We start from the raw sequence: 72,089 nt of genomic DNA, 5'->3' as shown, positions 1-72,089 counted from the left end.
GGAACAAAATTATTAATTGTAACACCCCTATTTGTATAGCCTGATATATTTCACTGTTCCGGTGACCGGTGTCGGTCCGGACAATTAAAGGGATTAGAACCACACTTAAGACAACTAGATAATCCATAAACATAAATAATTAGTAATTGTCAATTAGTTAAGTATAAATAAGAAAAACAGAACATAAGAAGTTAAACGAGCTGAGAGTCACAACGATGGGTGACCTTCTCGGGAACGACTGCGAAGTCGATTTAAACTCAAATTTTGAACTGTAAAATGTGACGCTGCGGTCCTTAGGACCATTACAAACACAGTGGAAAAGAGAAAATCACGGAAAAAGGTTGTTAAGGCAGTCAAATAATTAGGTCAGGGAGCCAGAATAAATGTTAAATTATTTACAAACCGGGTTGAACCGGCGAGGGGCAATTTGGTCAATTGACCCCGAGAGCTGACTCCTGACCTAACTGTCAAATAAAATCGAAGAAAAGAAAATTTCAGAGTCGAGAATTAAATTAAAAAAACTAATAGAAAAAAAAATAAATGAAAAAAAAAGAAAATAAAAAAGTGAAGGAAGATGACATCATGCATGATGCCATAAATCCTATAATTAATAAAATTGATTAAATTGATTTTTTGGTCTTCCATAAGACAAAATACATAAAAGAAAAGAAAAAAAAAACTAAAAGTCCTTCTTCCTCATCCTTGTGCCACCCTCACTCTCTCTCTCCCTTTCCATTGTTAAACCTCCATTGAAGCTTGTACTCAAGCTCAAATTCCCTTACTTAACCTTAAGATTTTCCATAAACACTTCATCAAAGCTTGTTATCTCAACCTAAGAAGAAGATTGAAAGAGCAAAGAAAAAGAAAGAGAATTGAAGAATTGGACATCAAAGATTGAGGTTAGTGATTTAAGTTGCAAAATTAGTTTATTAGTTGTGTTTATAGCTTGATTAACTTAGAAATAAACTTAAAATGAAATGAAACAAATTGTTGAGGGACCATGAGTGAATTTTGGTCAGCATGTGTATAGGGATATATTTGCATGGTTTGATAGATTTAAAAGTATATGTGATCTTGTTTGAGATGAAGAAACATGTATATAGGCATTGAATCAATCAAATGCAAAGAATTGGTAAACTAGGGTTTGGACACTTATGGTTTAGAGACAAAAATGTGAGAAATGGGTAAATGATATGTTTGACCTAGTTTGAAGTGGGAAATGGTCAATGGTGACCAAATGAAGTGTGTTGGAAGTGTTGGAGTTGAGATCAAATTCGGATTGAGTGTGGTCATGTTGCTGGCAGCATGACCAAGGTCCCTTTGAGGGACCAAAAATGAAAATTTACAAGTCCAATTGGTATGAGACCAATTGGGAATGAAAATAGACACTAAATGACACAATTTTCATTTAGGAAGCATGCTCAAAAAGTGACCAAAACCTAGTGAACAAATTGACCAAACTTGGAAAATCTTAGTCTGCCCTGTACAAACTGACCAAATAAACAATATTTGTTCATTTGGCCATAACTTGAGCTAGGCAGGTCTAAATGACCTGAAATTTTACCAGTGGATATTTGAGATATAGACCTAAAACTTTCATGAAGAACACAAACCAAAATTATGCCATTAACCAAGTCATTTGGCCACCCAAAGTTGGTGACCTAAAATTGCCAGAACCAGAAATTGCACAGAAAATTTGGGTTAAGTCCAATCTAGCAGCCATGGTTCAAATGGCTATAACTTGTGCTATAAAACTCCAATTGGAGTGATTCAAAAAGGAGAATAAACTTAAGACAATAGGGAACATTTTCTATGAAGGAAGTTTTGCCAAATTCTAACAGAAAAATGACCAATGGAATAGTGCAACTTAAGACACCAAAACTGAAAATTTGCAAATTTACCTAAAAGACTTAAGTTTTGAGAAAACAACCAAAACCAACAAATTAGGGAACCAAAATGTGGTATGTGGGTGAAGTTGAAGTTCTCATACCTATTAAGCCTTAGAAAGTCAACAAATTAACTTGACTAGTACCATGAATAGTAACTCCAAAATGAAAATTTCCAAGAATGTTAGTTTGGGCATATTTGGGCTAGAATGAAGTATTTATGAATTAATTATTGGATTTATTGTGAAATAAGATACTAAAACACTATAAATTTTGTGTTTCAGCTGAAAAAGACCCAAAAGGTATAAGGAACTGAGTCCAGGCCTAAAGGCGACTCACGTCAGGTTTATGCACAATAAACTTAAAATTCATTGTTTCTACTTGACAATTCTTGAAATAAATGTTGTGAATAATTTTGATTGTTATGGCTTTGAAAATATTAATTGAAAAAAATAGTGTGTTGCCTACTTTATAAATGAAAAGTTTAGAATGAAATATGATTTGTGAATTGTATAAAATATTTGAATAACTTGATTTAAATTGTTTTAATTCACACTTGGCATGACAATATTAATATGTTCCTCCTCCACTTGTGGGGTGAGTTTGATATTTGATCACTTTCCTCCCTCTCTGGCTTTCCAGTCTTAGGGGTGAGTTTGGATGAGTACTCATTATCTAGCTAGCTTCCTCCCTCATTGATTTCTATTATTGGGGTGAGTGTGCCTTGTCGTGATGCATACACGACATGTTAGGAAAATTTTATGTCCTGACCTAAGTTGTGTTATTGTTTGGCAACACTATGTTTATTAAATTGTTTGATCAAGTTGTGCTATATTAAGCTTTGAAAATTATGATTTGTTATAAATGTGGTTTGAGAAAAAAATTGTGAAATGCGATTATGAGATTTTTGAATGATGATTTGTTCATAAATGTTTTACATTATGCATTTTATGCTTTATTGTGCACCGTGGAGTATTTATATACTTAGCGATAGCTTTAACTTGCTGTCGCAGATAGAGAAAAGGACATAGCAGAGCAGAGCTACTCTGATTAGAGAGGAGAACAATTGAAGAATTTTTGTACGGGTATTTGTCTATACCCTGGTAGTTTAGTTTGATGTAAATATGATAGTATGCATATGTATCTCTGTAATTTGAGCAGTTGTATAGATAAAATTGTAATAATATTATTTTTGAGGTTTTGCATCTGTAAATTAACTTATGATTGTAAATTAATGATTTAAAATGTAATGTGCATGAGTTATGAAATGTTTTGAGATATTAATTCTTGATTTGAAATTTGAATTTTGAATTGAAGTGTTGCTATTGCTGTTGATTTGAAGTTTGGTGGTTGCAAATGGAGTTGTGATTGAGAAATATATTGGGAGTATTTCTATTTTCAGGTTTTGAAGAACTGTTTCTCAAAATATAGATGGCACTCTGCCGAAAATTTTGTAAAAATTATGGAGATTTTAAATATCTAAGAATTTAATCTATGTTTGGACTTTAAATAAAGATTTTTAAAATTTGAAAAAAAATTTTACCCACCAATTCCAAAATAAACGAAAATTGTTTTAAAATCCCTTGTAGTATATTTAATGGGTTACTGGTAGGTGAAGTACAGTAATTAATTAGGTGTACTACGGGAACATGTTACATCTTACGAGGAGTAGGGTGTGACATTAATTCCGTGGTATGATCTTGAAAAAAAAATTAATATGGTTTTTTGAGAAATTAATTTAATTTAAATAAAATTTTATTTTGTTTAAATTTAATATGGGTAGTTCTTAAATGGACCTAATTGAGTTTAATTGAGCCCCATGGGCCTAAGAAAGCCTAGTTAGGAATTTTAAATAGGACCTATTTAATTTATTTTTTGAAAATTAAAATAAGAAAATATTTTTTTCTCTATCACTCTCCTATACAAACTCTCTCTCCCCTTTTGGCCCCACTCTCTTTCTCACACCCTATTGGTGCCACCCTCTTTCCCTCGCTTCCTATTGGTTGGAACACCTTACCTATATCCCAGTCTCACTTAAATTTCTCAATCCCAGTTGTTTAAGTTATCTGAACCTTATCACACTAGGACTTCAAACCCTACCACACCTCTTTCTCACTTCCTATTGGTGCCTTCCCCTTCCCCTCTCTTCCTATTAGTTTAAACACCTCATCCATATCTCAGTCTCACCCAAATTCTGCAATTCTAGTTATTTAAGTTATCTAAACTTTATCACCCTAGGACTCCAAACCCTATCACACCTCTCTCCCAAAATCCTATAAATACCCCATTGACCCAAAAAAAAAAAAGAAAAGAAAAGAAAAAGGGAGGAGTAGGAGAAGACAAAAAAAAAAATAAAAAAAAAAAGGAAAAAAAATTAAAGAGAGGAATAGCCAAAATTCTTTTAATTCTTCTTTCTTTCTAGCGATATTTCTTAAAGGTTAGTTCTTTTATTTTCTTTTCAAGATCTATGCCATGTACTATTTAATTCTATGTTCCTTGTTTTTAATTTATTTTATAAGTTCATATAGATCATGTAATCATGTTTAATTTGAGGGGATGCACAACTCTGCACATGTTTAGTTTTCTATCTCTCGAATTTTTATTATTTTTCATTATTTTTTAAATCTGTAAAAAATTTGTAAAAATTATATTCATATTCTACACGAAATTCTATTAATTATAGGATCAAGAATCACTAAAAAAGCTTTCATATTTTATAAGTTATAGCTGTTTGAGTTTAGGGTTCCTGTAAAATCCGATTTGCAGGATACCCGATTTGTAGAGCCCATATCTCCCTTGTTTCTTAATATTTTTGTGTAAATCTGGTGTCTAAAATTAAGTTTGGAATCTTGTGAATATTTTTCAATTAGTTTTGCATTCATATCTGCTATGGTTGGTGAGTTATGAATTTTATAAAAAAGTAGTGCGATTCTGTTATTGGAAAAAGTTATGATTTGTGTAGACCATTCGGCTAGGGTTTTGTTTGGTTTATAAATTTTATGATGTTGTATAATTTTTGGCTATCTTCTGTAATTTTTTCATAATTTTTAGGCTTGTCTAACTATTTTTCAAAAATCAAATTTCTTGTTATTATCAATCTGCCAGAATTTAGAAATTGTATGTTTATGCATGTTCTTGTATTTTCTTGAGTTTCAATTGATATTTAATCTATTTTTCTGTGCTTCTTTTAATTCAAGAAGTATTATAAAGTGTTTGAAATATGTTAGAAGATGTGGACCCTTAGGTAGTTGTAACTAATTAGAAATCTTAACTCTTTAGGATACTAGAGTTAGAATCCAATGTAAATTGTTATTAATATTTTCTTATTTTCTTTAGTTTCTTTATTTTTTATTACAAAAAAAATTGGTAAGTAGCCCTAAGGTAAGTACCAAAGAGGGCATTTGCGTGGAGCTTATATTGAGCTAAATGGGAGTAAGCCAGGGATATCATTGCCATACTAAAAGAGAAGACTCTTTTTTAAGGGTAGCTTGCCCCAATGGCAACTGCAATTACTAACAAGTAATCCTAAATTCCTAGAATAACCATTGGCATGAAATTATAGTAATAATAGGATTTTTATTTGGTAAATTAAAATTAACTTTATTTTTAATTTAACTGATGTTTGCATGTAATTAATTTAAATAAATACTTTGTAAATTAAAATTAATCTTCTTTGTAAATTAAACTAACATTGGCATGTAAAATAAATTTAATTTAATGCTTGGTAATTGTAAAATAAATTTACATGTTAGAAATCTTTATTAGGTTGTGATTGTTTAGGCCTTATGTGATATTAGAATAAATTACACATGTACATAATTAACTTAGTTCAATTATCCTTAGGGTAACTTGGTGAAAATTAATTAATTATGTTAAATAGAAATATAGGGTTATTTGAAATTGAATTTGTTTGTAAATTAAATTCCCAATAATAAATTAATTTTAGTCATCTAGTAAATATCATTTAAATAATTAGCAACCCCATAGATAGTAATTACTTGTGCATGAAAATTGTTTATAAACAACAACCCTTTTGTGAATTATTTGCATGTGTAGGATTAGAATTGCATTTTTTAGGATGAAGTTCAATAAAGGAATAATAAATAAGATTTTTAGAAACATTAGTAGAGGACTGGCACTCGAATTAACGAGGTTAGACCAGGCGTAAGGGGTGCCTAACACCTTCCCCTTACGTACCCACTATCCCGAACCTAAACATTGGGCTATGGTAATGACGGTTGTGAAAACTCTGCAAGGAGTAAGTTGCCATCCATGACCCTCGGAAGTAACACTGAATATGTCCCGGTTATTAGCTGAGTGGCGACTCCTGTCTATCTATGCCTTCGTGGCATAAATTCTTAGTACCGTGGTAGTATTATCGGAAGATGGTATTTACCAGTGGTTTGATTCTATTAGGATTGTATGAAGTGCATGTCTAGGAAATGTTGTCTAAGGAGGTAGTACTTAAGTGAGACTATTGTGACTCCACCATCTTTCCATGGCATTACCTGGTGCATTTTATATAATTCTAATGGATGATATTTCACCTCACACCCCCCTCCTACAGTTTGGCGACCGCACTGGGGATCAAATGGATAGTTACTCCAACATGTTTCTATTAGTCTAATATTATTCTCTGTTAAACTTTTTGCATTGCACTACACTATCACACGGATCACTCTTACCCTTTTTAGCCCCGCTAGTACTTGCCAAGGAAAGCATAGTTTCACTTGAGCTATGACGAATTGGTGAATGCTAGCAATGCATGCCCGTACCTTCGAGTATATAAAAGAGCCATAGCTCCAGCCGTTGTGCTTAATGGACAAGCTCTCGCATGGGTGACCCTTTTTCTACCTAACGAAGCCCATGAGCCATAGATTTCAACCCTAGGTACCCCGTAGATTTTTGTTATACTGGATTTATAACCTTACTATTTAAACCATAAGTTCTAGTGGTAGTTGAGATGAACCTAGGCCTATGCATAAACCTAATGTGTGTATAGGCCCAAGTCCATTTTAAAACCCATGTTAAGCAAGAGGATGCTTACTTATGGTTAAACTTTAAAGATATAAATCCTTTGTTTGTGAGGGAAGGATCGTCCTGGACCACCCCCTGTTGGTGTGTCCACTGTACCATAGCCTAGGATAGAATTTTGTTCTTACCCTGCACGTGAGAGTTGAAGGAATAAGGGGGCGAAGATTCAGTTCTGGAGATTTTTTTTTCGATTTTGATTCAGTCTTTGGTCTGATTTTAGTTCAGTTTATATGGTCTGGTTTTGGTTCAGTTTTGATTCTATTGGTATGGTTCGGTTTTGGTTTTGTAAAAGTAAAGGCAAAAAAAGAAAAAAAAAAGAAAAAAATGGTACATTCATGCATTGCATTCATGTACATAGCATACTGAGGTTAACCTTTAAATCTTATTTTTTTTAGCAAGCATAGCCTCAAAACACGACCAAAGAGACTTCCAATCAAGTCACTTGGGTTAGGAAAGGGAAGAGACTAGTAAGGATTTCACCTGCACTACTTAAGATGGAAGAAACTAAGGCCATGCTTGATGAAATATTAAATGCCAAGATGTTTGAGCTAGAAGAGAAAATTGTGGTCAACTTTAGAAAGAGGCCCCGAGGTAGGCCAATTAAGTGGCATTAAAGTTATTGAAGTTCAAATTGTGTCTTGCACCCTAAGGAGATTTTCCCAATTCAACCAACCTTTATCCATAGTTTTCGAGCGTCATAAAGCTCAAGCCTTCTACAGCTCTTAGCACCCAGACCACCACCAAATCCACTCCCACCTAGCTATGATATCAACCAATATTGCCAGTTCCAATAAACCCATGGTCATGGAACTGACTGATGCTTTCAACTTAAGCATAATATCTAAGACCTAATTGATGCCAAAAGGATAATTGACCCAGAAAATCAACCAAAAAAAAACCCACACTAGCCCCATGCCTAATCAAAATTTCCATCTACACTAGGTCTCTACATGATCTCCATCACCCCAAATAACCCTAACAGAATTATTAACTTTATCCAACTCATCCAAAAGCCCAATGAACCTATCCAACCCATCCAAAAGCCCAATGAACCTCAGTCTAAAATGGTTGTTGACATTTGTCATAATTCTAGCTATGATGAGGGTCCTTTGGATGTCTAGATCGATTCTGATGAGGTGGTAGTTCATTGCAAGTAGATAGTTCAGATCTACCAATGTCTAGTTTTCAAGTTGCTAGGATCTATAAAAACTAGATGGATCTAAAAGTGGCTACTATGAAGAAAGGGATGAAGTTTTTTCTTAGCATAGGCCTAGGAGAAAGTATAGATGGTCTGGTGACTTTTCTTGAGATGAAGGGGCAGATTACGAGTCATGGTTTGGGCTATGAGCCAATAGAAGAGAAAGAAGAGCCAAAGCCTCCTAAGTTCTTAAAAGGGGAGGCAATTACCTTGACATATAATTAAGGATTACCACATATGAAAGAATTAGAGCAGAAAATCAGCACCATTGATCTAAAGACTACATGAAAGCTAAGCACCTAAAGCTACACCCCTAAGTTTGAGTCTGTCTTTTGTAATGCTCACAGTAGTGATACTGATGTTTTCATTTCTGATGTACTTGATGAAGATTTTGAGGCAAAAATTACTAATATAACTAGTCCTTTTGCTTACTTATTTGATGTTTATTCTAATAGGCATATGCATGGCATTCATAATCATTTAGAATCAGTTTCTATTAATGCATCAAAATCGATCTCTCTTAATTTGGGTACACCAAATAATCCTAAAGACATTAAGTTAGCTGAAGATTTAACCCAAAAAGAAAGAGATAAATTTATAGCCTTGTTAACAAGGTACCAAGAAGCACATGCCTCAAGCTTAAAATTAGATGGCTGATTCCCAAGCCAAGCTAGTGTCTCTATAGGAAAAGAATGATCAAAAGTTAACTTAGCTAGTTATCCTAATGAGGAGTAAAATTTCATGCTATGAAGGATTAATAGTAACACATGTGGACCTAGTGGGAGAAGGAAAATGATATGAAGACATAAGGAGGTCTCTGGAAGTGAGAGAATACTCACAATAAGCCTACAAAAGAGATAGAGCAATAATTCATATATTAGCCACTCAACTTACTTTAGCTGGAGGCAATTCTACAAACTCTTATGTGTGATAGAAAAATAGGTTGAGCAAATAATGAAAGAAGTATATGCAAGAATGTGTGGTCCCCATATGAATGGAAAGGTTCTAGTTAGAAAAAAAAAATGTTCAAAACATATAAGGATTGGCCTAAAAAACTCCTTTATGTTCTTTAAGGTTATTGTAGTACTACAAGGACATCCATGAGGGCAACCCCATTCTCTTTAGTGTATGGGACTAGAGTAGTGCTATCCATTAAGCAAGAGGTCAAATCCTTAAGAGTAATGCTAGAAGTTAAGATCCTAGAAAATGAGTGGGCCTAGAAGATATGTGAAGAACTAGCTTTGATTAATGAAAAGAGGATGTGAGCCTTGTATCATATGCAGGCTTATCAGAGGAAGATAGCTAGAGCCTTTAATAAGAAGGTGAAGCCAAGAAAGATCAAAGAGGGAGACATGGTTTTGAAACAAGCTCGGCCCATCTCTTTTGATTTAAGAGAAAAGTTTAACCCAAGCTAGGATGGTCCATACATAGTCAAAAAGATGTTGCAACAGTAAGAATATCAGACCTGGATGGGAATGAATTTCAAGAACCAGTCAATTTAGACAGGCTCAAATGGTACTTTGTGTGAGATAGGCCCGCTAGGCTAAAAACCTGCAAAAGGTCTTCTAGGCAAAAGTAAGGGTCAAAGAAAAAAAAAAGAAAAGAAAAAAAATACTAGATTGAAAACCTACAAAAGGTGGTCTAGGTAAAAGGAGAGATGAGAGAATATCTAGATGGAAAATCTGAAAAGGTCATTTAGCAGGTTATAAAGCTTATTTCTAACTTTGGAAGGTTGAAAATTTAGCAAAACTAAATGTAAGAGGGAGTAATGGTGTACCTGAATAAATAAAGAAGTTTTTATTGCATTAACTAGGAATAGGCTTTATTTAATTATGATTGTGAATGTTTGTATCTTAAGGAATACATTAAATGATTAGGTAATTGAACGGCAATATTTTGATTTAATCTATGTCTTGTAAGCATGACAGAATAGGTGCTTGATATGAATGCCCTGGCAATTGTCCAATTTTTTTTAAAAAAAAGAGAAAAAAAAAAAGAGCTTGCTAGGTGGAAAACCCAAAAGGGCCGCTTAGGCAAAAGTTAGAGCAAGCCCGCTGAGATGAAAACCCAAAAGGGCATTTCAAGCAAAAGTTAGGGCACAGAGAATGGAGTTCATGAAAGAGAAATGAGTCAAGGCAAAAACCATGAGGGGGAGAGAAGAAAAAAAAAATCAGAGGGAAATTGTATTATGACCTTAAGGAAGTCTTTTTAGTGAACGGTTTTCCTCGAAAATTGTGAGCTAAAAGAAAGTTTTTGCAAAAAGAGGTCCCTCAGAGGACTAAGTTTTAGAATCTTTAGTAAAATCAGCATGCCCATGATAAGAAGTAGCATACAGAAAACACAAAAATCATAAAAAGAGTTTTGAGATCTAGTCATCTCAATTTTTTAAATCATAAAATAGATATTTTTTTTTGATAAGTCCATAGACGTTGTTTAAAGCGCACGTCATAGTTGTGTAAGGCATAGAAGAACATGCATCAACATGTCACCTGTAGGTGTGTAAGGCATAGAAGAACATGCATCACCAAAGTTTCAAGTGTCGAACTATGAGGGGGTCTGATTCTTCCTCAAGATAGCGAGGGGGATACGTAGGTAGTTTAGGACTGCGGTCCTAAATATGAATCCACAACATTTCATGACAGATGTTTTTGGTAAGTCCTTAGACATTGTTTAGGGTATATGGCATAGTTGTGTAAGGCATAGAAGAACACGCATCAACATGTCACCTGTAGGTGTGTAAGGCGTATAAGAACATGTATCACTGCAGTTTCAAGTGTCAAACTATGAGTGGGTCTAATTCTTCCTCAGGATAGCGAGGGGGATACGTAGGTAGTTTAGGACCGCGGTCCTAAATACGAATCCACAACATTTCAAATCACACAGTTGCCATTATCATGAGACCATAGCTAGTTTCATGACGCAGAGTGTATCGACAGAGCAAGATGCACTAAATTTTCACATAACACAATTATCACTGTTATGAGACCGTATCTAATCTCATGATGCAGAGTGTATCAATAGAACAAGATACACTCATTTTTCACATGACACAGTTATTACTGTTATGAGACCGTAGCTAGTCTCATAACATAGAGTATGTCAACCGAGCAAGATATACTTGATCCTTATAGCCAATGTTTCACAGTTATTAAAAGATTGAGTTTCACTTTGACAAAACTTGAGCAATGCTTTCGCATTCATTTCAACTTTCGCCAAAGTGGGGGGCAAACTATAAACCCTTATTTTGTGATTTATTATGAGTATGTGCATTGAGACCGTGAGAAACCCGATGATGAAAAAAGTATATGACTGTAAGATATAATTGGAGGCATGGAACAAAATTATTAATTCCGTGGCATGATTTTGAAAAAAAAAAATTAATATGTTTTTTTTTTTGGAAAATTAATTTAATTTAAATAAAATTTTGTTTTGTTTAAATTTAATATGGGTAGTTCTTAAATGGACCTAATTGAGTTTAATTGAGCCCCATGGGCCTAAGAAAGCCTAGTTAGGAATTTTAAATAGGACCTATTTAATTTATTTTTTGAAAATTAAAATAAGAAAATATTTTTTTCTCTATCACTCCTCTATATAAATTCTCTCTCCCCCTTTGGCCCCACTCTCTTTCTCACTCCCTATTGGTGCCACCCTCCTTCGCTCTCTTCCTATTGGTTGGATGATACACTTGAATTGTATAAATGTTTTTAAGCACATTTGTATACTAATTCATAACATTTAGGCAAGTATTTTCATGCATAGTAGTTAAATTCATTAGTTTTTGTAATTTCTGTTGTCAAGCCCTTAATTCCATGTTTTCTGCATTATTTCAGGTGTTTGGGTGAAGCCCCAGAGCATAGGAGTACAAAGGAAAGCTTAGAGAAGCCAAAAGACAGAGAATTGTTGCTGATACAAAGTACACGGGTCGTGTAAGCCAAGCCCTAGACCCATGTAACTCTCTGCCAGAAGAAAGCTAAGAGAATCAATGGAGAAACACAAGTACACGGGTCGTGTAAGTAGACCTGTGTAATCTGCAGGGACCTGTGTAAGTCTCTGCCAGGGACAAGCTTGAAGCACCTTATGGGAACAATAGTACACGGCTAGTGTAACCAGGCCTGTGCCGTGTACTTGGCACAGACCTATGTAACTTTCTATGCCAGTGCAAGATTTCGCAATTCTCTTCCAACAAGTTACACGACCCTACATTACAGGACCCGTGTAGTGACACACGGGTCGTGTACTATGCTACAGCCAGTTTTATAACTCGAATTCTCCTCCTGCTTTGGATAAAAACGAGACTCCTAAAGCCTTTTGGACTCAAAATGACCTAACCCTCAAGCAACCAATATAAATAGAAAAGAAAACATCAGACGATAGAGGACGATCAGGGACTGCTGCTGAAGGCTACTGTTGTCGGGCTCTACATCAGTACCAAAAAGAAGTTTCCCAGCTGAAGCTCCATAAGATCAAAGCTGCAAACTCTCTTTGGTTCCTTCGTTTCATCTCCCTAGACAGATTTTTATTATTTTATTTCTTCTGCATAATTTACCTTTTTTTTATTGTTTTTACCTTTTATCATGATGTTTGCTGAACTCACCATGAGTGAGTAGTTGATGCATACATTTTGCATAATCATTGAGGTTTAATTTCATAGCCATTTTATTTGATTATTAGTCATTTTTAGCTAATTTCATTAGTTAATTAGTTAGTTTTTCATAATTGTCGATTTTGGATTAATTTGTAATTTTTACTTTGTTTTGTAGGAAAAATGGTGTTTTTGAAGGACTGAAGAGAATTTTGCCATTGAGGAGTGTCTTCTACGACCAAAGATGTCAAAACAAGTTTTCAAGCTGAAATATGCATTGACCAAATTGTGCATAACTTACGCATAAGCTATGCAGTTTGCATAAGGAGAAAGATCACTGTTCAGAACCACGAAGTGTGCATAAGGAGACAAGATAGCTTATGCACATTCCGCCTCCCTTATGCACCTTCACAGAATTGTGCATAACCTATGCACCAAGTCATGCGATTTTGCATAAGTGGCCCAGAACATCAGCGCATAAGGGTGCATAACTTATGCGATCCACTTATGCGATCCCATGAAGAGTTCATTAATGAGTGGCGGGAGATTCCCTCAAATAATTCCTCCTAGAACATACCATTTTAGGGCTCCATGTCGGAAAAATGCTATAAATAGTCCCATTTTCTCATTTTAGAGGAGATAAGGAGCAAAGAAGAAAAGGAGAGGGGTGAAAGAATTTGAAGAGCCATCTTCACCTTCCACACCATTTTTTAACTAAGATTTGCAGATTTCTTCCTTCCTTTACATTTTTCTACATTTCTAGTGTTTAATTTCTTACTTCTTAGCTTAGATTAAAGCTTTATTTCCATTTAAACTCATCATATCTTGTAAGCATTATGGATAGTGAGTAGTTTACTTTTGATTCTGGAGTAAGGGATGTAATATTTTAGTTATTTTTGTGGATTTGAAGGTTAGTCCCAATTTAATGAATTTATGAGGTTTAATCCATTTCTTGTGTGCTTATTCACATGCTTAATGAAGGGCCCCATTAAGTTATGTTCTTAATCCTTGGTTGAAGCAGAAAGGAAAACCAAGTGATAGTTAATCAAGAAATTGGACTTAATTAACTTAGATCTAGAAATAGACTAAGGGTTAAGAGGGTTTTAATAGATTGATTAAAGAACCTAATGGGTCTTGGTTAATTTTAACTCCACGAAAGTAGGATTAAGTTAATTAAGGCACTCTTTGTCTCACTCGAAAGAGTTTTCAAAGGATTTTAGAATTAATCTCCTTTAAACCCATAAATTTCATGGATTGGGCTAGCTAGGGAAAATCCCAAAATAGCTTGAATATGAAATCCCGAACTCCGGAATCGCCTTTTTACCATTGTTAATCGAATTTAATCATTTGCCATTTTAAATATTGCCATATTTGAACTTGCTTATTTCAATTTGATGCAAATCTTAGTTTAATTAATACATTGTTGAATAGAATATTAAATTTGCACATTTAGATTTCATACTCCATTACCCATTAATTCATTATTTTAATTTCATAAATACTTCAATTTAGTCAACTTTTATATCAAAAATTCAATCATTAACACAACTCCTCGTGGGATCGATATTTTTCTATACTACTTATGCGACCGTGCGCTTGCGGTTGGGACGCATCAAGTTTTAGCGCCGTTTGGGAGTTGTTTGCTTAAGATTGAATTCTTGATTATTTTAGTTGTTTTTTAGTTTTATCTCTGTTATCTTTTCATTTTGTGTTTGTTTGTTCTTTTTCAGGTACTCTTAATCTTTTATGAGAAGAGCTAGAAGCACAAGTGATACATCCTTATTATTCAACCCTGAAATTGAGAAATTTTGTAAGGCCAACAAGAAAGAAACCAGAAAAAGAAAAGAAGCCTTGATAGAAACTGAATTAGAAGCAGACATGGCTGATGAAAGAATTAGAATTGGTGTTGGTAATGCTGGAAATGATCAAAATAATGAAAATGCAGCCCATGGTGAAGAAGTTGTTAATGCTAACGTGCCTAGGGGAAGTATGATGGATCATGCTTTTCCACATTTTGATGACTTGAGAGAGAGCATAGCAAGACCAAGGATTGATGCAAATAGTTACAAGATGGATTTTGGAGTCCTTCAAATGATTCAGAATTCTCAATTTGGGGGTCATCCTTCTGAAAATCCACACACACATCAAGAAGTTTGCTATGATTTGTGACATGCAAAAACAACTGGAGTATCGATGATGCAGCAAGGCTAAAATTGTTTCCATTCTCTTTGAAAGATAGAGCATTGGATTGGCTTGATTCTTTACCTCACAACTCAATTACAAATTGGGAGCGACTCAACGATGCATTTCTTGCCCAATACTTTCCACTGGAAAAACTCAAGAGTTGAGGAATCAAATGATTGCTTTTAGACCAAGAGAAGATGAGACTCTTTATGAGTCATGGATGAGATGGAAGGAGTTGGAGAGACAATGTCCACATCATGCCATTCCTAAATGGATGATAAACCAGAATTTTTACACAAATGTCACTCCTGCTATCGGAGGAATCATTGATGCTCAAAGCGGAGAATTCATCATTAAGCATGAAGATGAAGCTTATGAGTTATTAGAGAAAATAGCAAGAAACGTCATCTATGGAGTAGTCCAAGAGGGTCAACTCCAACTCAAAAAGGCAAGTTCTTTGGAATGTATGAGCTTGATCCATTCAACATGATCAATGCCAAATTTGATGCACTCACTAATGTCCTTGCTAAGAAAATGGAGGATTTAAGTATGCTAATCGGTTCATCATCATGCTCTGGAAGTTCTCAACAAGTTACTTATGCGAAGGAACAATGAGTGTGGAGTAGATTATCCTTCATATGCTTGGAGGAATCATCACAATTTTTCATGGGAGAATCAGCAAAATCAAGCTTCAACTCAGAAATTTACATCACAAAAAACAGAGCGTCAATACCCACAACCTAGGCAAACACCACCTAGGTGTCAAAGAAAAGAATGCAAATCGCACCTTTACCAAGACAGCAAGAACAAAGTTCCACCACAGAGGCTTTATTACAACAAATTCTTGCTAATCAAATTAAGCGTGATGAAGAGTTGAGAGAGATGAAAGCAAGGCTGGAACAAATGCAAACACACAATAGGATGCTGGAAAATCAGATTGCACAACAAGCATGCTCATCAAGTACCAATTCTATGGGGAAACTTCCTAGTCAAACAGAAAATCCAAGGGAGCAATGTCATGCCATCACACTGAGGAGTGGTAAAATAGTGCATAATGAGAAGAGTGAAAAAGTTGAAAAGAGAGAAAATGAGGAAGATTTTGAGGGAGATGAAAAACAAAAGAGTGAAAAAGGGAGTGCAAGAAAAGGTAAAGAGGAGGTTGGAGAGAAAGAAGAGAAATATATACCTCCAAAGCCTTACAAGCCACAGCTTCCCTTTCCACAGAGATTTCAAAAAGCCAAGCTTGATAAGCAATTTGGGAAGTTCTTAGAGGTTTTGAAGAAGCTATATATAAATGTGCCTTTTATCGATGCTCTTTCCCAAATGCCTTCTTATGCTAAGTTTTTGAAAGAAATTCTCTCAAACAAAAGAAGACTTGAAGATTATGAGACTGTAGCCTTAACTGAGGAATGCAGTGCTATCCTCCAAAGGAAACTTCCTCCAAAGCTCAAGGATCCAGGGAGTTTTTCAATTCCATGCCATATTGGGGAATCATGTTCTATAAAAGCTTTATGTGATTTAGGGGCTAGTGTAAGCCTTATGCCCCTCTCCATCTATGAGAAGCTTAACATGGGAGATCTTAAGCCAACCCACATTTCTCTTCAGTTGGCAGACAGATCAATTAAATATCCAGAAGGGATCTTGGAAAATATACCACTGAAGGTTGGAAAATTTTACATCCCAGTTGACTTTGTCATTTTGGACATGGAAGAGGATTCTCATATGCCAATCATTTTGGGGAGGCCTTTCCTGGCTACAGCTGGTGCTTTGATTGACGTGAAAGGTGAAAAGCTTACTCTTAGAATCGGAGAGGATCAGTTAGTCTTCAATATTGGCAATGATAAGAAGAAGCAACATGAAGATGTAGACTCTTGTTTGAGAATTGATATAGTTGATGAGTTAGTAAAAGAGCACTTTAGAAAGAGCTATCCGAAGGCTTCTCTTGAAAGTTGTCTTATCCATGAAGGGAGTATCAATGATGAAAATCCAAAAGAGGCTGCATTTGCACAAGATTTGAATAGTAATCCACCTTGTCCTATGGCACCAATCTTTCAAGTTGAGCAAATGGAGAAAAGTGAAGTAAAGCAACCATCTCTCAAAGAAAAAGATGCACCAAAGGTTGTCAAGAAAGAAATGGTCGGATTTTTAGACAAAGCAACAAGGATCTTCTCATGTGATGGGAAGAAAATGAAGTATAGATTCATTGAAGCACCTATTGGAAACAGAGGCAACAAATTCCAATTTCAGCCACCATGAAACATGAAAAGAGTCTAGCTAAGGACTATAAATTAGCGCTCTTGGGAGGCATCCCAAGTCCTTTTATTTTGCTTTTGTTGATTTACTTTCATTTTCATTAATTTTGTTTTTATCTTAAATTTCCTCAAATTCAATTTTTGACATTATTAAATCTTGTCCCTTGTAGATGTATATCAATGAAGAAAGGCTGGTGAACTATTGGGAGCTGCAATCTGGTTATTGCAGAGGAAAAATGCAATGCGAGAAAAGGAAAAGTCTGCGCAGCAGATAGATTCTGGTCCTTGAGCCGCAATCTGGTTTATGCGAGAGAGGAAGAAGAAATTCTGACAAAGAGGGTGTTTGCAGCAGATGGCTTGTGTTTTTGGTGAGGTTGGGTGTGAGACTTTTAAGTATGTGTGATTTTAATCTTAATATGGTGGTAAGTGAGTCATTTTTGCAGTTTTGAGCTTCTTTGGGTTGTAGGATTCAAGGTAAAAATGCTGAATTTTCTTGGCAAAACTTGGAGACTTCATTTCATCATTTGTGGTTAGATGCAACTTCATGCAAATTTTATGGAGTTTTATGTGCTAAATGTTGATTTGCAGAATTTGTCTTAAAATGGCATAGTTCTCAAAGGTCTTTTATGTAGGATCCATTTTTACATGCTTGTGTGATGCATTTTTGATGAACTTTGTATATATTGATGTGTTTTTGGTGAAAAATTCTCATGGTTTATGCTTCATGGAATTATATTTCCTCATTCTAGGGTATTTTTCACACTTGCAATCCATGTTCTATTGCATTCTTGATCTTGTTAAATTGTGCATAAGCAACTGCATAGCTTATGCAATCCTGCATAACCATAATTCTTGCCATTTTTTCACCTTTATTGCAAGTGCATAAGGAGGGTGCATAGCTTATGCAACTCTGCATAACCTCATTTTGTCAAATTTCATATCTGTCAAAACTTGCATAAGGTGAGTGCATAACTTATGCATACGCATAACCAAAAATTCTGCATTTTCTCTCTGCGAAATGCGCATAAGCAGAGTGCATAGCCTATGCATACGCATGACCGAAAACTCAAAAATTCAAACTGCGAGGGGTGCATAAGGAAGGTGCATAAGTTATGCACTTCTGCATAACCAAAAACTCTGAATTTCCAGTGCGAGGGTGCATAAGCGAGTGCATAGCCTATGCATACGCATGACGAAAACTCCAAAAATTCAAACTGCCGAGGGTGCATAAGCGAGTGCATAGCCTATGCATACTTCGCATGACCGAAACTCAAAAATTCAAACTGCGAGGGTGCATAAGCAGAGTGCATAACCTATGCACTTGTGCATGACCAGAAATCAGAAAATTCCAAAAGTTGCCGAGACCTGCATAAGCAATGTGCATAGCTTATGCATACGCATAACCAAAGACTCTGAATTTCAAAACCCACCGAAGAGTGCATAAGGAGAGTGCATAACTTATGCACTTCCGCATGACCAAAAAAAAAAAAAAAAAAAAAAATTTGCAAATATTTTACATAGCCTATGCAACCCTTATTGCCACTCATGCAGAACCGCACGGCTTATGCACCCTACTTATGCACATGTTTTGGGTAGCACTTTACTCTGCATAACCTGTACAGCCTCTTATGCATCACTATTATTCCTTGAATTCTCATCTGCTCTATACCAGGTAACTCTTTCCTTTTGCTCTTAAATTTCACAATTCCTGGTAATTTCTCTTTACTTTGAATTTTGATAATGCACTACTTGAGACATTGAGGACAATGTCTAATTTTGAGTTTGGGGGTGCACATTCATTTTGATTTTTGCTTCATTTTTTTTACATTTTGAGTATAGGAACATCTCATCCCATTTCATTTACATATATTGTAAATATTTTACATATACATCCATACATACATATACATAACACATTTACACACACATTATACATCACTTAGAAATTATACACTTTGCACACAAATAGACTTCTTCCATTTAGTTAATGCATTGCTCATTTTTAGGAATCATGCATCATGCATTAAATTCTTTTGCCAAATCCCTTGAGTATTGAAAAGTTGCCTATGAGAGTGATTTGACTTACCTTTAGTTGGGTTTGTGGATTGAAAGTTTCCTAAGAGGTGCAAAGTTTTGAAGTGTTATCCCTTGCCTATATCTTCTTAGCCAAAAAGCCACCCAACTAGTCATTTGGAGATGGAAGTGTTTAGAGGGAGTTATTGGATATAAGGTAGTCAAATGATGTCTCACCAATCCTAGAACAAATTTTCTAAACCTTTCAAGGCGAAATACCAGCTTGTACTTGAAAAGAGAGATGATTAGGCATTCTTTGATTTAAACCTTCTCATTTTAAACCTTTGGCCCTTTTTCCTAATTAAAATTGACCTTTGAAAACCCCTTTGAGCCTTTTTATCCCTAATTTTTCTTGAAATCCTTATTGCTACCTAGCCAATGAACCAAACACTCCAACCCTTTTCATGAGAATAATATTGAATGTTAGGTACACTTTCTAAAAAAAATAAAAATAAAAATTAAAAAAAAAAAGAGAAAAAAAATATACAATAAAAGGGAGAAGAAGTGATTGTCATCTTGTACAAGTGCTACTATATGTGCTTTTCACTATTGCCATTCAAAATGAAAGAAATCCACCCAAAGTATTAAAAGAAATGAGTTTGGGGGTGGCATTTTTAGGGACAATCATCAAAAGAAAATGCAAAATACAAGTCTAAAGTATCAAAATGTCCCTCCATTTTTATGTGTTTTGTAAACTATGCTGGCACTTGACAATTCTCATTGTGTACTTCTCTCCTCCATATATACAAAAAAAAAAAAAGAAAAAAAGAAGAAAAAGAAAAAATTATAATAAAATAAGAAGTGTACCTTATGTTTAAAAATTGAAAATATTCTCATGCTTTGAATACTTTTTACCCATCTTTCTTCTTAGCCTCATTTTAAACCCCATGGCCTCATTACATCCCTAAAAAGACCTTTGATCTCTTGATAGTACTTGCTACATTAGTGGAGAAAGGAGTAGAGAATTTGCCTATGGGATTGGAAAACTATTCATCTATTCATTCAATTCTATCATTCCATGTTGAGATACTTTGGTTATCAATTGTCCTAGAATTCTTTTTGAGCATGACTATCTCTTTTGATTTGTTGGTTTGGGGATTTTGAATGATAATTGACTTGATGGCTAAGCGGTGAAAGCTTGGATAAGCATTAGATTCTTTGCATTTTGAAGGATGGGTATATGGATTCTTGGTATGGTGAAGGTGTGTTTAGTTACTTTAATAGGTAATTTTCATAGCTCTTTGGATAAGGCACCCCTAAAAATTTTGCATTACATTTTAAAGTTTGCTTGAGGACAAGCAAAAGCTTGAGTTTGGGGGTATTTGATGCATACATTTTGCATAATCATTGAGGTTTAATTTCATAGCCATTTTATTTGATTATTAGTCATTTTTAGCTAATTTCATTAGTTAATTAGTTAGTTTTTCATAAATGTCTATTTTGGATTAATTTTTAATTTTACTTTGTTTTGTAGGAAAAATGGTGTTTTGAAGGACTGAAGAGAATTTTGCCATTGAGGAGTGTCTTCTACAGCCAAAGATGTCAAAAACAAGTTTTCAAGCTGAAATATGCATTGACCAAATTGTGCATAACTTGCCGCATAAGCTATGCAGATTTGCATAAGGAGAAAGATCACTGTTCCAGAACCAGCTGAAGTGTGCATAAGGAGCGGCATAGCTTATGCACATTCCGCCTCCCTTATGCACCTTCACGAGAATTGTGCATAACCTATGCACCAAGTCATGCGCTTTTGCATAAGTGGCCTGAATCAGTAGCGCATAAGGGATCGCATAACTTATGCGATCCACTTATGCGATCCATGAAGAGTTCATTAATGAGTGGCGGAGATTCCCTCAAATAATTCCTCCTAGAACATACCATTTTAGGGCTCCATGTCAGAAATATTCTATAAATAGTCACATTTTGTAATTTTAGAGGTAGATAAGGAGAAAAGAAGTAAAGGTGAGGGGCTGAGCAGAATTTGAAGAGCCATCTTCACCTTCCACACCATTTTTTAACTAAGATTTGCAGATTTCTTCCTTCCTTTACATTTTTCTACATTTCTAGTGTTTAATTTCTTACTTCTTAGCTTAGATTAAAGCTTTATTTCCATTTAAACTCATCATATCTTGTAAGCATTATGGATAGTGAGTAGTTTACTTTTGATTCTGGAGTAAGGGATGTAATATTTTAGTTATTTTTGTGGATTTGAACGGTTAGTCCCAATTTAATGAATTTATGAGGTTTAATCCATTTCTTGTGTGCTTATTCACATGCTTAATGAAGGGCCCCATTAAGTTATGTTCTTAATCCTTGGTTGAAGCAGAAAGGAGAAAACCAAGTGATAGTTAATCAAGAAATTGGACTTAATTAACTTAGATCTAGAAATAGACTAAGGGTTAAGAGGGTTTTAATAGATTGATTAAAGAACCTAATGGGTCTTGGTTAATTTTAACTCCACGAAAGTAGGATTAAGTTAATTAAGGCACTCTTTGTCTCACTCGAAAGAGTTTTCAAAGGATTTTAGAATTAATCTCCTTTAAACCCATAAATTTCATGGATTGGGCTAGCTAGGGAAAATCCCAAAATAGCTTGAATATGAAATCCCGAACTCCGGAATCGCCTTTTTACCATTGTTAATCGAATTTAATCATTTGCCATTTTAAATATTGCCATATTTGAACTTGCTTATTTCAATTTGATGCAAATCTTAGTTTAATTAATACATTGTTGAATAGAATATTAAATTTGCATATTTAGATTTCATACTCCATTACCCATTAATTCATTATTTTAATTTCATAAATACTTCAATTTAGTCAACTTTTATATCAAAAATTCAATCATTAACACAACTCCTCGTGGGATCGATATTTTTCTATACTAGTAGTTTCTTATTCTGGATTTGGGAGAGTAGCTCTTGTAATTATTATTATGGATGAACACTAAATTTTATTTATTGGATTTGAGATTCATTTCTTGATTTAATTTTTTGTGATCTTAATGCATACTATGTGCTGGTACCCACTTAGCCATGATTGAAGATGTTAATTGAAGGACTGAAAGGTGAAGATTAACATTAGAAAATCAAGATCTTAAACCTAAGAATTCTAACCTAGACATAGGCTGATACCTTTGTGGAACTTCAAAATTGGTCAAAGATCTTAAAGGATTTTAATTAATTTAATCGCCACGAAAGTAGGGTTTGAGTTAATTAGAATACACCCTAGGTGCCTTGAGAGAGGATTTAGGATAACTTAGGATTGATTTCCATCAAGGACAACGACCTTCAATCCAGTAAATAAGTTAGGTAACATCCCTAGTAAGATTCAAGTGTGAAATCTTAATTCCAGAATTGTTTCAAATAAATCATTTCGTTTTAAGTTTACCATTCTAGTGTTTAAAGTTAACAAACTTCACTCCCTAAGTATTTGATAGCCTAGACAGTCAAAATTTCTGTGTAGATTGGTACTTAGTAAACAAAATTCCTTATGGGAACGATACTCTACTTATCACTTTATTGCTTGTTAGAGATCCGTGCACTTGTGGTGGTTGCAAAATAGCGAAACAAGTTTTTGGTGCCGTTGCTGGGCAACTTTTGGTTTTAGTAATATCAAGCAATAGGCAATCTAGCTGATTTAGGCAATTATATTTATTATTTAATCTTGTTTTACTAGTTATATTTCTTTTTTTTTCTCTCATGTGCCCGATCTGGTATATGACTAGAACAAAGTCAGAAGAAATTTTGGACTGTGATCCGGAGATAGACAGAACTCTGAAAGCTATCAGGAGAGAAAGGAAACTTCAAAAGCACGGTCAAGGAGATCCTGAATTCCTAACCATGGCCGATAATAATGACAGACCAAGACTCTTGAGAGATTACGGAGCCCCATCTGTCTAACGATTTCAGCCCAGTGTTACTAGACCCACAGTGGAAGCCAACAACTTTGAATTAAAACCAGCATGGCTCCAAATGATTCAATAAACCCAGTTTACAGGATCACCAACAGAAGACCCACACTATCACCTCTAGTGCTTTCTTGCCCTACGTGATACATTCAAAATGAATGGAGTGTCTGATAAAGCAATAAGACTCATAGCATTCCCATTCTCCCTTCAGGACAGAGCAAGGAAGTGGTTACTTTCTCAATCGGTTGGAACATTCACTACTTGGGAAAACCTCTCTCAAGCTTTTCTAGCAAGGTATTTTCCACCTACAAAGACTGCAAAACTGAGGCTAGAGCTCAACACCTTCAGACAAAAGGAAGGAGAATCACTCTATGACACATGGGAAAGATATAAAGACCTATAGAGGGAATGTCCACACCATGGCATAGAAGATTGGCTATTGGTGCAAAATTTCTATAATGGATTACTACCCTCTACAAGGAGCATAGTTGACTCAGCTGCAAAGGGTGATCTAGTGGAGAAAATAATACCACAAGCACTTGAACTTCTAGAAAAGGTTGCATACCATAATTATGAGTGGTCAAATGAAAGAGGAAATGTAAGAAGAACTGTAGGGGTCCTGGAAGTAGATGCCCTAAGCATGATAAATGCTCAGTTTGATCAGCTCACAAAGAAACTCAAAAGAATGCAAGCCAACGTAGTTGGTGCAAACAGTCAACATGAGAACAGCTATGAAGGAGGATACATGAATTCAGAATATAGCAATTTCAGTGAACCCTCTACAGAACAGATGAACTATGTAAATAATGGAGGAAACTTTAACCAAAGGTAGCCCAACAATCCATATTCAAATACTTACAACCCTGGATGGAGAAACCACCTAAATTTCTCATGGCCCAATCAGCAGAACCAGCCAATAAATAAGCAACAAGGGTACAAACCACCAGCACCGCCTGGATTTCAGGACAGAGGTTAAAACTTCGCACAGCAATCGCTACCTCTCCAATCTCAACAACTTGAACCGAAAATGACCATGGAAACCATGATGGAAGGATTCCTAGCAGCTCAACAACAATAAACTGAATTGATTAAATAGCTGACTTCCAGAATGGATCAACTTGCTACTCATCACAAGATGCTAGAGAATCAAATCGCTCATCAAGCAAGTTCTTCAAGTAAGGCTGCTGGCAAACTGCCTAGCCAACCAGAAATGAACCCAAGGGAGCATTGTAAGGCAGTTGCACTGAGGAGTGGGAGAACTCTAGTACAACTAGAGGTAGAACCGACAGAGGAAACCATAGAAAAATCTAAAGACCAAGCAGAGGAAAAGGAGGAAGAAGCTAAGAAAGATCAGGAAGAGGAAGCAAGGAAGACAAAGAAATTACCAGAGCCATACCAGCCTCCCCTACCTTTTCCTCAGAGATTTCAGAAAGCCAAATTAGACAAGCAGTTTGGGAAGTTTTTGGAAGTTTTACAGAAACTTTACATCAACATCCCCTTCACTGAAGCACTTTCTCGGATGCCATCTTATGCCAAATTCCTTAAGGAAATTCTGTCAAAGAAAAGAAAGCTAGAATACTATGGAACAATAGCTCTAACAGAGGAATGCAGTGCCATTCTACAAAACAAACTGCCTCCAAAGTTTAAGGATCCAGGAAGCTTCTCCATACCCTGTCTCACTGGTAACAAGAAAATAGATAAGGCCCTCTATGATCTTGGGGCAGGTGTCAGTTTAATGCCTCTATTAATATGCAAAAAGCTGGAGATCAGAGAACTGAAGCCCACAACAATCTCATTGCAATTGGCGTATCGATCTATTAAATATCCTGTAGGAATACTTGAGAACATTCCTATCAAAGTGGGCAAATTCTTCATTCCAGTGGACTTTGTTGTCCTTGAGATGGAAGAAGAAGATATTCAAATTTCTATCATCTTGGAAAGACCATTTTTGGCAATTGCCGGAGGCATCATAGACATTAAAAATGGGCGATTAACCCTTAAGGTAGGAGAAGAAGAAGTGGAATTCAACTTGTTTGACACAATGAAACACAAATTTGAACCTGATGAATGCTTCAAGGTTGACATAATTGACAAATGAGTTGAAGAGGAATTTCATAATACACATCCTAAAGATCCTCTTGAAGCATGTATTGTGCACAGTCACATAGTGGATGATGAAAATACAGAAATAACAGCCTGTGCATAGCAATTAGTAGCTCCTCCACCCCTACCCTTAGCTAAGGCTTCCGAGATGGAGAAGTTGAAGAAGGAATAAACCGAAGGTAAGCTCCAAGAAAATGCCAAACAAGTAGAACTTAAACCTCTCCCCTCCTCACTAAGGTACGCATTTCTGGATTCAAATTCTAATTACCCTGTTATAATCAATGCTAGCCTGTCTAAGTTGGAAGAGGAAAAATTGTTAAGAGAACTTAGGATCCATAGCAAAGCCATAAGGTATAAGATAGAAGACCTGAAGGGAATCAACCCTTCGATTTGCATGCATAGGATACCCATGGAAGAAAACAGTAAACCCACAATAGAAAACCAAAGAAGACTTAACCCAAACATGAAAGAAGTAGTCAAGAAAGAAATTTTAAAACTATTAGATGCAGGTATCATATATCCAATTTCTGATAGTAAATAGGTTACTCCAGTACATGTAGTTCCTCAGAAAAGTGGGACGACTGTTATCCAAAATGAAAATAATGAACTAATCCCTACTAGAGTAGTCACTGGTTGGCAAATGTGCATAGTGAAGGAACGGAAGCGTGAAAAACACATGATTATACCATTGAATTCAAAAAATTTCACCTAGGGTCACATGCACCATGCAAGATTTTTTTATCTATTTGATTTCAATGATAAACAACATATTAAAACTCTTTTAATATGTTTTTGGATCTGTATTTGCCATTTAAGATTTTAAAATTAATCAGATTAATTTTAGAACCCTAGATTAAATCAAGAACGATTACACTAACCTCTTGATGTGCTGCAGCGTGTCTGCGCCTTTGAGATTCGTCTTCAGGACACCAGATGTTGTCCCTCTAGCTTGTCCACACCAAAAACACCTATGGCAGCCCTTGAACAGCTTCTAAAGCCTTTTCTATTAATTAGAAATTCAAGTTCTGCCTTTTAAGAGATTAGAGATGTAAACAGGACACTAGAAACAATTTCTAGTGTTCTTAATTCAAGAGATTGATGGCTAATCTCTTTGAATTGATGAGAGATGAAGAGAAATAGCTGGAGAGGCTCAAAGTGGCGTGACAATTGAGAGGAGAGGCTGCTGGTTATGTTTTCTTTTCATAACCACACTTAAATAGCTAGGTTAACACATTAAACCCTAGCCACATGTCACCTTTTGATTAGCTCTAGGTTTAAGTGACCCAATCACATTGTGCCAAGTGTCAAACCTATATTTAATCTTGATTTTAATCATCTTACATGATTAAAAAAACATTTGGCAAGCTTATGTGTTATGCCATGTGTCACCATCTCATGGTGCCACGTGTCACAATGAAATGACCAAAATGCCCTGTGTCTTAATTTTGAGTTCTTAACCCAAAATAATTATTTTCTTCTTCTAATTAATTTATATCAAATATAAATTAATTAATTAATCTCTATTAATTAATTTCTCATCAATTAAATTCATATTTAAACACTTTAAATATAAATTTAATTTATACTACACATCCAATAATCTAGATTTGGTTTCAAGTCATGCTAGGGACTTTGCAATTTAATTGCAAACCAAATCTATTTAATTAATCAATTAAACTCTTTAATTAATTAATTAAATCATATTTAAATAGGTGATAACTTGTGTATGTGTGTGACTTACTAGGCTCATCACTAATTGGCAATGAGACATGATATCAACTCTTAATATCATCAGAACTCTTTCTTACCATAAATGATTTCTCTAAATCATTTTATGAACCTCATAGACTATGGTTAACACCTAGCATAGCATGCCATGGCCACCCAATTAGTAATAAGATTTACCTTAAATGAACCTATAATTATATGTTATCATGCACTAGAATCTCTGTTACAAAATCCCAACTCAATTTGAGTCATGGTTTATGTCAAACCCTATTTGCTATGAATATTATGTTCTCTTTTAATTTCAGTTCTCGATTAAAAAGATTTTTCTCATCAGAAACTCTTTTTTAGATAAATCTATCTGTCCTGGTCAGGAACTTAAAACATCAAGAACAATTAAATGAACATAGGATTTTATCCCTATTTACTTAGAGGAACAGATTCCATCTTGATCAACACCTACCTCCATATATAACTAGTAGGAGCCAACACATGCCCATATACCCATACACAGTACAAGTATGAAAGCAATATCAAACTCAAACTACCTATATACAAGATAACTGTGCTATCTCGTGTCTAAAGATTATATGCACTGATATGATTTATGACAAAACATTGACAAGAGTAAACTCCATGTGCTTGTTATAAGTGTCACTGGTTCGGCCTACTTATCATTTATAAGTGCCTATCATGTTTGTTATATGGCATGAGACTCACCATTCCATCTTATTTATATCTCATATAAATAACTTGGGAACAAACATGAATACAATCTTTTTGGATAAGTCATGTCCTTATTATGAAGTATCCTCGATTGTGAACCTATTTATGATACTTTGTGCTAGAAATATTGTCACTCATATTCTTAACAACTTAAGAATAATATTTCTAACAAAATATCAATGGACCTTTTCTATTACACATAAATATATTATGTAAACGGAAAAGTGGAAATGCCTTTTATTATTAAAAATATGTACAAGATACATACTAAATGATATGCTCTAGGGCATACTACTAACAATCTCCCACTAGCACTAGAGCCATTCATTACAATATCTTAGACCTATCTTCTCAAAATGTCAATCTGTGACATAGCCTTAGTGAATGGATCAGTGGATTTTTAGGCGATGCTATTTTCTGCATGGCTACATCGCCTCGCCCAACTATTTCTCCGATAATGTGGTAGCGCCTTTCTATGTGTTTGGATTTACGGTGAGACCTTGGTTCCTTAGCTCGTATGATCGCTCCATTATTGTCACGGTGTAATGGAACTGGCGACTCAATGGAAGGAACTACTGTAAGTTACATCACGAACTTCTTTATCCAAAAGCGACTTTTTGCGGCATCGATGCGCAATATACTCGACCTCGATGAGTGGAATCTGCGATCGTGCTCTGTTTGGAACTCTTCCAACCGATCGCACCTCCATTACAAATGAACACATATCCAGAGGTAGACTTTCTATCATCGATATCTGATTGAAAATCAGAATCAGTATAACCATCCAATTGCAAGTCTCCACCTCCATAAATCAAGAATAAATCCTTAGTTCTTCTCAAGTACTTAAGGATATTCTTGTGACTATCGATGTTCCAAACACGGATTGGATTGATACCTAGTCAAACTAACGACATATGCGATATCAGGCCTAGTACACAACATTGCATACATTAAACTTCCAATAGCGAAGCATATGGAATCTGGCCATCTTATCTCTTTCTTGGTGTCTTTGGAGACATCTCTTTAGAAAGGTGGATACCATGTCTCACTTGGTAACAATCATCTCTTGGAATCAAGCATGTTAAACCTCTTTAACACCTTTTCCAAGTATAGACTTTGGGATAAATCAATTATTCTTTTCGCTCTATCTCTATAGATGCAAATCCCAAGAATATATGTTACCTCTCCTAAGTCTTTCATGGAGAATGTATTTGACAACCATACCTTTATAGTCGACAACATACCGTATCATTACCCATTAACGATTATGTCATCCACATATAAGACAAGGAAAGTGATAGCCTTTGTCACTAACCTTCTTATATACACATGGCTCATCCTCATTTTTGATAAAGCCAAATGACTTAATGGCTTCATCAAAATGGATGTTCCAACTCCGCAAAGCTTGTTTCAACCAATAAATGGATCGCTTTAGCTTGCACACTTTGGAACCATCTTGGGATTCAAAACCCCTAGGTTGTTCCATGAAAATTTTTTCTTCAATGTATCCATTGAGAAAAGCTATTTTGACATCCATCTGCCAAATCTCATAATCATAGTAAGCAGCTATTGCTAAAAGAAACCTAATTCATTAAATCATGGCAATAGTCGAGAAAGTCTCCTCATAGTCTATTCCTTGCCCTTGGCGAAACCCTTTCGCTACTAGCCTTGCCTTATAGGTCTCTACCTTTCCATCGAACCAATTTTCTTCTTGAAAACCCATTTGTTCCCTATAGGTACAATACCTTGGTGGGTCAACAAGATCCCAAACTTAATTCTTATACATGGAATCAATCTCGAATTTCATAGCATCAATCCATTTTGAAGAGTTTATATATGATATAGTTTATTAATAGGTAAATTGATCATCTCCATGATCTACTTCTTAATGAGTAAACTTCTCTTTTTCATCTTCATGAAGAAAACCATTTCTCACTGGTGGGTGAGATACCACAGTTGTTCTACGAGGAACAGTGTAGATGTTTCATCAATGGTTATAGGTTGACTAGATGGATCTATATCCATCGATGCATTGGTTGGTCAGAATTCTTCAATTCTAACTCTATTTGCCTTCGTTTGCCTCCTTCTTGAACAAACTGTTGTTCAAGAAATGTGGCATCTCTACTTATCACAACCTTTTGTGAAGTAGGCAAATAAAAATAATATCCAAAACTATCTTTTGGATATCCAAAAAATCGACCTCCTACGATCCGGTCTCCAATTTATCGGTGTTCACTTTTGATATAAGTGGACAACCCCAAATCTTAACATGCTTAAGACTTGGTTTTCTTCCATGCCATATCTCATAAGGTGTGGAAGAAAGCGATTTTGATGGAATCCTATTCGAGAATATATAAAGTGATTCTAATGCAAATCCCCAAAGGAGATTGGCATATCGATCTGACTCATCATACTACGTACCATATCCAATAGGGTACGATTTCTCCTTCAGATACACCATTCATTTGTGGCGTTCTGGAGGAGTCGGCTAAGAAACAATGCCATGCTCTCTCAAGTATTCATCAAATTCGATTTAAATATTCACCTCCACGATCTGATCGAAGAGCTTTAATACTTTTTCCTGTTTGATTTTCTACTTCAGATTTAAATTCCTTAAACTTTTCAAAGGATTCATGTTTGTATTTCATCAAATACAAATACCCAAACCTTGATTTATCATCAGTAAAGGTAATAAAATAATGAAAGCCCCCTCTAGCCATTTCTTTAAACGGACCACATACATCACTATGTATTAGTTCCAAAATATTTTCAGCTCTTAGCCCTTGTCCAACAAAGGGTGATCTAGTCATTTTGCCTTGAAGGCAAGATTCACAAGTTGGAGTAGGCTCAGAGCCCAATGAGGATAGAATCCCCATTTTCTCCAATTTTGCAATCCTATCTTCTGCAACATGACATAATCTTAAGTGCCAAATATATTTTGAACTTGAGTTGGTTTTCACCATGGCATTGTATTCTTTTAGATCACTTGCATTCAATTTGTGTTTGTCATTATTATCCAAATAATAAAGACCATCATTCATATAACCCGAACCAACATATTTATTTCCAAAATAAATATTGCAAACATCATCTGTGAAATTCATAGCCATTTCTAGTCAAACTAGATATAGAAATGATGTTCTTAAAAGCATCAGTACATATAAAATATTATCCAAACACAAAACATGTCCAAACATGTAAAAGATTTAGATCCTATGGCTAAAGCTTCACAGTTGAGCCATTGCCAATCAGGACTCTAATATCTTGAGAACGCAAGTACTCTTTGTTTGCTATTTCCTGCATATCATTAGAAATGTGAAGCGCACCTGATATCTAAAACCCAAGCTGTAGATGAACTATAAGTATCATCAGATCTAAATAACAAGATATGGACATACCTTCCGAAGGTGTATCCTTCTTGTCCTTCAGAGAAGCAAGATACTCTGGGCAGTTCCTTTTCCAGTGCCCATCCTTTTGGCAGTGGAAACACTTTCCTTTGCCTCCATCAGCTTTAGTCTTCCTTTTCTATTTAGCTATTTTCTTGGAAGGACCAGAATCGAGGTTTCTTTTTCTTATTGCCCTTCTTCTTGTTGGACTTTCAGTGAGAAGAAGATGCAACAAAGCTACCTCTTTTCCTTTATTGCCTAGCATATTCTTTTGGGCAATAACCAGCATGTTGAGTAATTCAGCTAAGGTGCATTCCTGTTTAGTCATATGGAAATTTGTCACAAAATTCCCAAAAGACTCAGGAAGGGACTGAAGGATCAAATCCGTTTGTAGTTGGAAATCCATGTTGAAGTCAAGATGTTCCAACTGCTCAATCAGCCGAATCATCTTGTGGACATGATCCCCAACATTTTGTCCCTCAGACATCCTCATACGGAATAACTGTCTAGATATCTCATACCTAGCATTTCTGCTGTGCTCACCATACAACTCTTATAGGTGAAGGAGGATCTCACTCGCACTCTGCATGTTCTCATGTTGCTTCTGTAACTCATTACTCATAGAAGCAAGCATGTAACACTTAGCTCTCATATCATACTCCTTCCACTTGTCCAAAGTTTAATGTTCCTCTTGTGTGGCCTCTGGAGGTAAGGGACCAGGAACATTTGAATCTAGAACATATCCTATATGTTCAAGGTTCAGGACAAGTTTCAAATTTCTTAGCCAATCAGACAGATTAGGTCCTGTCAACCTGTTGTGATCAAGTATGCTTGCAAGGATATTGGATGGTGGTGGTTGTTTTGTGCTCATTTTTATCAGAAAATTAACTGCAGAAAATAACCAGATTAATTAGTAAATGTATCAAGTAATTAACCAAAATGATTATGGTCTTTTAATCAAATTGGTCCTCCCACTAACTTAGCGAATCCTACACTTCCAAAGTAGAAAACGGAAATCCTAGTTGGATGGATTTCTAGTGGGTGATTGAATTCTTATAATTCTATTGATCATCCTCAGGTACATCCATTATTGGAATTACAATAAACTATAAGTGAGCAACTCCTTGCCCATCACATCTCATGTGAGGTTCAATCCTTTACCTAGCCCCTAATGCTCAAAATCTCAGGTACATCCATTATTGACTTATCTTGCATTAGTTAAGTTGATCCCATTGAGCCAGTAATTATGCAAATAATTTTAATGTCCTCAGGTACATCCAATATTGGCCACCAAACCATTTACATATTTACAACATCTCATGCTTAACAATTATTCTTAAGAAAATCTCTTAAATTAATTGCATCTCATACAACTATTTAAAATTTCTTAAAATAATTGCCCCAATGGAGGGCTTATGTTATAATTACTTTAATTATAGCATTTCCAACTTAATCATTTGTTTGGAAGATTTTATAGCCATCCTAATTACTATTAAGGTCTCACTTTGCACATTATCCATTTAGCATGCATATATCATATAATTGCATACATTCCCATACATCTCATTCATTCATGGATAAGCAGTAAATATGGTATGATCATGGACTTACTAAGGGATTCAATTGAGCCACCAAGAATTGAATCGGGGCATTCCTAGGTGCATTTCATTCATTCATTTTACAAGAGTTGCTGAAGGAGTACATAATCAACACTTGATATTGAATTCCTCCTTTGGTCCCACCAATGCTCTTGACCTCCTTGAACTTCTTGCAATCCAATATTACATAGTAATCCTTGGCATACCAAGGCGAATTTACAAGAACTTAAATAAATGAAATTACAACCCAAAAATATTACAAACTTAATAATACATGCCCAAAATAAATTAAAATAAATTAATTAATTTACAATCCCAAAGAAACATAAAAGAAATAAATCCAATCACATTGGTCTTTTATAGTCCATGATCATCCATCATGCATATCACTATTTAACAATTAAATAAAACATACATACTTAAATTAAATTGAATATCTCATATTCAACTTAAAAATCAGATTTGAATATGATTCAAATAAATTTAAAAATTCAGATTTGAATCTCATTCAAACAAATTTAAAAATTCAGATTTGAATCACATTCAAACAACTTCAAAAATTCAGATTTGAATCACATTCAAACATTTTTTAAAAAATCAGATTTGAATCACATTCAAATATTTTTTAAAAAATCAGATCTGAATTTTATTGAATCAATTTTAAAAAATCATATTTAAATATGATTCAAACAACTTTAAAAATTCAGATTTGAATCACATTCAAACAACTTTTAAAATTCAGATTTGAATCACATTCAAACAATTTTTAAAATTCTGATTTGAATCATAATTTAATTGTGTGATTAAAATAACTAATTAAACACTTTAATTAGTCAAAGAATAGGCCTTAGATCATACAACAATTGCAGAATTAAAAGCCAAACCTTGAACCACCCAAGGAACCATTGTTGCCGCCACCAATGGTGGCTTCACCATGTGTGCCGCCACACCTCATGATCCAACCAGTAATGAATCTCTTGATCTCATGATCAAACACACAATTAAATTATATAATCAACAATCTAAATGGCAAATATAGTGGCTCTGATACCAATTGAAGGAACGGAAGCGTGAAAAACACATGATTATACCATTGAATTCAAAAAATTTCACCTAGGGTCACATGCACCATGCAAGATTTTTTTATCTATTTGATTTCAATGATAAACAACATATTAAAACTCTTTTAATATGTTTTTGGATCTGTATTTGCCATTTAAGATTTTAAAATTAATCAGATTAATTTTAGAACCCTAGATTAAATCAAGAACGATTACACTAACCTCTTGATGTCTTTGCGTGTCTGCGCCTTTGAGATTCGTCTTGAGGACACGGATGTTGTCCCTCTAGCTTGTCCACACCAAGAACACCTATGGCAGCCCTTGAACAGCTTCTAAAGCCTTTTCTATTAATTAGAAATTCAAGTTCTGCCTTTTAAGAGATTAGAGATGTAAACAGGACACTAGAAACAATTTCTAGTGTTCTTAATTCAAGAGATTGATGGCTAATCTCTTTGAATTGATGAGAGATGAAGAGAAATAGCTGGAGAGGCTCAAAGTGGCGTGACAATTGAGAGGAGAGGCTGCTGGTTATGTTTTCTTTTCATAACCACACTTAAATAGCTAGGTTAACACATTAAACCCTAGCCACATGTCATCTTTTGATTAGCTCTAGGTTTAAGTGACCCAATCACATTGTGCCAAGTGTCAAACCTATATTTAATCTTGATTTTAATCATCTTACATGATTAAAAAAACATTTGGCAAGCTTATGTGTTATGCCATGTGTCACCATCTCATGGTGCCACGTGTCACAATCGTGAAATGACCAAAATGCCCTGTGTCTTAATTTTGAGTTCTTAACCCAAAATAATTATTTTCTTCTTCTAATTAATTTATATCAAATATAAATTAATTAATTAATCTCTATTAATTAATTTCTCATCAATTAAATTCATATTTAAACACTTTAAATATAAATTTAATTTATACTACATCCAATAATCTAGATTTGGTTTCAAGTCATGCTAGGGACTTTGCAAGTGAATTGCAAACCAAATCTATTTAATTAATCAATTAAACTCTTTAATTAATTAATTAAATCATATTTAAATCGGTGATACCTTGTGTATTTGTGTGACTTACTAGGCTCATCACTAATTGGCAATGAGACATGATATCAACTCTTAATATCATCGAACTCTTTCTTACCATAAATGATTTCTCTAAATCATTTTATGAACCTCATAGACCATGGTTAACACCTAGCATAGCATGCCATGGCCACCCAATTAGTAATAAGATTTACCTTAAATGAACCTATAATCATATGTTACCATGCACTAGAATCTCTCATGTTACAAAATCCCAACTCAAGTTGGAGTCATGGTTTATGTCAAACTCCATTTGCTATGAATATTATGTTCTCTTTTAATTCCAGTTCTTGATTAAAAGATTTTTCTCATCGAAACTCTTTTACGAATAAATCTATCTGTCTGGCCAGGAACTTGAAACATCAAGAACAATTAAATGAACATAGGATTTTATCTCTATTTACTTAGAGAGCAGATTCCTTCTTGATCAACACCTACCTCCATATATAACTAGCAAGAGCCAACACATGCCCATATACCCATACATAGTACAAGTATGAAAGCAGTATCAAACTCAAACTACCTATATACAAGATAACTGTGCTATCTCAGGTCTAAAGATTATATGCACTGATATGATTTATGACAAAACATTGACAAGAGTAAACTCCATGTGCTTGTCATAATTGTCACTGGTTCGGCCTACTTATCATTTATAAGTGCCTATCATGTTTGTTATATGGCATGAGACTCACCATTCCATCTTATTTATATCTCATATAAATAACTTGGGAACAAACATGAATACAATCTTTCTGGATAAGTCATGTCCTTATTATGAAGTATCCTCGATTGTGAACCTATTTATGATACTTTGTGCTAGAAATATTGTCACTCATATTCTTAACAACTTAAGAATAATATTTCTAACAAAATATCAATGGACCTTTTCTATTACACATAAATATATTATGTAAACGGAAAAGTGGAAATGCCTTTTATTATTAAAAATATGTACAAGATACATACTAAATGATATGCTCTAGGGCATACTACTAACACATAGATTATAGGAAATTGAACAGTGCTACCAGAAAAGACTATGTCCCTCTCCCCTTCATCGACCAAATGTTAGAAAGGTTAGCAAAACACTCTTATCTCTGTTATCTAGATGGGTATTTAGGATTCTTTCAAATTCCTATTCACCCAGAAGACTAAGAAAAGACAACGTTCACTTGTCCCTATTGAACATTTGCATATAGGAGAATGCCTTTTGGTCTTTGTAATGCCCCTGCTACCTTTCAAAGATGCATGATAGCTATCTTTTTTTATTATATTGAAGATATCATGGAAGTTTTTATGGATGATTTTTCTTTCTATGAAACTACTTTTGATGATTGCCTAGCTAATTTATCTAAGGTGTTGCAAAGATGTGAAGAATCAAACCTGGTCCTAAATTGGGAAAAATGTCATTTTATGGTAAGGGAAGGCATAGTCCTAGGACATTTGATATCAGAAAGAGGAATTGAAGTTGATAAGGCAAAAATTGAGATCATTAAAAATATGCAACCCCCAACATCAGTTAAGGGAGTGCGAAGCTTTTTGGGACATGCAGGATTCTACAGAAGATTCATCAAGGACTTTTCCAAAATAGCTAAGCCACTTACTAACTTGTTAAGTCAAGATGTTCCCTTTGATTTTGATGAAAATTTCCTTGTCTCCTTTAATAGAATCAAAGAGGCCCTAATATCAGCACTAATAATGCAGCCACCGAATTGGGAGCTACCATTCGAGGTGATGTGCGACGCGAGTGACTTTGCAATTGGAGCAGTGCTAGGGCAAAGAAAAGATAAAAAGCACCATGCTATTTGTTATGCTAGCAAGACACTCGATGATGCACAAATCAATTATGCCACCACAGAAAAGGAATTCTTAGCAGAGGTATTTGCAATGGACAAATTCAGATCCTACCTCATCGGGTCAAAAGTCATTATATTCACAGATCATGCTGCAATCCGATACCTTATGAACAAGAAGGAAACAAAACCAAGGCTGATTCAATGGATTCTACTCCTGCAAGAGTTTGACCTTGAAATCAAAGACAAAAAAGGATCCGAAAATGTAGTAGCTGACCATCTTTCTAGACTAAGATTGGAATACACAGAGGACTTCAAAAATTTGCCAATTGATAATTCATTTCCTGATGAGCAATTACTTGCATTCTCCAAAGCTCCATGGTACGCTAACTTTGTTAATTTTCTTGTTTGCAGGTACTGCCTCCAAACATGACTTATCAGCAAAGAAAGAAATTCCTACATGATGTGAGATATTAGTTATGGGAGGAACCTCTACTGTACAAGAGATGTAATGATGGGCTGATAAGAAGGTGCATACTAGAGGAAGATATGGAAAGTATCATTTATCACTGCCATTCATCACTATATGGAGGACATTTTGGCACCTCAAAAACAGTAGCCAAGATTTTGCAAGCAGGGTTTTACTGGCCACATTTGTTTAAGGATGTAACATCCTTTGTGCTAGGTTGTGATCAATACCAAAGAACAGGTAACAATTCAAGAAGGAATGAAATGCTACTGCATGGTATACTTGAGATAGAATTGTTTGATGTATAGGGAATAGACTACATGGGACCATTTCCCTCTTCCCATGGAAACAAGTATATTCTGGTTGGAGTTGATTATGTGTCAAAATGGGTAGAAGCAATTGCGACACCAACCAATGATGCTAAGGTAGTCACAAGGTTCCTTAAAAAGAACATCTTCACAAGATTTGGCACACTGCGAGCAATAATCAGTGATGGAGGAAGTCACTTCTGCAACCAACAATTCGAAACACTACTGAAAAAGTATGGAGTGACTCATAAGATGGCCACACCTTATCATCCTCAAACCAGTGGTCAAGTAGAAATCTCAAATAGGGAACTGAAGCAAATTCTGGAGAAAGCTATAAACAAATCTAGGAAGGACTGGTGCATGAAGTTAGATGATGCACTATGGGCATACCGCACTGCATATAAAACCCCAATTAGCACAACACCCTTCCGACTGGTTTATGGAAAATCATGTCATCTCCTTATTGAACTTGAGCATAAAGCTTACTAGGTAATTCAGATACTAAAATTTAACCTCAAAGCTGCTGGTGAGAAAAGGCTCCTGCAACTAAATGAGTTGGAAGAAATCCAACAGGATGTATACAAAAATGCCAAAATTTTCAAGGAAAAAACCAAGAGATGGCATGACAAGCGCATAGCAAGGAAAGAAATAAAAGAAGGAGATCTTGTCCTCTTATTCAACTCTAGATTGAAGCTCTTTCTAGGGAAGTTAAATCAAGATGGTCCAGACCTTTCAAGGTCACCCAAGTCTTCCCACACAGAGCAGTAGAAGTGTGGAGCGAAACCTCAGGTGGATTTAAGGTCAATGGCCAAAGGCTGAAGCCTTACTTTCAGGGAGAACCCATAGAAACAGGAGTCAATTGCACCCTTGACCATCCTACCGACAGACTATAAACAATCAAAGTCCAGCTAAAAACTATACACAAGTGCTTATTGGGAGGCAACCTAAAAATATTTTTTCTGAACTTTTCTTTTTCCCCTCTTTCATATTGATTTTTGTTTCATACTCATTCGTATTTCATTTTGTAGGATTTTTGGAAAGGGAAGTAGAGATCAAGAGAGGGAAGGAATCACCAAGTCAAAACCACAAAAGGGAAAATTGGACAAAACCAGGGAAGTAGCTCTATTACTAAACTTTACATCCATTTCATGTGCTGTGTTGATAATTTTTATTCATTTGACGAAAATTTGAAAAATCATAAAATTACACAGGTCGTGTACTGGTTTTACATGGGTCGTGTAACTTTCTGGAAGTCCATAAATTCCCTGCATTTTTAACCCTGGGAGAGACAAAAAGTTACACGGGTCCATAGCCCAATTTACACGAGTCGTGTAATGTCTCTAGCAGAAAAACTAAAAGCCAGAAAGTTACACAGGCCTCCTTGTATTTTACACAGGCCGGGTAACATATCCAGCAAAGCAACTCGAGAAACAAAAAGTTACATGGGTCCCAGAGCTTATTTACACGGGCCGTGTACTATGATAGAATTTCAAATTTTTCGAGCAGAAATTTACACGGCCCTGCATGTCGGGACCCGTGTAGTGATACACGGGCCGTGTACTTTATCGCAGATGCAACTCCTGGGGCACGAAACGCGCGAAACGATGAGTCCTAACGACTCTTTAAATACACCCCTAGCATTAAAACTCTTCATAAACATAAAACCTTTCATCTCCTCCCTTCCTAACCTATAAAAACCTCTCAAATCTCACCTCCCTTCACCAAAACCCTACTATTCTCCTTCTCAAAATCTCATCCATGGCTTCTGTAAAGAGATCTGCAAGAAGCATCGGCTCTTCTTCAAGATAAAGAGGAGACTCCTCACCTTCTCCACCTCAGCCTCCACCCCAATGCCCAAGAATAAGGGTAGCCACTCCCCAACCATCTCAACAAGCCCATCCTCCACCACAACCACAACCGCAACCACAGCCACAACCCGCTCCACAACCTGAAATCTCTATTCTTTAGGGATTTCATGATGACACCCATAAAGCAATGTGCACCCGACTTCATGCCTGAAAAATATCCTCCACCAAATAAATGGATTTTCCACTTTTGGAGCAAATCAGGTTGCAAGATGAAATCAATGGGCTACTTGATAGCATCAGGTGGACGAGGTTCACCCACCTTCAATTCCTAGCGTACAAGGACACCACACTAGAATTTTGAGGCAGTTTCAAGGCCACATTATGGCCTACCGACAGAGAGGACAGAGGCAGGATTGAATTTCGCCTCTTTGGTGTCGACCAAGTGATAAACATTGATGAGTTCAATGCTATCTTTGGCTTTGACAGCGCCAGCCACCAAGAAATTCCTAGGAACTGTATGCTTTACAATAATATCAGCTTCTGGAATTTCATTGCACCAAACACAATGCCCTATAACCCCAGTAAATCCAAATCCACAGGCATCACAAGTCCAGCATTGTGATATATGCATTGGTTCACCGCCCACACCATCATGGGCAGTGGCGTTGCCAATGCCAGTGAGCTTTCTTCTTATGGTGTATGGTCACCGGATAGTGGTGCAGCACCGGCTTCTTTTTATGCAACCATCTCCGACACCTTTATCAACAGTCTACCGGGCACATTGTGATTGGTGGCCTTGTCACCACTATCGCACTCCACTTCGGCTGTGTTCCAGGACACAACAGGCTGCGCTTTGTCATTGGAACGTTAAGAATTGATCAAACTATCTACATATGCATGGGGATATGCAAGAAGGTGGGCAACACATGCAACTTGGTGGATGCTGAGGGGAACATCATCCCTCGGAGAGACGAAGCAAGAGAAGGACCCGGCGAGACTTTGCAACCTCAAGAAAAAGGACAAGAGCCAATGTTTCAAGAGTCCTTTGCTTGAGTGCCTCCACACACACCACAACCTATAGACCTGGTACTCGCATACCTATAGCGCATGGAGACTATAATCAACAACAGGATGAGGGCTATCGAGGACAGCCTCCGGGAAGCACACAATAAGTTGGACATGATAATGGACAAGCTGGATGAGGAGGAAGAGGAGCCAGCATCATCATCATCATCATCAGAGACCTTTTAGACCTAGGACTATAGGATAGGATCTTTATTATAATATCTTACATGCCTTAATCCTAAACTACAATCATAGGTCTCTTTTATTTGCTTTATGTCCAAAAATTTTCCATGCTTAATAAATAATATGCTTCCTTTTAATCTTTGTACATCTTCTCTACTTTTGCATATTATTTTAACATTGAGGACAATGTCTGATTTGAGTTTGGGGGGATACAAGTGCATTGTATAACATTACATTTGCACATCAATACATTGTTTAAATTCAGCTACATTATTCTTGTGTATCAAAATTTTTGAAAATTTTTGAAAAATTGTGAAACTTAGCACTATAACCAAATTCTAGTAAGCCAATAATTGGACTCCACGGGATAGAAGAATGAACGTATCTAGATAGGCAAAAAGGGATTCTAATACGTTGTTTGTGAAGAAACTAATCTCTTTAATGGAACTAGACTAGTTAAACCTCTTCATAACTATTAATTTATCACATTGAACTTGTGAAATTAGGAGGACAATTTTTGAAATACAAGCAAACCTAAAAATGCCTCACTAGCTCTAGAACATATCTCTTGGACCTATCAAGGTGAAATCCTAGCATATGCTTGATGAAGAAATGATTAAGGCATTCTTTGATATAGCCTCACTATGCCTTAGCCATCCCTAATTAAAATGTATATCTCTTGTAGCCAACTTGAAGCCTATGTTTATCCTCTAGAACTTATTAATTACCCATGTTATTTACCTAGCCCCTAGCCTAAACACCTACCATACCCCTTTGAGAAAGCAATATGCATAAGGAAAATGAAGAGAGGATGTAGAATTCAAGAAAGAGTGCAAGTGTGCAATTGAAATCAAAGAAAAAATTGCCTTTCCAAACCAGCAAAAGCAATGAGTTTGGGGGAGAGGACAAAAGGGACATAAAAAGAAAGAAAAAAAAAAAGAGAAAAGAAAAGAAGTCCCAAGATAAGTATCATGGAAGCATGCTTGGCACTGTAAAATGCCAAAAGCCCTTCCTCTCTATACAAAGTCAGTATTTTATGCATACATGCTACCCTCATATTTGCATCCCCTAAAAACCTTTCATTGGCAACCAAGTGATTATTCCCTTAGCCCCATTACAACCCTTTTTAAAGACCTTTTGATCTTTTAAAAAGTGCATGCTATATTAGTGGAGATAGAAAAATTGAGATATGCCTATGGAGTTGGAATTGAATTACTTCTCCACAATTACTCACAAAAGAGGCAAATTTGGAGGAGTTAGTGTTTCTCAAATCTATCCCGATAAAATAGGTTAATTGTGGCTTATTAATGGTCTTGTATAGAGGAATAATTAGTCGAAACACCATGAAAGGAGGTGAAGATTCTAAACAGGCAGCTATTAGAACACTTATGCCTTGAAAGAGGGAAATTGGAATGCAGGTTAGAGGAGTTCAATTCTGTACTTATTAAGTTGTTGCTTATATTCCTAAGTATCCCCTGAAATGTGTGTTAAAACAGAGTTTTGCTTTGCTTGAGGACAAGCAAAAGTTTGAGTTTGGGGGTATTTGATACACTTGAATTATATAAATGTTTTTAAGCACATTTGTATACTAATTCATAGCATTTATGCAAGTATTTTCATGCATAGTAGTTGAATTCATTAGTTTTTGTAATTTCTATTGTCAAGCCCTTAATTTCATTTTTTCTGCATCATTTCAGGTGTTTGGGTGAAGCCCCAGAGCATAGGAGTGCAAAGGAAAGCTTGGAGAAGCCAAGAGACAGAGAATTGTTGCTGATACAAAGTACACGGGTCGTGTAAGCCAAGCCTCAGACTCGTGTAACTCTCTGCCAGAAGAAAGCCAAGAGAATCAATGGAGAAACACAAGTACACAGGTCGTGTAAGTAGACCCGTGTAATCTGTAGGGACCCGTGTAAGTCTCTGCCGGGGACAAGCTTAAAGCACCTTATGGGAATAATAGTACATGGCCCGTGTAACTAGGCCCGTGTAGTTGGCACAGACTCGTGTAACTTTCTGTGCCAGTGCAAGATTTCGCAATTCTCTTCCAGCAAGTTACACGACCCTACATTATGGGACCCGTGCAGTGACACACGGGTCGTGTACTATGCTGCAGCTAGTTTTATAACTCAAATTCTCCTCCTGCTTTCGGATAAAAACGAGACTCCTTAAGCCTTTTGGACTCAAAATGACCTAACCCTAAAGCAACCAATATAAATAGAAAAGAAAACATTAGACGATAAAGGACGGTCGAGGACTGCTGCTGAAGGTTACTGTTGTCGGGCTCTACATCAGTACCAAAAAGAAGTTTCCCAGCTGAAGCTCCACAAGATCAAAGCTACAAATTCTCTTTAGTTCCTTCGTTTCATCTCCCTAGATAGATTTTTATTATTTTATTTCTTCTGTATAATTTACCCTTTTTTTTATTATTTTTACCTTTTATCATAATGTTTGCTGAACTCACCATGAGTGAGTAGTTTCTTATTCTGGATTTGGGAGAGTAGCTCTTGTAATTATTATTATGGATGAACACTAAATTTTATTTATTGGATTTGAGATTCATTTCTTGATTTAACTTCTTGTGATCTTAATGCATGCTATGTGCTAGTACCCACTTAGCCATTATTGAAGATGTTAATTGAAGGACTGAAAGGTGAAGATTAACATTAGAAAATCAAGATCTTAAACCTAGGAATTTTGACCTAGACATAGGCTGATACCTTTGTGGAACTTCAAAATTGGTCCAAAATCTTAAAGGATTTTAATTAATTTAATCACCACGAAAGTATGGTTTGAGTTAATTAGAATACACCCTAAGTGCCTTGAGAGAAGATTTAGGATAACTCAGGACTGATTTCCATCAAGGAAAATGACCCTCAATCCAGTAAATAAGTTAGATAACATCCCTAGTATGAATCAAGTGTGAAATCTTAATTCCAGAATTGTTTTAAATAAATTATTTCGTTTTAAGTTTACCATTCTAGTGTTTAAAGTTAACAAACTTCACTCCCTAAGTATTCGATAGCCTAGACAGTCAAAATTTCTATGTGGATTGATACTTGCTAAATAAAATTCCTCATGGGAATGATACTCTACTTGTCACTTTATTACTTGTTATCGATCTGTGCACTTGCGGTGGTTGCAAAATAATGAAACATTGGAACACCTCACCTATATCCCGATCTCACCCAAATTCCTCAATCCCAATGGTTTAAGTTATCTGAGCCTTATCACACTAGGACTTCAAACCCTACCTCACCTTTTTCTCACTTCCTATTAGTGCATTCCCCTTCCCCTCTCTTCCAATTGGTTGAAACACCTCATCCATATCTCAGTCTCACCCAAATTCTGCAATCCTAGTTATTTAAGTTATCTGAACTTTATCACCCTATGACTCCAAACCCTATTACACCTCTATCCCAAAATCCTATAAATACCCCACTGACAAAAAAAAAAAAAAAGAAAAAGGGAGGAGGAGGAGAAGACAAAAAAAATTAAAAAAAAAGGAAAAAAAATTAAAGAGAGGAATAGCCAAAATTCTTTTAATTCTTCTTTCTTTCTAGCGATATTTCTTAAAGGTTAGTTCTTTTATTTTCTTTTCAAGATCTATGCCATGTAATGTTTACTTCTATGTTCCTTATTTTTAATTTATTTTATATGTTCGTATAGATCATGTAATCATGTTTAATTTGAGAGGATACACAACTCTGCACATGTTCAATTTTCTGTCTCTCATATTTTTATTATTTTTTATTATTTTTTAAATCTGTAAAAAATTTGTAAAAATTATATTCATATTCTACACGAAATTCTTTTAATTTTAGGGTAAAGAATCACTAAAAAAGCTTTCATATTTTGTAAGTTATGGCTATTTGAGTTTAGGGTTCCAGTAAAATCCGATTTGCAGGATACCCGATTTGTGGAGCCCATATCTCCCTTGTTTCTTAATATTTTTGTGTAAATATGGTGTCTAAAATTAATTTTGGAATCTTGTGAATATTTTCCAATTAGTTTTGCATTCATATCTGTTATGGTTAGTGAGTTATGAATTTTACAAAAAAGTAGTACGATTCTGTTACTGAAAAAAGTTATGATTTGTGTAGACCATTCGGCTAGGGTCTTGTTTGGTCTATAAATTTTATGATATTGTATGATGTTTTAGCTATCTTCTGTAATTTTTTCATGATTTTTAGGCTTGTCTAACTATTTTTCAAAAATCAAATTTCTTGCTATTGTCAATCTGCTAGAATTTAGAAATTGTATGTTTACGCATGTTCTTGTATTTTCTTTAGTTCCAATTGATATTTAATCTATTTTTCTGTGCTTTTTTTAATTCAAGAATTATTATGAAGTGTTTAGAATATGTTAAAAGATGTGGACCCTTAGATAGTTGTAACTAATTAGAAATCTTAACCCTTTAGGAGATTAGAGTTAGAATCGAATGTAAATTGTTATTAATATTTTCTTATTTTCTTTATTTCTTTTATTTTCTTTAGTTTTTTTATTTTTTATTACAAATAAAATTAGTAAGTAACCCTAAGGTAAGTACCAAAGAGAGCATTTGCGTGGAGCTTATATGGAGCTAAATGAGAGTAAGCTAGGGATATCATTACCATACTAGAAGAGAAGACCCTTTTTTAAGGGTAGCTTGCCCCAATGGCAACTGCAATTACTAACAAGTAATCCTAAATTCCTAGAATAACCATTGGGATGAAATTGTAGTAATAATAGGATTTTTATTTGGTAAATTAAAATTAACTTTGTTTTTAATTTAACTGACGTTTGCATATAATTAATTTAAATAAATACTTTGTAACTTAAAATTAATATTGTTTGTAAATTAAACTAACATTGGCATGTAAAATAAATTTAATTTAATACTTGGTAATTGTAAAATAAATTTGTATGTTAGAAATCTTTATTAGGTTGTGATTGTTTAGGCCTTATGAGATATTAAAATAAATTACACATGTACATAATTCACTTAGTTCAATTATCCTTAGGGTAACTTGGTGAAAATTAATTAATTAGGTTAATAGAAACGTAGGGTTATTTGAAATTAAATTTGTTTATAAATTAAATTCTCAATAATAAATTAATTTTAGTCATCTAGTAAATATCATTTAAATAATTAGCAACCCCATAGATAGAAATTACTTGTGCATGAAAATTATTTGTAAACAATAACCCTTTTGTGAATTATTTGCGGTGTAGGATTAGAATTGGATTTTTTAGGATGAAGTTTAATAAAGGAATAATAAATAAGACTTTTAGAAACATTAGTAGAGGACTGACACTCGAATTAACGAGGTTAGACCAGGCGTAAGGGGTGCCTAACACCTTCCCCTTACGTACCCACTATCCCAAACCTAGACATTGGGCTATGGTAATGACAGTTGTAGAAACTCTGCAAGGAGTAAGTTGCCATCCATGACCCTCAGAAGAAACACTGAATATGTCCCGGTTATTACCCGGGTGGCAACTCCTGTCTATCTATGCCTTTGTGGCATAAATCCTTAGTACCGTGGTAGTATTATGGGAGGACAGTACTTACCAGTGGTTTGATTTTATTAGGATTGTATGAAGTGCATGTCTAGGAAATGCTGTCTAAGGAGGTGGTACTTAAGTGAGACCATTGTGACTCCACCATTTTTCCTGGGCATTACCTTGTGCATTTTATATAATTCTAATGGATGATATTTCGCCTCACGCCCCCCTCCTACATGCCACTAGATTGAGCATATACTATACATGTGTTTTAAGTGTCTTAATGACATAATTATACTCATGTTCAGTTTCAAATCAAATTAATTATACACATTTGCTTAGCCACCATATAACCACCTTAATGGTATCACTTTTTGTGCTCAAATGTAAACCTTCTGACTGGAGTTATCCATGAAATGCCTACTGAATTGACAATAACGCTAAAAGCTTAAGCTTTTAGCATGGTGGTAAGCCTTTGAATAATGCCATAATTTTTGTATGTCTTTCCTTTTAGAGTGCATTTTGATGATGCCAACAGGGGGAGATATATAGCTAGTGGATGAATAGTTCAAATTAGTTCAAAATTTTAGGCTTACTTGGCTTTTAGTGGGATACAAGTTTTAGGTATACTTATATGATGCTTCTTGGTAATCCTTCGATACATATTCTAAATTGTTTTTGATATAAAAATAACTTTGCATCATCTTTCACCTAGGACTCATGGCATTGCATTCATTAAGTCAAAGCCTCTGTTATGTGCTCTCCAAATTCTATTTATTAAGGCACAAACTATTTTTGAAAGGGGGAGTACATTAAAGGAGCGAATTTCTTAAAAACGCACACTTCACTTGTGCTTAATTTTCCTTATCTACTAATTATTTATCATTATCAAAAGGGGGGAGATTGTTGGACCTAGTTGTCTTAACCCATGTTGTGATAATAATAAATAATTAGTGTGCTACTAATATACTTTAGAAGTGTTTGTATTGAGTTTGTAGGCCCTAGATTCAAAATTGCCGAATTACTTCAAATCAAGGTTGAGGAAGAGCAAGATAAGGAAGCAAACATTTATGGGACCCTACAATGTAACTTTTATTTATTTTATATCATGTAAATCTCATTTAATTAATTGTGTTGGCTCAAGTCTAGGTCATACTAAGAATATTTTGTTCAACTTAGTTTTCACCTAATTCTTTAACAAGGGAAAATTAAATAAATTTTTAAAAAATACAAAATTAATTTTGAAAATTATTTTAGTTGTAAAATATATTGAATTAGCTTTCCAATAGTTCAAACGGATCAAAAATCTGAGTTCGAATAAAAAAGTTATGAGTTTTTTAAACTCTTAATTTCTTAGTGTCTTTACTTGTAACTTTTTCTTAACCAAGGGGAAGTAAAATGAAATTTTCACATTTCAGAAATGTAAATTTGTTTTTAAAAGTTTTTTCATTGAAAATTTTATCAAATTAGCTTTCCAATGGCTCAAACGGATCGAAAATCCGAGTTTCGGTCAAAAAGTTACTCATTTCCGAAACCTAAATGCCCTTTTGACACTTTTTGTCCAGAAAGCACTTCGGCAATCGAAAGTGAGAAGTTTGATTGCCGAAGTTCATTATTTAAATTATGGTTTTTGAGCGTTAAAAGCCATTTTGTCCAGAGAGTACTTCGGCAACCAAAAGTGGGAACTTCGACAGCCAAACCTGGGTTTCTGCAACTCGATAAAATAGAGCTTTGGGTGGTTGAATGGCTAATTTAGCATTTAATGCACCCCCAACGATTATTTTCTTGCAAAAACTATAAATAGGCACCATTTATGTCTGGAAACATTTTTTTTTTTATGCAAAAACAATCTCTTTGAAAATTTATTGTCTTATAAAAATTTTCTTTATTCTTTCTCTCTAGAACTTGAGCTACCATAGTTATTATTGAGAACTTGATATTTGAGTTGTAAATTCTTTGTTCTAAGAGTTCATTCAAGGTTGTTGTGAGCACTTATTTTAATTTTGAATGTGATAGAGCTTTAAATAGCTCTTGAGCGTAAAGGGATTTGTAAAAGAGTAAGGGTTTGCTCTTGTGGTGATTGTAAGGGGTTTATTCTTCACCCAAAGAAGAATTTTAGTGGAGTTAACTCTCAAGGAGAGCCTTGAGGAGAGGACGTAGGCTTGGGATAGCCGAACTTCTATAAATTTCTTGTGCCATCATTCTTCCTCTACTCTTCTTTGTGTCTAAATTTCTTTTAGTCTTTAATTTTGCAATTATAACGCAATTCACCCCCCTCTTAGGTTGCTACAAGGGACAACAGAGTTTTTCTTAGATGAGCAGTTTTTCTATCTTGTTGCTAAATTACAATGGTATGCAGACTTGGTGAATTATCTGTCTTGTGGAGCACTGCCTTTAGAAATGAAATGGCAACAGAAGAAAAGATTTCTACATGAAGCAAAATTTCACACCTGGAATGAGCCCTTGTTGTTTCGTAGATGTGGGGATGGATTGATCAGAAGATGCATTCCTGAGGAAAAGATTGCTAATGTCATACATCACTGTCATTAATCAAATTATGGAGGGCACTTTGGAATTTCAAAAAATGCCAGTAAAATTGTACAAGCTGGTTTCTTTTGGCTAAATCTTTTCAAAGATGTTAAAGAATTTGTGTCAAAATGTGATAAATGTCAAAGGAGTGGAAATCTGTCAAAGAGAGATGAAATGCCCCTGCATGGCATCTTGGAGATTGAGCTATTTGATGTATGGGGGATAAATTTTATGGGCCCATTTCCACCATCTTATGGCAATAGATACATTCTAATGGGAGTTGACTATGTATCAAAATGGGTGGAAGCTATCACAACTCCTACTAATGATGCTAAAGTGGTAATTAAATTCTTGAAAAAGTTTATTCTAAACAGATTTGGAGCCCTAAGGGCAGTAATTAGTGATGGTGGCACTCATTTTTGTAATAGACAATTTGAGAGCTTAATGAAAAAATATGGTATAATGCACAAGATAGGTACCCCATATCATCCTCAAACTTCTAGCCAAGTTAAAATTTCTAATAGGGAGCTCAAGCATATTTTGCAAAAAATAGTAAATAGCTCTAGGACAGATTGGTCCATTAAACTAGATGATGCTTTGTGGGCGTACAGAACTGCTTATAAGACACCTATAAGCACTATCCCTTTTAGGTTAGTGTATGGCAAGTCTTGTCATCTGCTCGTAGAGCTAGAGCATAAAGCATACTGGGCTATTCGGACCTTGAACTTTGATCTTAAACAAGCTAGTGAGAAAAGAATTTTACAACTTGATGAGTTGGAGGAGTTAAGGAGAGATGCCTATGAAAATGCTAGAATCTACAACGAAAGGACCAAAGTTTGGCATGATAGGCATATTAGGCAAAAGGAGTTCAAAGAAGGTGATCTTGTTCTATTGTTCAATTCTAGATTGAAAATGTTTCCAAGAAAACTCAAGTTTAGATGGTGTGGTCCATACAAAGTTGTTAAGATTTTCCCTCATGGAGCAGTGGAACTTCAGGGAGAAGAATCAGGAAATTTTAAAGTTAATGGCCATAGGCTGAAACATTATGTCACTTGAAGGAGCAGGGAAGGAGCAGGCTATTGCAAGCTCTCAAATCCCACACCCCCTTCCTAATAGCAGTGTATTGAGGGTTAACCTAAGGACCATAAATTAGCACTCTTGGGAGGCACCTCAAGTTTCTTTATTTTGTTTTTATTAAGTTCACTCTACTTGCATTATTTTTTTCTGTTTTAAATATCCCTCAAATTCAATTTTGACATTGTTGAATTTCTTCTTTTGTAGATGCCATTTGAAGGACTAGAGGCTATTACACTGTTGGGAAGTTATTTTTACTCGATATTTTGATTGTCCACTTCCCCAAAACTGATTTGTTTTAATTGCCTTTGTTGCAGATCCTTTTGGCTTATGCAAGGAAGTTTCTATGTGTTGATTTTGCAATATATGTTGTCGACTATCTACTTATTCTTATTGGCTGAGGTTGGGTGAATAATTTTCATATATCTATGTCTTTAATGTTGGTATTATAGTGAGTTGTTCATTTTTATGGTTGTGAGTTTAATTGGGTTGTGCTATTCAATTTTATAGTGCTACATTTGATTGAAAAAAAACTGAGCATGCATGATTTGCTTTTGTGGATAAATGCAACTTTCTGATTGTAGTACAGTGGTGTTGGTTCTTACTAAGCTTAAGATGTGATTAATGTCAAGCTATAGGTTTTGAATTGAAATGATATTACTCTCAGACTTTTGTGCAGAAATTTTTGCTATCATGAACTTGAATGTGCAATTAATTTGGATTTGCATGTGTTGATGAATTTTTTATGCTAACTTTTAATGAGTCATGCAATTTCTTGGCTGAAAATTCCCATTTTTAATGAAGTTTAAACATTAACAGTCATTTTCCCTTGCATTTTCCAAATTTGCAAAGTGATTTTATGAACTTTTGTTTCTGCCGAATTGTGCATAGGCAAACTGCACAACTTGTGCAGTTTTTATACTTCATTTTTGCCCTATTTCTCATTTTTGCTGAAACTTGCACAACTTAGTACATAACTTAGGCAGTTTCGCATCACTCTACTTCCTGTTATTTTATTTTTGCCAGAACTTGCATAAGGACTTGCATAACTTGTGCACTATCATCTCCACCCTGTGCGAGAACCTACCTATACCGTGCAAATAAAAAAATTCCTATAACCTTAGCTTCCCATTCTCAATTTTCTTGGCACTACTGTTCATAACTCCCCACTTCCATTTTTCTCGGCATTTTTCCCCACCTTTCCTCTAACATTCTTGCCGCCCAAACCCTAATATCTTTCCCTTTTCTTTTCTTTTCCCCTATTTCTCCTCCTTTACTAATTCCCCTATCTCTATGGACACCCCACCGCCCCAGCTCCCCTCCCCTCCAAATCACTCCTCTAGCCATCCAACCACCCGACCTCGAATCTCCTCTCCCTCAACAACCTCCTCCTACCACTTCAACCCTGACCACTTACAAAAGGAAAATTAGGTCTAAGAGCACCTGCCCCACTCCTCTCTTACCTCCAATCACAAAGAGGAAAGAACCACCACCTACTATCCCAAGTTCTGAACCTCCTACCGAAACCCCTAAAACTACCAATTCCAAATCCAAAGGTCCCAGTGCTTCTTCTCCAATCCAACAAGTCAAATCTCCCTCAAGCAAAAAGACACCTTCTGTGGTAACTTCAAAGGTAACTAAATTACCTTGGCCCCTTATTGATGCTGCACATAAAGTCGCATTTAAGCGCTTGAAGGACAAGAAAGCGCAACCCACCAGGTACATTTCTGAAGATGCTTTCAGATCTGTTGGTCTATTTGATAGTGTTGTTGCTTATCTTAATGGTCTAGATTGGATGGATTTTGTGCATAAACAGGAGTTAGTTTATCCAGCTCTAGTTTTAAAATTTATCTCCTCATTTTCTACTACCTTAAAGTTGCATGAGATGGATTATAAGCCAATTATGAAATCTAGGTATTTAGGGCAGGATAGAGAGTTATCATTGGACCAATTTCATACTATCTTTGGTTTTGCTATTGATGGGTTACTTAATGTCCCATATACAGGCACAGAGCTTTCAGATAAAGGAGTTTGGAATACTTTTCAGTTTTGCAGAGATATTATAAACCAATCTCAGGGCTTTCATGCTGGCAGATCCAAAACATACCAAATAATAGTTTGCTAAACAAAATTGAATGGATATTAACTTTGGTTTTTCACTGTTGCTATATGCTTGTGAGGTCCAATTATGCATACTAGTGCATATTCCTTCTTGACCCATAATTCTTTTCATTTTTTTTCCTGTTATATAATTTTGCTGCAGTTTTTAGTCCATTGCACAACTTGTGCAGTTGTTTATGCAACTCATTTCAAGGTTTTATATGTTGCACAACTTGTACAGCCTGCTTATGCACTTATTTATAGAGCACTCCTACTGCATAACTCATGCAGTCTACCTATGCAACATGCATTATGCACTTTAAGCTGCTAAATTACTGCCCTATGCCAGGTAACCTTTCACTTTTGCTTTTCAATTCACTAATGCCTGGCTATTCATTTTTAACTTGAATTTCATTATGCACTACCTTAGACATTGAGGACAATGTTTGATTTTGAGTTTGGGGGTGTGCATTAATGCTTCAATTTTAATTTTTGCAAAAACAACAAGATTTCAAATAGTTTTTCTCATTTAGTACAGAAACATTTCATTCCATTTCATTTGCATATGCATGCATTATAAATATATTGCACACATTATATTACACATATATACATACGTTACACATTATCTAGGAATCAAACCATATAGATATTACAAATAGGTTTCTTTCATTTAGATAATGCATTTTTTTTAGAAACCATGCATTCACGAAATAAAATTTTTGCCAAGTCCTTTGAGTTATGGAAGTTACTTATAAGAGTGATTTAGCTTGCCTTTGGTTAGGTGTGTGGATTGAAAGTTTCCTAAGAGGTGCAAAGTTTTGAAGTGTTTATTCTTTGCCCATATTTTCTTAGCCAAAAAGCCACCCAACTAGTCATTTAGAGATGGAAGTGTTTAGAGGGAGCTATAGAATAAAAGGTAGTCAAGTGATGTCTCACCAATCCTAGAACAAATTTTCTAAACCTTTCGAGGCGAAATACCAGCTTGTACTTGAAAAGAGAAATGATTAGGCATTCTTTGATTTAAACCTTCTCATTTTAAACCTTTGGCCTTTTTTCCAATTAGAATTAACCCTTGTGAACCCCTTTGAGTCTTTATATTTCTAATTTTTCTTGAAACCCTTATTGTTACCTAGCCAATGAACCAAGCACTTCACATGAGAACAATTATTTATAATATTTGGTACACTATAAAAAAAAAGAGAGAAAGAAAAAAATAATAATAATAAAAAGGAGAAGAAATGCTTATCATGTTGTAAAAATGCTAGTATGTATGTACTTTTCATTATTGTAGTTCAAATTGAAAGAAAATCCACCCAAAGTAATTAAAGAAAATGAGTTTGGGGATGGTATTTTAGGGACAATCATCAAGAGAAGATACAAGATACAAACTTAAAGTATCAAAGTGTCCCTCAATTCTATATATTTTGTAAAACATGCTAGCACTTGGAAATTCTCATTGTATATTTCTCTCCTCTTTATATATATATATATATATATATATATATATATATATATATATATATATATATAAGAAGTGTACCTTATATTTTCAAGATTGAAAATATTCTCATGCTTTGAATCCCTTTTACCCTTTTTCTTCTTAACTTACCCCATAGCCCTATTACATCCCTAAAAAGACCTTCGATCTCTTGATAGTACTTGCTACATTAGTGGAGATAGGAGTAGGGAGTTTGCCTATGGGATTGGAATTTATTCATTCATTCATCATATTCCATCATTCTATATAGAGGCATTTAGCTATTAATTGTCTAGGGTTCTTTTTTAGCATAACTTTCTCTTATGATTGGTTGGTTTAGAAATTTGGAATAACAATTGACTCAATGGCTAAGCGATGAAAGCTTGGGTGAGCATTAGACTCTTAGCATCTTGAAGGAAGGGTATATGGAATATTGGTATGACCAAGGGTGAGTTAGATTGATCTAGTACGTAATTCTCATGGTTCTTTGGACAAAGCACCCTAAAAGTGCATTATATTTTAAAATTTTGCTTGAGGACAAGCAAAGATTTGAGTTGGGGGGTATTTGATGCATACATTTTACATAGTTAATTAAGTTAGATTTCATGGTCATTTTATTGATTTGTTAGTTATTTTTAATTAATTTTATTAGCCATTTAGTTAATTTTGCATAATTATCAATTTCTTGACTAATTTGTAATTTTGCTTTTGCTTTGTAGATAAAATGGTGTTTTTGAGAGACTAAAAAGTAATTGTACAAGTGAGGAGTAATTTTCAGATCCAAAAGTGTTAAAATGAAGCTTAGAAATTAAAAATTGTGAAGTTGCCAAAATCCGCATGACTTACTGCATAACCTATGCAGTTTTTGCATAGGAATTAGAATGAATTGAATATTTGTCGAAATGTGCACAACTTACTACATAGCTTATGCGAGTTCCTTATGCAGCTTCATGGGAGAGACCCAACACCAGCCAAAACTTGCACAACCTGCTGCATAACTTATACACTTTCACTTTTTCCCTTATACAGCTTCACGGAAGAGACTCTGCAACTGCCGAAACTTGCATAACTGAATGCACAACTTGTGCAGCTCCTCATGCAGCTTCAAGGAAGGAATTCCCAGATGGCCAAAACTTGCATAACTTACCGCATAACCTGTGCAGTCCAGTTATGCACTTTCACGGGAGGCTTCAAAGCATGCAGAAACTTGCACAGGCAGCCCACGTAACTTGTGCAACCTCATGGGAAGCCTCTGTAACTACAAGATTCGCACAATATCTTGCATGACTTGTGCATTTCTTCATAAATGAGCTGGAAAGAAAAGATTCTCCCACGTGAATCGATTACCTCACACACCATTTTAGGGTTTTCTTTGTCAGAGAATATAAATAGAGACTTTTTTTTTTTTACCTATTATAAATGAGGTTTCATCCATTTCTTGTGTGCTCAATAACATGCTTAGTGTAGGATCCTATCAAGTAATGTTCATAATTCTTAGTTGAAGCACTGAAAGGAGAAAACCTTGAGATAGATAATCAAGAAATTAGACTTAATTAACTTGGATCTAGACATAGACTAAAGATTAAGAGGATTAATAGATTGATTAAGGAACCTAAAGAGTTTTAATTAATTTCAACTCCACGAAAGTAGGATTGAGTTAATTAGAACACTCTTTGTCTCACTCGAAAAGGTATTCAAAGGATTTAAGAATTAATCTCCTTGAAACCCATAATTCCCATGAGTTTGGATAACCAATTTAAAATCTCAATTTAGCTTGAATATGAACCTCTAAACTCCAGAACCATTTTATTATCATTGATTGTTAGTTGAGTTTCATTGATTATCAATTAAATTTTTGCTACACTTAATTTTGTCAGGTTTATTTCTTATAAACATAGTTGGATTCCCATTTAGGTTATTTCTTAGTTGAAATTGCAATTATACTCTTAAAATTCCATTCTCTTCCTTCTATTACCTTTTTAGTTTAAATTTAACTATAATCAGTTAATTTTACATCAACAATTCAATCACTAACACAACTCTCTGTGAAAATCATATTTTTTTTTGTACTACTTATGCGACCCGTGCACTTGCGGTTGGGCCACATCAGTACAAGATTTTTTTAATCTTTTGTTCTATTGTTTTGTTATACATACATTGCGACATGAAATTTTGAGCGTAAACATGTACTAGTAAGCTTGGTCATCGGCCTAGTTTGATTTAATCAAAATTTTCAATTCTATTTTTAGCGATTTAAGCTTTGATTCGAAAATAATTTGATCATTTGGCGTCCTTTACATATATGTCCTACTTTTTTTCTTAAAAAAAAAAAGAATCTAATTATTGAACCAAAAACGGTTTGAATCACTAATTTAATTTGATTTCGATATAGATTTTAGAAAAGAAGTCAAAACAGACTCTTCCATAATTAATTTGATCAGGTTTGGACCCTGAAATCATTAACTTGAGTGGATTCCAAATTTGACTTGAACCAATCTCAATTTGGTTCAAGGCTTGCAGGTCTATGTACCAGGCATGAATCCATTAATATTTTATTTTTGGAATGACAATTTTTAGTGACCGGTGTAAATAACTATATACCAAATGTGGGTAATAATTACTCAACAACTATATAATAATGTGCTACATCAAAAAGAGAAAGACAGACAATGATTATCTTTTTATTAAGATGCATCATTTCTCATCCCCTCCCTACCATACCCAGGGCTAATAATTAAGCTAAATGATTTTACTCTTCATTTGAGAAGTGCAGAGCTATGTCTACCAATTCACCACTTCTTTTAGTTCTTTCATCCATATTATTATGTGGGTTCTTAACCAAGATAACTATCGCGTTCTTAATACAAGAAGCAACTATTGATGATCTTCAACCGGCATTTAAGCGGAAACATCTAACCTCCAGACAACTCGTTCAGTTCTACCTCAAAGAAATCCGCAAGCTCAATCCTCTCCTTCGAGGGGTCATAGAAGTGAACCCTGATTCTCTCTACCTGGCTGATAAGGCTGACCAAAAGCGCAAGGCTAAGGATCCAGGTTCTTTGCATAGTTTACATGGCATTCCTATCCTGCTCAAAGATAATATCGCTACCAAAGATAAGCTCAACACCACTGCTGGCTCGTTTGCGCTGCTTGGTTCAGTCGTTCCCCGAGATGCAGGTGTGGTGGTGAGGTTGAGGAAAGCTGGAGCCATCATATTAGGGAAGGCTAGCATGACAGAATGGGCTGCTTTTAGATCGAAATTTTTACCTCGTGGTTTCTGTGGAAGAAAAGGTCAAGGAAGGGTAAGCCCACCATAAGGTCCTTGCATTCCTATTAAATAGTCAAGTGATTTCAATTGCGTAATAGATAAATAAGGGGATTATGTTTGAGTGTGGTTGCAGAATCCTTATGTTCTATCAGCAGGGACATGTGGGTCAAGTAGCGGATCAGGAATATCAGTAGCAGCAAATATGGTAGCAGTGTCCCTGGGGACTGAGACTGATGGCTCCATCTTATGTCCATCCAGTGTTAACTCCATTGTGGGTATCAAACCAACCGTTGGTCTCACTAGTAGAGCTGGAGTCGTCCCAATCTCCCCTAGACAGGATTCAGTTGGGTAGGTGATACTGGTGTTAACAAACAGTTATTTGGTTTGTAGAACATTTTCCACTTATTTTCCAAGATTTTTTCAGTTTCTAATTCAATTTTGATGTGTTTATAAGAATAGCTTGAGAAAAGAACTTCTCTGAACCAATAATTCCTCTGCTGAACTCTCCATTCATGAACTCTGCAGCTACACAGACTATCCATCTATAATGGAAATTAGCTTCGTTGTACTTTTCTGTATTCATTTTGTTTTAGTTTTCTGTATGTTCTTACTGATTTTACTTCTCTCCATAAAGAAATTCGAACTTATTCTGAGATGATGGTTGAATATTTAGTCTTTTTGGACATGAATATGCACATAAGTGATTTGGTGAATTGAGAATTTTATTCTTTGATTATTATTGACAAAGGAATTGTCACATGTTGGATGGAGCAGGCCAATGTGCCGAACAGTGAGAGATGCTGTTTATGTCCTTGATGCTATTGTAGGCTTTGATTATTATGATAATGCGACTAGAGGTGCAGCCAAGTTCTTCCACGCGATGGCTACAAGCAGTTCCTTAAGCCTGATGGCCTTATAGGGAAGCGATTAGGGATAGTCAGGAATCCTTTCTTCAAGTTCTATAATGACGAGGGATCTGTTAAAACTCGAGCTTTCAAGCACCACCTCGACACACTAAGGTAATAGAATGAGACTTTCATAGTTCTAGTTTAAATAATCCACTAGAGAATTGGTTTAATTTTTGATAAGCATAACTTGATGAAACATTTCTGTGAAAAAAAAAAGGGAAAAAGGAGTAATTCTGGTAGACCATTTGGAAATTTCCAACATCGATACGATCATAAATTTCACTGGAAGTGGTGAATATAATGCATATCTGGCCGAGTTCAAGCCAGCGATTAATGCATACCTGAAACAACTGGTGAAATCCACAGTGCGAACCTTAGCAGACCTCATTGCCTTTAACAAGAAATTCTCCAACTTGGTAAGTAGGTGATTTGATTTTATTTCAATCTGCATTCCTTGGTAGATTACAGAACGTGGTTGATTTTGTTTCAAAGGCTGTGCAGGAAAAGACCAAGGAATATGGTCAAGACACGTTTGAAGCTGCTGAATCTATGAGCGGAGCTGACAAACTGCTAATGATAGCAGTGGCAAATTTGAACAGAATTTCAAGAAATGGTTTTGAGGAATTGGTGAGGAAGCATAAACTAGATGCACTAGTGACTCCTTATGATTTTGGAATGAGCTCATATGCCTCAACTCTTCTTGCATTCAGAGGACATCCAGGAATCACTGTCCCTGCTGGCTATGACACTAAGGGGGTGCCCTTTGGCATCTGCTTTGGAGGATTAAAGGGTACAGAACCAAAACTAATAGAGTTTGCTTATGGCTTTGAGCAGGCTACTAAGATTAGGAAGCCTCCTTCATTCAAGCCTTGAATCTTTAACGTGAAATTGGAAGCCTTCGGCAGTTCATTTCGAAGTCAAGGATTTAGGATAAAGTCTCCAAATTTCTTTAGCTTGTACAAGTATTTAACATGACTATTTGCCTGCAAACCAAGGGCAAAAGGACAAAATGTGATGTCATTCTGTCCCATTTAAGGCTAAGTCAGCACCTGCAAGTTTAGTATGATAGCACCCTTTTAATCTGGGTAAAACCTTAAGTTTGCGGGTTGGTTTTTTTTTTTTTTTTCCTTAAAACCCTAAAACAAAGATTGAGATAATGGCATTTAATTTTTTTTTAATTATAAAAAGTATCCATTTAAATTGAAGTGGATTTAAAATAAATTTTTATTAATTTTTTTTTTTTTACTTAAGCCTTGAAGGATTGAGTAATAGTAAGTTACTACTATGAATATGTAGAGAGATATACCTTTAAACTTGAAAATTTATAAATATTATTTTGAAAATATATTTATATTTAATTAATTGTTTATATAAGTAAATTTAGATAACAGATGCTCAAAACACATAAAACTCAAATATGACTCAAGCATAATACAATTTATATACTATCCGGACACATTATAATAGGATTCAATCAAATTAGATATTCAAAAATATTTTACCGTTCTCATTGCTACCTCACCAATGACATGTAAAATGAGGTTAAAAAAATATATAAAATAATATTTTTAAAATAAATTATTTTTTTTATTATTTATTTGTAAAATTGGCAACCAGTTAAAAATCAATTTTAGCATTTGAAATTTATTAAAAAAATTTTTAATATATTCATATTATTTAGAGAAAAGTAAAAAAAAAAAAAAAAAAAAAAAAAACTTTGTAATTTCAAGATTTAACACATTAGAGATTGTAGTTTAATTTTTATCAATTTAATAACTTTTATTTTCTTCTATTAGCAAATATAATCCAAACTATTAGCTACTGTTAAATGACATTAACATGCTAAACATGTAGTATTGATGTGGCAACGCATGGCGGATGTGACATTGACATAGCGAGACATGGCAAACAGTCACCAAATGTTCGCTCCATCGCCATCACTTAATCATAATTAACGATTTAAACCATATTTTATATAGAAAGAAAATATAGTATATCAAATTGAAAAAATCAAACCACAATCTCTCCTGTATCAAAATGTGAAATCAAATGATTTTTTTTTCTCAGCTTTTATTCTTTAATATAAGAAAAAAAGACAATTAATAACCGGCAATAGTCAATATTCATTAAAAATTTCTTTCTTTTTAGTGATTTTATTAAAGTTTAAAAATCAATTTTCTTTCTTTAAGAATCATTTAAAAAAAAGTTTAATTTTTTCTTAAACTAAATATTTTTTTTATAAGCAAAATTTTTATTAAATTAAAGTTCAGGAAAAACTTAAACCAAATAATTTCTGTGAAAAAATTAGAGAATGTTTTCAACGAGGCTAATTAAACGAAGGAAGAAACAGATATAAACAGATGGACTTTCCCTCTACAGAGAGGGATGTTCCCACTAAATAGAGATACATTCCGAACGGCATAAAAACAAAATGATTATTGGTGGAACTGAGCATTGTCCTTCCGCTTATTCCAACGTTGCCATCACATAAAACATTGGCCTGGCGCACTACTATGGACAATCCATCGTGCCAAAAAGCAACACCACCACGCCACTCCCATTGCACTTTTCCACTCTACTTAGCCAAACTACACATAATTACACATAATTACAAAAAATTTAATGATTTATGTTCATCCAATGCCCATCAATGGAGTGTTAATTGGTCTCTCACTAGCAGAGATGGGGGTTATGAAATTAGAGTACCACTAACTAATGCTGAATATATAAAACAACAGCATCAGATGCTGTACAATTCCTCGAGATGCCATTGCTTGCTTTGATTAATTCCAATTAATGCCGCTGTTAGTGCTACCAAAGTAGGTGAGAATTACGCATTCCAAAAGCTGGTTACAAACAATTTCAAAGGCAAGTCACTGGGAAACTCAGGAATCCATTCATCAGTTTCACAAATCATATTGAGGGATCTGTTCTTCAATTTTGTGAATTGGAAAGTTTTGCAGAGCATATAAAAAATATTGAACTATTTTGAATTAATTATTCTTGAAGACGACAGCCAACTTTTACTAGTTCCTTTCAATGGTTATGCAGGAACGGTCGGGTTTGTATGGGGATTTATTGATCCGACTTAGATGGATGATATATGTGAAGTATTTTTTGGAATATTTAATAAAAATTATTTTACTTACAAAAAAAAATTGGCTATGCAGGAATTAGAGCTCCTGCTGGCTGTATATATTTTCTTAGGATGATTTTTCTAAGAACAAACAGTTCTTGAAACTATAAACGGAATTTTATTTATTCGCTTGTGATTTTTGTATTGATGAATATCTGAATTGTTCATGCGAAGATAATGTTTTGCTCACTATTATATTATAACATGATTATTTCATGTTAATTTTTATCCCGCAGCAATAGCTGAAGGAAGTATTTGGCAAGCCCCCAAAATTTCTTGCTGTTAAGAAATATTTGATAAGGCAACTGAAGGAACCAGTCCACGCGAGATGGACTTAGTCCACATGAACGAGTGCCCATGCCCGCAAACCTGCCGGCAAGTTTCTCTTTGAGAGAAACTACAATACCATCTTGCGCTAGGAGTCCTTCAATGTGTAGGATTAGAAGAGCGAGATAGGGTACTTCTCTTGGATTAAAAGTGTAATTAAAAGAGCAGAAAAATATAACAAAAAGACCAGAATTTGGTGCTCATTATTGCTGTGATATTTGGCTGGCAATTGAAGAAATTGTTCTTTATCATGCTTCTAAGGTACATTTAGGCTGTTAAAAATATATTTGATTTGTAATCAATATGTGTTAAATATAAATTTATGATATAAGATTGGTTATGAGGTATATATATGCATGATAGGTGAATCTTATTTATTCAGGTATATACATTCAATCGATCTATATATATTATACTATATAAAATCATGGTAGAACTTATTTAAAAAAACAGTTTATTAACTTTTTATTAGTTAGATGTATAGACACTAAATGCTTGCGAGAATTTTCGATGCATGATTAATATGGTTAGGCCATGATTAATTTCCTACAGCAACCAATGTGTCATAGCTTTAAGACACGATGAAGTGAAAAGCGTTGGGACAGATTTATTGACCAAGCTTTAATTGCCATAGAAGAATTTAAAACACGACAAACTTTTGCATTAAAAATATTGAGCGACAACGTAGCCAGGAATGGGTCAAAGAGAGGCATTGGGCCTTGAAATTTTAAAAAATTTTAAAAATTTAATGATAACTTTTTATTTTTTTATTTTTATATTAAATTTTAATGAATATGAGATATTAAAATTAATGAACATAAGACATTAAAAATTTTAAAAATTTTAGTTGAGTTCAATAACAATTTTATATAAATTTTATTTTATAATTATAAAATAATTATTATCATTAATTAATCAATTTCTTCAATTAATATCTAAATAGATAATTTATTAATAAATTATGTATTTTAATTGAGCCCACCTAAACTAAAATTTTAGCTAAGTCACCGAAAATAAGTGTCGAGAATATTGATATGACAACACAATAAGCATCCGGAACATTTTAAAGAAATCATATTTATGCGATAAGATAAGCATTTGAAATAAAAACATAAAATCATAATTATGTACAATAGTTAATTTCATTAATAGAAAAATCAATAATTACATATGCACAATGCATAATTGAATACAACACTTATTTATCAATAGAAAGACCAATTTCGTTGCCTCCTAGCAGAAAAGCATTTAGACAGTACAGAGTTATTATCACTTTTCTCCCTGTCTGCTGCCTTCCTCACTTCAAAATCATTCATTCTGCGATCAGTAGAAAAGAAGGGACTGCATAAATAACATCCTTGAAGAAATCAATGAGGTATGCAAATTTACTAACATGATTTCCTGAACTGGTTTGCACTTTCCAAGGAAACCATAATATAGCACTAAGGAATGGTTTGCCACTGAACAAAAATTTTCATAATAGATAATATTTGCCGGAATACAGTACCAATATTCTCATCAACCAAATCAGGACCACGCCCTCTAAAATTGTGATGTTGATCTGAATCCAATTGTCATAGTTCTGGCTTTTCTTGTTGTCTGGAAGTGACCAAAGAATCTGTTTAAAAATTAAGACGCCATGTTATTAGTTACCTTTCCCATGCTGGTGCGCCTCATATCAGTACATACAATTTGAGAGTGCCTTGAATCTTCTATTCCAGAAACAGTCACCGATGCTTTTGAAAAATATTTTAAAATTTTTTACCTCAAATCATATAAAAAAATAATTAAAAGCGTTGATTGCGACAACTATACATATAAAATTTTGAATTTAATAATAAACAACTCAAATTATATGTTGGAGGCCAAATTAATACCAGTAAGTGAAAATTTTGGTAGGACTAGGCAGACCTTGTCCTTAGGCTTGGCTCAACTTGCTTGAGGCAAGGCTTATCCTGCCAAATCGCCCGCTTGGGCGAGGCTGAAATGACCTTAACAGTTGTTGGCTTGCTGTAGAATATGATGATTTACTGTCGACGGCTTAGCTCTTGTTCCCTTTTCCATAGATCTTCTAGAGAAATATATCTTTCTACAACTTGAATATTTCCTTCTAAAATTTCAACTATCTGTTTTGCACATAAACGAATGAAAAAGATTGTGCTTTGTCAGAATATTAAGTAAAACTATACACTAAGAATACGTTTGATACGGCATATATATGTTCACCCCTTTGCTCTTTTGGTAAACATGGGAAGGTGGTGATTGGTGTCACCCCTCCCCTCCAAGGATAATTATAAGCGGAAATAAGGGATGATTTTGTTTTTCAAAAAAAGTTATGTAATTAATTATACGAATTTATTATTATTATTATAAAAATTGCCAAACTTTATCCTAAAATAAAAATTAAACTCTATATAAAATTACTTACCTCATTCATTTGTGGTCGATCATCTGGATTATCATTTAAACAAGCTAAAGCACAAGCAATCACTTGCTTCATTTCATTGTTGTTATAGCCCTGCAATCTTTTATCAATAAAATCATAGTTGCCGCTGGACAAACCTTTTTGGAGCTGAGGTACCGCCTGAAAATTAATAGAGGAAAGCATTTATTATTTTTCCCAGGCAATAAAGATTTTATTTCCAAAATATAGACTAAATTAATCGAGGAACAGTTATGTACCCATTGAACTATGTTAGAGTTGCCATTGAAACTCATATCATCATGTTGTTTCCCTGTAATTTCCTCCAAAACGAATACACCAAAAGAATAAGCATAGGTCTTCGCAGTGAATCTCCTACTATGGAAATATTCAGGAGGCATATAACTGCAGGGGGAGATGAAAAAGTGGTGAGATATGAAAACAGTTCAACAAATATTCTTTAAAGGCAAATATGGTAAAATGTATTTTCTTTTTGGTAGTTTTCCTAGTATGCCAAAAATACACCACATGGCTGCAATATAATTTAGTTCAGGCAACATAATAGAATTTTTATTTTTACCCAGTAGAGACACGAGTAGCAGAATTTGAGAGAAAATTGGCACGTCCATACTCTGCAAACTGGATAAAAATGACTCAAGTAAATTTATTGCATTGTATAGTTTAACACCAAATAAAAAAAAGTCAGTTTACATAAAAATAGTTTAATAGTCCAATCCAAATTTAATGATACATTCAACATCTTCTAATGTTAACAGTACTTCCTCGCTCCACTATCATGATCAATTTTCTCCGTCTGTTATTATTCTATTGCAAATTACACATATAAAAAATAGCTTCATTTGGCACTGTGGTTCACCATCGAAAAGCACTTTTCTAAAGAAATATCATAAAAAAAAATATTTTAAAATTTTGATATTTTTATAAGTAAAACTTACTAAATTTAATTTTAAAATTTTTAACTAATATATTTAAAAAAGCGTTTTCCTTGTCCAACAAATATCTAAAAAATGAGAAAGGCTTCTCTTAATATTTATTTAAAAAAAAAAAAAAAAAAAACAATGTCTAACATACCCAAAGTGAGGTGAGTTTCTTTTTCTTATCATAAAAGGAAAGGATGTATGTAGTGAATGATAAGCTGAACCTCAATTGAACTAATTAAGTGCAGTTAAATGTTGTTAAGATCAACTGCATAAGTATGCAAGATACAAATTCAGGAATATTTTCAATGCAAATTATATAAATACAATACCCAAATATATAGAAAAGATTATCAATAATTGATCACTGGAGTTTGTAATAATCACCTTCACTTTCATATTATCATCAATATAAATTCGATCTCTATTGAAGACGTCATACAAATCCCAGGGTTCATCTGAAAATACATCACAAATGAAATGTGAAAACGCATGTACCAACAATTTAAACCTGAAAACGAAATGAGGCTTAGTAGCCAAGGCCTAAACTCAGAATGCAGGGAATACAATACTTACAGCGTTCCCACAGATATCGCAATATTTTCGCCCTGCAATTGATGATTCTGAGTGGGATTTTCCATGGAAAAAATTCATCTCCTGCAATGTTTTCCATCTTTATAAGACAATAGATGCATAATAGCATATTTACCGCCACATATTGTTATTTGCGATGTCATCCTAACAAAATTGTGAATGCAACGTGAAGTAAATATCAAGCAAGTAGTCCAAATTAAATGGAATAGAATATTTAAGAGGCAAAATGTGGAATCCTAAAACCTAAAACATTAAATATTGGTTTTGGATTAAAAGATGGTTTTGTCTTAAGATTTTGGGTTACATATGGTCTTCTTAATGAATGTGGTTCCCTCAAAGCCTTGCAAATAAAATGTCCTAGATGTGGCAAAGGTAAGGGCATACCTCTAGAATGAGAACCATAGTTTTTGTCCTCGGGAACAAACTCATAAACAAGCAGTCTATTTGCTCCTTCATTGCAGTATCCAATCAGGTTAACAAGATTTTCATGATGGACACTACTACTAATGGCTTTAATCTTCTCGAATTCATCTTCTTGCTTTCCAGGCTCATATTTAAATCTCTTAACTGTTACCACTTCACCATTTGGGCGTCCCTCATGCACTTTTAGGCGTCCCTTGTACACTTGACCAGAACGACCCTCACCAAGAAAATTGTTGAGGGAGAAACCATCAGTCACTGTAACTAGTTCTTCATAAGAAAATTTCCTCGGTTGATAATCTTGAAAATTCTCAGTGCCATTAGATGGAGTTTCTCCAATGTTCATGGAGGAACCTTTAGCTGCCGCTGTATGTTCTTGGTAGGTGAATTCTCTCGGCTCAATGCCATCATTAGCTTCCGAAGCGAGGCTTCTGCACCATATGCTGGAGATGGTCTTCATGATGAGATCCGTTAGCCTTAGCGTTATCTGGATAAAGGAAGAGAAGGATAAATTAGAGATTCTGGTGTAAGATAAAGGACAACTTGTTAAAGGAAAAGTTCATCAAAAATTAAGTCCAATAGATCACTCGAGAGAAATGCTTCCATAACTATAAGTGGGAGATTCTAAAATGATTTTTTTATAGCACGGTGACTTTGTTTTTAATTAAATATATTTTTTTCTTAAAAACCACCATAAATGAATTGCTAGAAAAAATCATCATTATATATATATATATATATATATATATATATATATATTAAAATACAAAATATCTCAATAAAAAAATAACTATAAAAAAAAATTTCTACTCAATTTTAATTTGATTATAAATTTCAATTTATTATAATATGGTTAAAATTAAAACTTTAATTTATTCTAATTAAATTAAAGTTTTACAATTGAAAATTTGTAACTAAATAAAAAGTGAAAAATTCAGTGACCTAATATTTAATTTTTCTATAAATAAAATGAATAAAAAATGTAGAAAAAAATATGTCAGAATTTTTATCAGAAATGAAACTTTTTTTTAGTACCGTGTAAGAATTTATTATCTTTCCAATCCCATATCTGCTCTGGAGGTATAGTCCCTTCAAGAACTTCAATGATCTGCATAGCATAATCTAGCAATGTTAAAAAAGTTATGCAATATATATATATATATATATATATATATATATATATATATATGCGCATGTGTGCGCTAACTTCTTACCTCTTTCATTTTTGGACGAAACTTTGAAGGTTTAAATATAGAAGCTATAGCACAATAAATCACGCGTTTCATTTCTTCTGCTGGATAACTTGTTAATTTGGAATCAACAAGATCTTCATATTTTCCTTTTCTCAAAGCTGACTCAATTCGGGTTCTTACCTAAATATTAAAAAAATATATATATATATATATATACATACATTCGTTAGTTTTTTCCATCAGAATTAAGCTTTGATAAATTTCTAACATATTACTAATTGTGAATTAACTCACATATTAGTAAATATATTTTAATTTTGAGAATTATCTAATAAAATAATTGGTCAAAACTCAAGCCTATAGAACTACATATCTGAATTATGAAAACCATATAAGTTCACTTATATTTTTAATATATTATTTGTTTACGTTCATTAAATAAAAAAAATTATATTTTAATTATCAAACTAAATTAAAAAAAAAAAGTCAATAATTTATTTGTTTATACATAAAAATATTAAATTGCAGTAATATTGTAATCTATTAACAAAAATTGTCGTACCCATTCAATGATGTTAAAATTTGTCGCAGAAGGCTTTTTCCCGATAATTAATTCTAAAAGTACAACACCAAAAGAATAAATATCTGACTTCTCAGAAACTTTTTGGAAAGGAGAATGCTCTGGATCTGCATAACTGCATATAACAAAAGATATAGTTAATATTTTTTTTTCTTAAATGAAATTCTTTGCTAGGGAAGCCCAAAAAATTGGTGCTATTCAATTTGTTATTGTTTTATTTTCATATGTTGTAATTATTCAAAAAGTAAATCCTAATTAATAGCAATGTAAAATATAATTAATAACAAGAAAGAAATTTTGTGTCTTACACGTTAGTTCCCTTCATCATACTACTACTGATGTGAGTAATATCATCAGAAATCGGCAAAAATATGGCGAGTGAGAAATCTGCTACCTAAACAAAAATTATGTAAATAGATTAGGAGATTTATTTTGGCACATAATTTAATATCAAATACAATAAAGTAAACTTACATCCAAAATTAATGAGTTTAGATATGTACAGTTTTTCCAATGCCTTTTAAAAAGAAACTTTTAGAATTTAACTTAGAATTTAAATGCCAAAATTTTAATTTTTTTTTAAATCAAACTATTCTAAATACCTTTGGCTGGAATTCATCGTCAACGAGTATATTCGCGGACTTGATATCTCGGTGTATAATTTTAGGATCACCTGAACATATACACATGGATTATGTGAGATTAGAAAAGTTTAACATGAAGATTTTTTTTTTTTCTAGATTCGATTTACCATGAATCCAAAACACAAAATGTATGGTGAAATCTATTTATAATTTTATGTCTTGAATTCATGATAGACTAGACCTACGCAAGAATTTCCCTTAACATGAAATTGATTAATAACACCAACAAAAAAAAAATGAAATTACATCAAGCCTCAACATTTAATTATTATAGCCTAGCAAGTAGCAAATAAATTATTGATTACTCACAGCCTTCATGCAGATATTGAATCCCTTTAGCAGAGCCGATTGCAATTTTCATTCTGTTGTCCCACGCCAAGAGCTCCTTTCCTTCTATATATCATAAGATCGTAATACCATATTTACAGCTATGCCCAGATAGTGATATGTATGAATATTTGAAGGCTTGAAAAGGGACTTACCATGCAAATGAAAATTCAAGGACTTATTGCGAACATATTCTAAAACAAGCAATTTATTAGCTTGTTCATTGCAGTACCCTTCCAGCTTAACAATATGTGGATGACTTACATTTCTAAGGACCTCAATCTCCTCCAAATTTTTTTGGGGCTTTTCATGCTGTTCCTGTGTTCTTTTAAGTTTTTTGATAGCTACGACTTTACCATCTAGCTTTCCCTTGTAGACTTGACCAAAAGAACCCTCGCCAAGTAGAAAGTTGTTGGAGAAATGACCAGTAGCTGCTGCTAGTTGTTCAAAGTTATATTTCTTCAGCTCATACGCTTGATGGTTCTCAGAGGTAGAAGCATGACCTTGATTCTCCTGATCATGAACTACTGAGCTAGATTCAATCGGATGTATAACCGGTGAGACGTGAGGTGGTGGAGTTGGCTGGGGTGTAGGTAACATAGATCCACCGTCTGAAAATTTATAATACACCTCAAAGTCAGAAGAGAAGGAAAACTGTGATAAAAGAGTACAGATCGTGGATCTGTCCACCAAAAATCTAAATAACTTCTGAAAAACGATTCCGTCATTTAACCCATATATACACATCCAGAAATGGAGCATCGTGGAGCATAAAATAGAAGTACAATTGAAGGGCCTCTATGGCACTAACCTTGATTCTCTTGATCCTGAACTGCAGAGCTAGATTCAATCTGATCTATAACTGGTGAGTGGTGAGGTGATGACACTGGTTGGAGTGCTGGTAATGTAGATCCACCATCTGAACAATTCATAACACGCCTCAAAGTCAAAAGAGAAAGAAAATTGTGAGAAAAGAGAAAAGATGGTGGATCTGTCCACCAAACATATTAAAAACGATTCCTTCGCGGAACTCATAAGAAATGGACCATTATGGAGAATAAAATAGAAGTACAATTGAAGGGCCTCTATGGCACTAACCTTGATTCTCTTGATCCTGAACTGCAGAGCTAGATTCAATCTGATCTATAACTGGTGAGTGGTGAGGTGATGACACTGGTTGGAGTGCTGGTAATGTAGATCCACCATCTGAACAATTCATAACACGCCTCGAAGTCAAAAGATAAAGAAAATTGTGAGAAAAGAGAAAAGATGGTGGATCTGTCCACCAAACATATTAAAAACGATTCCTTCGCGGAACTCATAAGAAATGGACCATTATGGAGAATAAAATAGAAGTACAATTGAAGGGCCTCTATGGCAATAACCTTGATTCTCTTGATGCTGAACTACAGAGCTAGATTCAATCTGATCCATAACTGGTGAGTGGTGAGGTGATGTCACTGGTTGGAGTGCCGGTAATGTAGATCCACCATCTGAACAATTCATAACACGCCTCAAAGTGAAAAGAGAGAAAATTGTGAGCAAAAAGAAAAGATAGTGGACCTGTCCACCAAAAATCTAAATAACTTCTAAAAGACGATTCCTTCATCAAACTAATAAGAAATTACTTGGGACTAATACTTGAAGTATAATTTAAAAGCCTACTTTCATTTCTACACGCAACTCCTAGTAATTAGTCCCCAGTGACTTTTTTTTTTAATTGTGAAATAGATCCCTTCCATAGAAAAGGAATATTTGTTTTCCTGAGACAAACTGCCCTGTTTTTGTAACCCACAGAACACTCTCTGTCTGTCTGTCTGCCCAAAGCTCTTACCTTCCCCTATCATCAAGTACATGGATTGGATTTTATTTCAGGTTGCTTCATATCACAACTCTGTAATTAACTTTTGAAAATGCTTTACAGATTTTTATTCAAAGATAAACAGATCAAAGAATGATCCTAAACCAGCATTCTTGTTAACACCAAACAAAACCCATTTCAGATCCTTGTTTCTTCCACCAGCAGATCCAAAAACTTGCATAATTTTGTACCAACAATCAGTTCAAACAAGAACCCAGAAATTCAAAACACAAGAAATTGAAGTTACTTGAAATGGGTATATTAAAAGTTTAACAAAATCTTTACAACATAAAGCAAATTCAAAGAAGAGGATGAAACACATCTCCATGGGACTAATACTTGGGACTCGCTAGTTAAAAAATTACCTTTTTTGTCAGTGCTGCCATGTTTATCAGTACTCGTGTTTCCAAAACAACACCCTAAGCAGGAAGCCATCAGAGTTGCAGGGACACTACAGTTAAGATTTAGAGTTTGAGAGAGATCAAGGAAAAGAACGATATCTGAATGGAGAGGCAAGACTTTGAAGAGGGTAGGTTACCAGGTAAAGATTTTTTTGTGGGAAACCCATACAAGTAGCCGGTCCAAGTGTCTCCTAAATAATTATGTTAAAAATATAACAACTTGCAACAAAAATATATATATATATATATATATATATATATATATATATATATATAAGAGAAAAAAAACATAACAGACAAATGTCTTCCCTTGTATTTTCAGAAGTTGACACTCCTACTCCAGCCGCCAAGTGTGAACCGTACTTCTCCCATTGATAAAAGTTGACAAGGACAGAATTAAAAGAAGATTGGATCTTAGTTATATCTCCTGCATTAATTTGAGAATTCGCTCTCATAAAATTTTGAAAACAAATCCTAATAATAGATTCATGAATTTGATATTTTATGAAATAAAAATGTATAGTTTTAAATTTGAAGAAGATTTAAATTTATTTATTTATTTATAATTGTTATTTTTAATTAAATTTATACACTATAATAAATATAATAAAATTTAATTATGCAATATAATGTAGTATTAATTTTTTATTATAGTAAAGTATTTATATGATGAATTAAAATTTAAAATTCTGAATTATAAATTAAGAACATGATAATTTATATAAAAAAATAATGTCCCATATTATTTTTTTAAGGACTTGAGTGAGGTTTGAATACAGGATTCTTATTTTTTTTAATTATATTTATTTATTTTAAATAATATTTATTATTTTTAGTAATTTAAATAAATTTTATTTAAATTTTAGTAATAAATAAATATTATATTATTAAAGATAAATAAATGTTTATTTTTATATAATATTATTAGAGATAAATTTATTTGATTCTAAAAGTAAATTTATTAAAGTTAATTTAATTTGTCTTTAAAAATAAATTTAGAGGCAAATAATATAATTTGTTAAAATGAAAAGGGAGATCTTTTTCTGTCTTTATAAATTATTAATATAAATAAATATATTTATCTCTGAATGTTAAATTAGTGTCAAATATATATTTATTTCTATATATGTCTTTAATTATATTTAGGGATAATAATAAATGAGATAAATGATTATTTATTTTTAAAAACATATAAAGACAATAAATAAATTTTTGAGTTAAAATTTTTAGTCTCAATAAAATAATTTTAGTATTGTGCACGTTTTATTTGCATTAAAATTTGTTATAATTCAAAAACTTTTGAAATATGTAATAAATAAAATTTTAGTCATATTAATCATATCTTATACGTACAATCTATAGAATAAACTATTATTTTCTTATATATATATATATATAATTAGATTTCATGATTAAGGTGGAGCCAAATGGTTTGAGCTATCACCATAACAAAAAACAAATCACTTTTTTTAAAAAATTAATTATATAATAATAAATTAAAATTATAATTACTTTATCATTTAGCTGTCATTGTAATTAATTTATTATTTTATGAGTTAATTTTATGTATTAATCTTACATAAAATAATAAGAGTATTTCTCTTAAAAAGAATCTCTTAAAAAGAATATAATATAATTTCTCGCATTGTAGTCGTAATTTCATAATTAAGGGTGGCATGGTAATTATAGTAAAAGATGCTCTTCGATCCTTGAATATTCTATTGGATTATATTTTAATTTTTATAATATACATAGATTGTAGATTACGGTTAGAATTTTCCACATGTTGACCAAGGGTCTGTCCACAGCCATTTGCATGAACACGACAGTGAAGAAAAATTATATAGTAAAGCGCATGAAATTACAATTTAATAGTAAGTTAATATGTAAGTATATGTGCATCTTAATGAGTAAATATATATGTATTGGTGGGTCTCATAATTTTATAACCACTTTATAATTTTTTTTA

At 34.1% G+C, this 72,089-nt stretch overlaps 2 protein-coding genes, 2 non-coding genes and 1 pseudogene across 7 annotated transcripts; 1 reads left to right on the top strand and 4 right to left on the bottom strand.

Moving 5' to 3' along the window:
* Window positions 1–15,040: 15,040 nt before the first annotated feature.
* Window positions 15,041–15,148, bottom strand: LOC131176392 (small nucleolar RNA R71). Its single transcript, XR_009146484.1, has one exon. It is a non-coding gene; the product is annotated as a small nucleolar RNA R71 (small nucleolar RNA).
* Window positions 15,149–23,437: 8,289 nt separating this feature from the next.
* LOC131176403 (small nucleolar RNA R71) lies at window positions 23,438–23,544 on the bottom strand. Its single transcript, XR_009146495.1, has one exon. It is a non-coding gene; the product is annotated as a small nucleolar RNA R71 (small nucleolar RNA).
* Window positions 23,545–55,807: 32,263 nt separating this feature from the next.
* LOC110643351 (probable amidase At4g34880) lies at window positions 55,808–58,482 on the top strand (annotated as a pseudogene).
* A 3,381-nt stretch (window positions 58,483–61,863) lies between these two features.
* LOC131176323 (proline-rich receptor-like protein kinase PERK15) lies at window positions 61,864–65,218 on the bottom strand. Its single transcript, XM_058141357.1, has 8 exons — window positions 65,079–65,218; window positions 64,677–64,838; window positions 64,488–64,558; window positions 63,743–63,801; window positions 63,423–63,567; window positions 63,169–63,324; window positions 62,618–62,866; window positions 61,864–62,358 (listed from the first exon to the last, which is right to left on the bottom strand). The coding sequence occupies exons 2-7, from the start codon at window positions 64,801–64,803 to the stop codon at window positions 62,768–62,770; spliced, it is 657 nt and encodes a 218-aa protein (XP_057997340.1). The 5' UTR covers window positions 64,804–64,838; window positions 65,079–65,218; the 3' UTR covers window positions 61,864–62,358; window positions 62,618–62,767.
* Window positions 65,219–65,384: 166 nt separating this feature from the next.
* Window positions 65,385–70,295, bottom strand: LOC131176322 (proline-rich receptor-like protein kinase PERK1). 4 transcript variants are annotated; one of them, XM_058141353.1, is made up of 12 exons: window positions 70,085–70,295; window positions 69,244–69,351; window positions 68,957–69,064; window positions 68,670–68,777; window positions 68,014–68,469; window positions 67,841–67,924; window positions 67,490–67,560; window positions 67,196–67,281; window positions 66,870–67,002; window positions 66,329–66,487; window positions 66,150–66,222; window positions 65,385–65,601 (listed from the first exon to the last, which is right to left on the bottom strand). In XM_058141353.1, exons 1-12 carry the CDS (start codon window positions 70,152–70,154, stop codon window positions 65,525–65,527), a joined length of 1,533 nt encoding a protein of 510 aa, XP_057997336.1. In that variant the 5' UTR covers window positions 70,155–70,295; the 3' UTR covers window positions 65,385–65,524. The 4 variants fall into 4 exon arrangements, with proteins under 4 accessions (XP_057997336.1, XP_057997337.1, XP_057997338.1 ...); XM_058141354.1 differs by having other exon boundaries at window positions 67,841–67,921; XM_058141355.1 differs by lacking the exon at window positions 70,085–70,295 and having other exon boundaries at window positions 68,957–69,084; window positions 69,244–69,357.
* Between the last annotated feature and the right edge of the window lie 1,794 nt (window positions 70,296–72,089).

The sequence above is a fragment of the Hevea brasiliensis genome, unplaced genomic scaffold, assembly GCF_030052815.1.
Source record: "Hevea brasiliensis isolate MT/VB/25A 57/8 unplaced genomic scaffold, ASM3005281v1 Scaf1, whole genome shotgun sequence".
NCBI classification, from domain to species: domain Eukaryota; kingdom Viridiplantae; phylum Streptophyta; class Magnoliopsida; order Malpighiales; family Euphorbiaceae; genus Hevea; species Hevea brasiliensis.
Note: the sequence above shows the minus strand (reverse complement) of the source record. Positions and strands in the feature narration are given on the sequence as shown.

What these genes read in the sequence shown, in the direction of transcription:
- LOC131176323 (XM_058141357.1), bottom strand. Translation starts at nt 64,803, where the DNA reads ATGCTATTATGCATCTATTGTCTTATAAAGATGGAAAACATTGCAGGA. An exon ending in GCGATATCTGTGGGAACGCT is followed by an intron (nt 64,559 to 64,676) that starts GTAAGTATTGTA and finishes ATGTATTTTCAG; the next exon opens with ATGAACCCTGGGATTTGTAT. An exon ending in ACTCTAACATAGTTCAATGG is followed by an intron (nt 63,325 to 63,422) that starts GTACATAACTGT and finishes ATTAATTTTCAG; the next exon opens with GCGGTACCTCAGCTCCAAAA.
- LOC131176322 (XM_058141353.1), bottom strand. Translation starts at nt 70,154, where the DNA reads ATGGCTTCCTGCTTAGGGTGTTGTTTTGGAAACACGAGTACTGATAAA. An exon ending in TCAGGATCAAGAGAATCAAG is followed by an intron (nt 68,778 to 68,956) that starts GTTAGTGCCATA and finishes TGAATTGTTCAG; the next exon opens with ATGGTGGATCTACATTACCA. An exon ending in CTTGAATTTTCATTTGCATG is followed by an intron (nt 67,925 to 68,013) that starts GTAAGTCCCTTT and finishes TATGATATATAG; the next exon opens with AAGGAAAGGAGCTCTTGGCG.